Here is a 68831-nt window from a genome sequence, read left to right on the forward strand (position 1 = left end):
AGGAGGGAAGGCGTCAGCCTGGAAACAGGCTGGGACACGGGGCCGTGAGGTCAGGCTGGCGGCGCAGGCTTGAGAGCCCAGGTCAGGGGGTTTTCCCTGTGGCAGGTGCAGCGCCCCGAGGGCTGGCGCTGCAGAGACACGCTGTGCCAGGGCAGTCGTGCTGGTGCCTGGGGCTCAGGTCCCAAGGCAAAGAGTCTCAAAGGCTCTCAGCTGGACCTGGTTGCTCTGTGCCAGCTTGGGGGCCCCTGGTCAGCAGGGACTGGCAGTGGCCAGAGGATGGCCAGAGGCCTGCAGGTGGATCCTGTTGCTAACGTGGTCGGCGGCATCGTGAGCTCCTTGAGGGCCAGAGACATGTCACCGCGCCCGAGTGCTTGTCTGAGCCCCACTGACTCACAGTCCACCCTGTGGGCCTAGGAAGAGTCACCGTTCCCAGGCTGGACCCCAGGCCCCTGGCGCTCCCGCTCCCGCTGGTTAATTGATTCCACAAGTAACTCAGGAGTCCAAGGCGCTCTTACAAGCGTGGCAGCTGGGAGCCGGCTTTGGGGTCAGACCTGGCTGTCCACGCGGACTGCCCGACGCCCCTACCCGGGCCCCTTGGTCACCTCACCCTGACTCAGAGGGAATCCCCCAGGCGCAGCCGCCGCGCTGGTCTTGGCTTACAGAGCCGGGACTCCTGCCCGTTAACATGCTGCTTGACCTTGGCCCAGAGCTGCCTCCCCTTTGAGCCTCAGTTTACCCCCCTTCAAAATAGGTGTGTGTTGGGGGAGGGTAGAGCTCAGTGGTGGAGCACAAGCTCAGCATGCACGAGGTCCTGGGTTCAATCCCCAGCAACCGCATTAAAAATAAGAATAATAAGTTAGAAAAAATGAAAAAAGACCTGTGTTTGGCACGGCCCTAGACATTTCTAGAATGTCCCAGGGGCCTTCAAGGGGAGGCATACTCGGCTCCCAGTGTGTCGGGGGCTTGGCAGGGTGGGGAGAAGGAGGGGATTCGGGGCTTTGCACCCCCAGTCCCACTGGCGGCAGCCCCGCGTAGATCTGTTCGAATGACCGGCCTGTCATGAAGGCGTCTAACCAAAGGAAGATATCCGTTTCTTCAAAAGCACTTGCACACCTCTGGCGGAGCTGACATCGGGGTCCAGGGCCCCGGCGAAACAGGAGCCTCCGCGCCCGCAGCGCCCCCACGTGGCCACCGTCAGCGAAGTGGGGCCCCAGCACAGGCAGCCGGGGCAGCTGGGTCCCAGCGGGGAGGCTGTTTCAGGGACTTTCTGAGTCTTGGCAAGTGTGAATCAGGCCCCAGCGTTTCCGTTTCCTCTGCCCAATACACCCTGCGTAAGAAGGTAGGAGTGAGTGCTTCAGCGAAACGCAGCGCTGGAAGTTCCGTGGGCCGAAGGGGGCGTGGGCGCCAGCGGAGGCTGCGGCACGGAAGCTTTCCGCTGCGGGCGGCGCCGTCCGCAGCCCTTCCCGGGAGCGAGGCCCCGGTCAGCCCCCGTGTTCTGTGGCCCTTGAATCCCTTCTGCCCCAAGTGTCTGAGGCTTGGCGAGCAGCCCGGGTGTGATGCCGCGCCCGGTCAGCCGTGGGGGCCTGCCTGCCGCTCACGTGCAGGCCCGGCCTGGTGCCCCCTCGTGTCCTGATCACAAGGCCTAACATGGTCTACATGCAGCACTTGCGAGTTTGCCCAAGGCTTTCCCGTCCACGGTCGCGCTCGGTCTCACGTCACCCTGAGAGGGAGGCGGGTGTGGACCGCTGCGGTGTCGTGCGAGGGGCCCCCGCGGGACCTAACCCAGGCCTTTGGGGTCTAAGTCCAGGGCTCTCCACTCTCCTTGCCGAGACCTCCCAGCCCAGCCTGTCCTCAGCCTCAATCAGGTTTCCCCATCGTTGCAAAGGGGCGCGGTACTGAAGACATGCCGTTGGCATTTCTTATCCTGCCTGGGTGATCGAAACGGCAGCGTGATTTGTCCGTGCAGTCACTCCCTCGCTCACTCTCTGGATCCCCCATCTGTTACACACTCGCTCCGTTTACTCAGTGTTTCATCCCATTCATCATTCCTTCAGTCCTTGAGTATTTACTATGTGAGCCACCAGTGTGGGACGCTTTATGTAATAAGAAGAATGCTAGTTGTGATTCTTGACGTTGAGAAGTTTATACTTCAGCTGAGAAACTATGGGAGCGAGGGTAATGCACGATTTCCCTTCACAGAGGCCATAATTTCATTTGTTCTCACCACTAAGGGCTGGTAGAGACCATGGCTTATGTAAGTCGTTCAGCTTCCTGAAGTCCCGGATGTGTTTTGGTCAGGCAGATGCTGGGCTGTGTTTCAGGTTCCCACAGTGCACGAATCCTGTGGGTCTGCAGGAGTTCAGAGAAGAGAGGTTTCTGATAACTGGGGTGGTCAGGGAAGGCTTCTCGGAAGAGGTGGAATTTGAACTCAGCTTGGGAGGCTGGGGAGGACTTGTGAAGGTGAAGGTGAGGGGTGGTGGGAGAGGCGGGAGTGAAGGTGTGTGCGTGTTCGTGGGGCTCTGGACCCGTGCCTGTGGGGGGTGAGCGTGTGGGCAGGCATGGGGGGCGGGAGGTTTCTGTGCAGGGGGCTGTCAGAACCTGCCGCCGGCCCTTCCGCACCTGACTATCTGGCTTTGTGTCAGTTGGACCTGAAGGGTGAGGGGGCAGCAGCTCAGTAACTTCCTTCCAGTTTTGACGAGAAACGTGGGCGCCACTTTCTGGGCAATAAAATGGCCTTTGTCTCTTTCCGCCTTTGGCAAGCCAAACATTATCAGGTTATTTTCTTTCTCTCTCCTTTTCAACTGTTCTTTCTTGTAGGAAAGAGCGAGAGGGAGATGAACTGTGTGTAGAAAAGGAGAAGTAGGTAGAGAGAGGAGACAGAGGGGCGGGGAGGCAGGAAAAGAAACTGATGAAGAAGGAAGAAGAGGTGATGGGCAGAGGAGTGACCCAGTTACAGGGAGGCTGGGAGGGGAGAGGGCACGGGGAAGGGAAGGGAAGAGAGAGGGCACGGGGAAGAAACAAAGGAGGGGAGAGGGGAGAGGCAGGAGGAGAGAGAGGAGAAAACAAAGGACCACGAAGAGTGGAAAAGTCCCCGGTGTCCGCTTCAGCCTCCCGAGCTTGGGCTGTTCTGACCAGAGACTCTGGGGATACCGACCTGGATCCCTCGCAACCGAAATGCCATGGAAGGACCAGCTTCCCAGGGCTCATCGCAGGAGCGACTGCCTTTCCCGAGGGCGGTTTCTGCCTTTGCAGAGAGACAAAGGCGCAGCCGCCTGAGGTCCTCTCCCTCCCTCGGCCTCCTGCCCACCGAGCGTTGCTATGAGGGCGGCATCCCTGTGGGTCGGGGCCCAACCCGAGCCCCGAGCTCTGGCGCCGCAAAGGTCGTCAGGGACCTGCCTCTCCCCCACCTGCCCCCCGATGCCCACGAAGACGCCCATTCTCAGGGAGAAAAAAACCTCAACACACAGACAGTTCGGAAAACTTGGGAGAAAGAGAGCTCCCCAACCCGGCAAAGAAAACCCGTCCCAGAGCAGGGTAAGACGGAGGCAGCCTCTACTGACCACACCTTTGAAAGCATCTTCCTGGGGCTTCTGGCCACGGAGAGACTTCATAAAGTGGGGAGAAGAAAAGTGGCTTGCCTGCTGAAAATGAGAAGAAAACTGCCATGGAGTTTCGGGTAGACCCTCATTTGTCCAGAAAACAGGGGGAACCAACAGAGAGGCCCTTAGCATGTGTCACAGAGTTTTCTGAAGTGGCCAAAGGAATGATGCCCTAAGCGTCCCAGGGTCCCAGGTGGCTCAGCCTCAGGACACAGTTACGCTTGACTTGACTCTAGGGACCTGGAGAATCTCGCGGGTGTTTGCTGCAGGGTTTCCTAAGAGGGCTGGCTGTGCCCAGAGGTTCCACGCGTCCAGACACCTAGCGAGTTTCCCAGAAATTCTCTCTGGACAGCCTCTCCTCTTCCTGAAGCACCACCTTCACGGCCGCAGCTCATCTGGTTTTTGGCACTTCTCCACTGCCGCCCCTCTCCCGCCTGCATTTCGCCCTTCCCCTGTGGACCCCACTGCCCTGCGTCTGAGACTCGGGGACGGCTGGGGGCCTGGGCAGGGGGCGCCCTCCGGCTCCCCTCACACCCAGTGAGGGGCGCTGAGCCCCTGGGGGGCACGGCCTTTCTTCTGCTCTCACTGATCTTCTCGTGAACCGTCGCTGGGGACACTGTTAGTGAGTATATTCTCTTCCCTGACACACGGATAAATATGCAGAAATCAACCAATTTCTTATATACTTGCCATAACCAGTTTGAAGAATAAAAGCAAACAAAAACATAATCTACCTCTGAATGATTCTCAGAATTCTGTCGGACTGTCATGAAGAAAGCCACAAGACTTCACTAGTTTTGTGTAAGAGACGCTTCGACTAAGGGGAGAAATGCAGCATGTTTGGGGAAAGAGGAAAAATAAAAAGACACTTGTTTTTCCTGAATTAATATGGAAATCTAGCAAAATTACAATCAGCATCCCAATGGAAACTTTTGGTAATTTGGCAACTCTGAAATGAACCTGAAGAACAACAAGCTAAAAATAGTTAAGAAATACTTGAAAGAGCAAGAAAAATGACTTGTTTGACAATATTCAAATGTGTTTTAAAGCTGCAGCTCAAGGACCAGCCAGCACGATGGCACCTGACCGACGACTGCAAGACCGACCTTACTGGGGGGGCAAAAGCAACGTGGGATAAAAAGAAGCACTGCCCCTCCCTGGGGAGGGGCCGCACTGACAGCTGATGTTGAGAACATTGACTACTTGGGAGACAGTCATTTTATTTATTTATTGTTTTTTGAAAAATTAAACTACAGTCTGGTGCACAGCATAATGTTTCAGTCATACACATACATACATGTATTAGTTTTCACATTCTTTTTCATCATAGGTCACTACAAGATATTGAATATAGTTCCCTGTGCTATACAGAAGAAATGTGTTTTTTAAATCTATTTTATATATAGTAGTTCGTATTTGCAAATCTCAAACTCCCAGTTTATCCCTTGCCTCCCCCTTCGCCCTCTTCCTGGTAACCATAAGGTTGTTTACTATGCCTGTGAGTCTGTTTCTGTTTTCTAGAAAAGTTCATTAGTGTCTTCTTTTTTCTTCTTCTTCTTCTTTTTTTTTTAAAGATTCCACATATAAGTGATATCAAATGGTATTTTTCTATTTCTTTCTGGCTTACTTCACCTAGAATGACACTCTCCAGGAGCATCCATGTTGCTGCAAATGGCATTATTTTATTCTTTTTTATGGCTGAGTAGTATTCCATTGTATAAATGTACCACAGCTTCTTTACCCAGCCATCTGTTGATGGACATTTAGGCTGTTTCCATGTCTTGGCTATTGTAAATAGTGCTGCTATGAACATTGGGGTGCATGTGTCTCTTTGAATTGGAGTTCCCTCCAGATAGATGCCCAGGAGTGGGATTGCTGGGTCATATGGTAAGTCTAGTTTTAGTTTTTTGAGGAATCTCCACACTGTTTTCCACAGTGGCTGCACTAAACTGCATTCCCACCAGCAGTGCAGGAGGGCTCCCTTTTCTCCACACCCCCTCCAGCATTTATCGTTTGTGGACCTTAGAATGATGGCCATTCTGACTCGTGTGAGGTGATACCTCGTTGTAGTTTTGATTTGCATTTCTCTGATAACTAGCGATACTGAGCGTTTTTCATGTGCCTGTTGGCCCTTGTGTATGAGGCAGGCATTTTAGATCTTTACTTTCTTCCTCCATTAAATTTCAGATAAATTATGGCGTTAAACACAAGAAACTCCGCAATAATAGGAGAAAACATAAGTGAATACTTAAATTATCTTAGAGTGGGCAACACCGACCTAAACTTAAAAACAATTGAAGAAATCACAAGGGAAATTGCCTATACAAAACTTCCAAAGATATATTTTAAAAGAAACTAAAAAATAAAAAACATAAATGACAAACTGAGAAAAATATTTGGAACAGATATGGCAAAAGGTTAGCAGCCTTAGTACCTATAGAGAGCTCTTACAAAGCCTAAAAAAGACTAAAATGCCAGTAGACAAAGTGACAAAAACACTTGCAAAATAAGACATGTAAGTGGCTAACATGTGAAAAAATGTTTAGTTTTGCTGTTAGCCAAAGAAATGCAAAATACAACAAGGTCCCCTTTGCACGCGTCCAGTTGTTAAGACTGATGGTGGTGATGATGAGATAAATATTAGTGACCACGTGGTAAAACTGGAACATAAATTGCCACAATCCGTCTGGAAGAGTTTCAACAGGTTTAATATGTTTTGACTCAAGAGTTCTATTTCCTAGGACTGCCTCAAAGAAAACACTGGAGAGTCACCTCATTATTTATCAGACCTAAAGACTGGGAGCACTCGCAGCATACGACCACAAAGGGTGGATGCAATGGAGAATATTTATGCTGAATGCATTTTTAAAAGCATGTATCAAGGAATATTTCCCAGCAAGGGAACGTGCTTACAATAGAACGTTAAAAATTAAAAAATAATGAAAACTGCGTGTGGGTGTGTGCGGGCGGCCAGTCGGACTTCCCGCTCTCCCGTGCGTGGCGTGGAGAAGCAGCAGAACTGACAGGGCCTGTTACTTCACTTCTTGCCCTCAGTCCTCTCCCCTGTAAAATGGGGTCCTGATGCTTGACTCAGGCTGTGCGAGGGTAAGTGAGACAGCCTGTGAGAACCTGCGGTAAGTTCTGATTTTTCACGCACCTGTACCTTCTCTCACCGGGGAGGCTGGATTTTCCCAAGGGCAGGAACCAAGTGGCTCTTTGCCTGTAAGAGGAGGAACTGGACTGGTGCTCATTAAGGTAAACTTTAAAGTTCTGGGACCGTGCTGAGCTCCAGCCCTGACTCAACCTCATGCTCCTTGCATGACCTTGAGCAACTCCCCGTCCAGCCCTGGACTTCGGGCTCTTGGGACCAGATGAGGAAACGACTGTGGCCCCTTTGAGAGCTGTCCTGTTGCAGTTCTCTCTGAACCTCCCAGTTAAAGTCACAGACACCTCACAGTGCGCCTGGCTCGGGGTTGGCCTCCCAGGGCCCTCTGGCAGGCCGACTGCCTACAGACAGACTGACTGACTGACCAAAGGACTCAGTTGCCTTGGCCGGTGATGGCGGGAGCTTTCTTCTGTTTCACTCACTTCTGTGTCCCCTACAACAGGGCCTGGCACCTAGTGGGCACCCAGCACCTATCGACTGAGTGAAGAATGGATGGGGAGATGGATCGATGGGCAATCCTGGAAAAAGGCTGGGTGGCGGCCTCGGGCCGAGGGTCCTCAGGACCTCTCCCGTGGGCCTTGGAGCCATCGGGGAGGGAAGCAGGAAGGTGAAGGTTAAGGTGGTTCCAGAGAAGAGAATGTGCGGGAGGTCCCCACTGGCAGCCCGGGGGAGGCCGGGCCTGCAGCCCCTGCTGTGCGCACACTGACCAGGCCGGGGAGGGCGTCCCAGGGGCCCGCGCCTGGCTCTGTGCCAGATGTTTGCCGCGTTATTTCACTTGAGCCTCACGTTACTCCTGGGAGGCTAGTGTTTCTATCCCCATTTTACACACAAGGCCATGGTATTAGGAAGAGAGAAAGTTCTGCCCCAGTGTCACGGAGCTTTGAACAGAGGAGCTAGGATTTAAGCCCAGGGCTGTCCACGCCAAGCCCTTGACCGTGAAGCTCTGCTCTGCAAACGTCTCCCCTCAAACGTCTCCTTTCACTGGAAAGGAGAAAGGTGGCTTTCGCTGCGTGTGCGTCTTGGGAGGGGCCCTGGCTCTGCCCCCAGGTTGCCTCCCGGGTGGGCGTGCTGTGCTGGGAATGCGCTGTCCGCGGGTGACGGGTCCCCTCCGCCGCCCATCGCGGCCCCGCGGCGCCCTGACACGCGGTGCCGGAGTGCAGTCGGAGCGGCGGTGCCCTGATCCCTGCGGGGCGTCCGTCATCCCGGGGCCGGTGCTTGGCACAGTGCCTCGGCCTGCTGCCAGCGGGACGGCCCCCAATGCGTCTCCGCGACAGACCGCTCACCGCCGGCGGCCGAGGGGCCCGCGGAGGCCCGTGGGCGAGCCCCTTTCGTGAGCCTCGCTGAGTTCTTAGTCTTCTAAAACTTCGTAGGTGAAGCGGGGGAGGAGGAGAGTACAGGGGAGGGAAGGAAGCAGGAGGAGAGGAGGCCGCGATCAGGCCGCAGGACCCAGACAGAGCAGGAGGGAGTCGGGGACCAGCCGTTCCCCTGGGGCTGGGCTGCTGACGGAAGAGGTGCGGCTGCTGGAAGGACACGGTCCAGGACTGGAAACGTCTCTCTCTCCCTCTGCAGGCAGTAAAGGGGGCTCCGTGTTCTGCCTCCACTGCCCCAGAGGCCACCTTGGCGGAAAAGAGCCCCAGAGCTTCCTCTTGGACCCCCGCTCCCCGTGTCCACCCACCCGCCGGGCAGTGGTGCTCAGACACCCAGACAGCACCGCAAGCTCGGAGGACCCCGAACTGTGGTCGCCCCTCCTCCCCTGGTCTCCCTCCTGGCCTCCTTATTGCGATCAACGGTCTGGCCGGTCCCCGGGGCCCCCGTCTCGCGGTCAAGGGCCCCTGCTCAGTCCCGTCAGTTCTCCGCACCTGCTTTTGTTGCTGTAATTGTGGCCCACGTCAGCCACGCGGCTGACTGAGCCCGCCACCAGTCAGGTGTGCACGAGGTCATACCCCGCGCAGAGTCTGTGCTAGGATGACAGCCTACACCCGGCGGAGGTCTGTCCCTGCACCTGTCTAGTCGGCACAGCGCCGCCCGGCCGGCCTTCCTACAGCGCCCTTCCGTCATCCTACTGCTCAGTCCCTAAATGCGTGTCCCCTGAGGGGCTGCAGAGAGCTGGATGGGAGCAGGGCTGGCGGCGGGGTTCTGCGGGCCAGGCCAAGCCTGGCGGGGCGTTTCCCATGCTGCCTGTGGGCCCGTGGCTCGGCTGCAGCACAGAGCCGAGGAGGGAGGAAATGTGAAGAACGTGTAACTCAAATGCCAGGTGGGGCCCCACAGTGCCCGGTGTCCCCATGACATTAGATTAAAAAAAAAAGAAGTCCAGAAAACAAACAAAAGCAATTCCAATCTAGACGGCATCTCTCCCAGGGCATTAAAGGAGAGCCACATTATGACGCTTCTTGAAATCCTCAGCCTCTCCTCTGACCGTCTCAGCCCTGTGCCTGATCCCTGGACCCTCCCCAGGAAACCTCTGCCCCTCAATGTCCTGCCAACACCCTCTGCAACACCCAGCTTCTCTGCATGTTTCTCCTTCCCCCTTGGCCCCTTTAATTTTGTAGAGCAACTTGTACACGGCTTTCTTCTCATGTTTTGCTTGTGTAAACCGTTATCTACGTTCTGTAGAAACACATGAACACAACTGCATCTCTAGAATAGACCCTATTCAGTCATGGCATATAATTCTTTTTATATATTGCTCAATTTTATTTACTAATATTTTTGTCGAGAATTTTGCATTCATATCCACGAGGGATAGCTGTGTATCTGTCTGGTTTTGGAATGAGGGCAACGCGAGCTTCATGGAAGAGCTGGGACTTATTTCCTCCTTTTCTGTTTTCTGGAAGAGATTGTATAGGATCGGTGTTAATTCCTTTTTCGTTATTTGGTAGAATTCTCCTGTGAACCCATCTGAATCTGGAGATTTCTTTCTTGGAAATTTTTAAAAAATTATGAATTCAGTTTCCTTGAATAGGTATAACTCACTCTGGCATTCTCTGTCCTTTAATTGGTATATTTAGACCAATTATATTTAATTTAATTACTGTATTTCAAGGTTTAATTTTGGTTTTTGTTTTCTGTTTGTGGTCTCTGTTTTTTGTCTCTTTTTTCTTTTTCCTGCCTCTCTCTGAGTGACTTGGGCGTTTTTTCAGAATTACGTTTTGGTTTGTCGACAGTGCTGCGCGTACCTCTGTGTACAGCCCTGCAGCGGCTGCCCCGGGCGGTGCAGTGTGTGCACATAACTTATCACAGTCTGCTGGTGTCATCATTTCACTCGTCCAGCGGAGGTAAAAACCTCACCTCCTTTGATGTCTTTTTACTTTCCCCCGCTTTACCTTGTCTTAACTGTTTCCCCGGCAGCCACTTAAAACCACATTAAGTAGTGTTATAATTATTTCTTCAACAATCAGACATAATTTAGAAAATTCAATAAAAGAAGAAAAGCCTATTGTGACCCATATTTGTGCTGTGGTCTTTATTCCTCCCCAATGTTCCAGTTTCCTTCTTTTATTGTCTCCTTTTCACGTAGAGACTTATTTATGTATTTACGAGTAGACAAAACGAATTCTCTTGATTTTCCTTAATCGGTACATCTTCATTTCCCCTTCGTTTTCTAAGGGTATTTCTGCTGAGTGTAGGATGCTGGCTTGACACTTCTTTTCCTTCAGCGCTTAAACAATATTCCGCCGCCTCTTCTGGCCTCTGTGGTTTCTGATGAGAAGTGTGTTGGCACTGAAACCGTTTTTACTACGCAGTTGAGGTGTCATTTTCCTCTGGCTGCTTTCAAGATTTTTTCTTTGTCTTTAGTTTCCAGGGGTCCTGTCGTAGGTTTCCATGGCTTTGTCCTACTTGCGGTTCACTAAGATTTAGGAAGTTTTAAGCCATCATTTCTTCTAGACTCTTTTCAGTCCTGTCCTCTTTCTCCTCTCCTTCTGAGACTCCAAGGACACGAAGTTAGAGCTTTTGTTACAGCCCCTGCTTTTCAGCTCACGAATTCTTTCCTCTTCCCCCTCCATTCCGCTGTGGAGCCCTTCACTGAGCTGTACATTTTAGTTACTGCATTTTTCAGTTCTAAAATTCCCTTCTGTTTCTCCTTTATATCTTCTATTTCTTCGCTGAGCTATTTTTTTCGTGTGTTTCAAGCATGTTCATAATCTCTCACTGAAGCATTTTTATCACGGTTGCTTTCAAATTTTTATCAGACAGTTTTCACCTCTGTCAGTTTGGTGTTGGCATCTACTGATTGTCTTTTATCATTAGTTTGAGATCTTTTTTTTTTGATGTGATGAGTAATTTATTAAAACCTGGGTATTTCTGTAATTATGTTATGAGACTGGATCTTATTTTAAAAACCGTCTGGCTTAGCTAGCTGTTTTTGGACACTGCTCCAGCCAGCGAGGACGCGGAAGACGCTGTCTTGTCACAGCAGCGTGGGCTGGAAGCCCAGGGCCCACACTCAGCCTCCGCTGGCGTGGGAGGGGGCCTCATCGCCCCGGGCTGGGGGTGGTTCTGACAGTCTCCACAGCTGCTGAGGTCGGGGGGGCCTTGTTCCCACGGAGCTACGGTAAAAGGCCTGGCCCTCCGCGAAGCTGCCTCTAATGTGGCCCCCAGTGGGGACAGGGAGGGGATGCTTGCTATGCTAAGCAGGTTGGGCGCCTAGCTCCCACGTGACCTTAGCTGGCGTGTGCGGGGAGGGCCGCGGGTTCGCGGGCCTTTTGATTGTTTTGGTCTCCGGCTGCTTTCCGTGTGGCCACGCTGCCCCTTTACTCGCCTTTGACAAGAGAGCCAGCTTTTGTTGAGACTTTTTTTGGTCTGCATCCATCGGGGTTTCTGGGTTGTTGGCTTCTTCAGCTCCGAGTCTGGGACGTATGGAGCACAAGGAAAATCCAGGGAACTCGTCAGTGTGTAGTTCCTGGGGCTCTGAGATCCCCAGCTGCTCCGCTTTGGTCCGTCCGCCTCTCAGAGTCTTTCTATGCTTGCTTTCTACGTAGTGCCCGGGGATGCAGGGTGCTTAGCGGTGGGAACAGGGGAAAGCACGCCTGACCGTCTTCCTGGACACAGAAGTAGAGCTGACCTTTACTTTTAAGCTGCTGAATCCTTCCAAAAATATCGTAAATAGAAGCCCAATGTTTTAAGCAGAAAGGATGAAGCTGTCGTGAAGTGAGGGGGGAGACTGCAGCCCTGACCACTGGTTCCCTGGCCCAGTCGCCCTTCGACTATTTCCGAGGGTCCTGGGACCCCATGCACTTGAAAGCCAGATTCCGAAGTGACTCCGCCTTTTCCTACAGCCTGGGACACCCATGGAGAGACTCCACGCAGGAGGGGACACGAGGACCTGGGGGCGCAGGTAGGGCGACGTGGAGCTGTCCCGCTGCCTCCCAGACTAGCCGCCGCCGCTCACAGCGGCCACCCGCCCAGCAGCACACCTGCCCCCTTGGCTCACGCCCGTGCTCCCTTCTCGGTGCTTCCTGCGATTACCTCTCAAATGAGTGACTTTCCCTCAAATCCTTGTCTCAGGGCCTCCTTCTGGGAGAAGCCAGGCTGAGGCAGGACACGCACAAATTCCATGACTGTGATCCTGGCTGCAGGTGCGTGTTGGTGATGAGCTGACCTGGAAATGGCAAATAAGAGTGGTCTGTCCCCCTGGCACCATCTTCTGAGTTCGAAGGGAGAGTCCTACCCTGAGGCCAGCCTGTCCTCCAGAGCGGCCTCTAAGGAGGGCTGGTACCCGGGCTCAGGCTGAGGTGGCTTCAGAGTCAGGCGCCTGGATGAGGGAGAGAAACTTACCTCGTTTGGTTCATGAGCATTTTGTTCCATCTGATTGGTGGGGACAAAACAGTTCAGCTAGCCGCTTCTAAGAAAGGTGACGGAACTTAGAGGTTCTCCTCTGTCGTAGATAAACAAGGGGGCATCGGAGTCCCGTCTGAGTCACACGGGGAAGGACGGCGATGAACGGCCTTTTCCGAAACACAAAGGGGAGGGGGGACCTCTTTACCCGCCTCTGTTCTCCAGGATGGATCTCAGGCACGGGAAAGGTCAGCACAGCCAGCCCCGCCGATCCCGCAGGAAACGCGAGGGACCCAGCGTTTCTCCACCAGGACAGTCAGGATCTTAAGGCAGTTTCTCCATGTGAGCGTCTCTCGGCCCCGCAGAGGCTCCCTCGGAGCTCGGTGGGCGTGGGCCGGGCTGGGGGGCCTCCTGGCTGCAGCAGGGTCCCGGCGGCTGCTCCTGCTCTGCGCTGAGCTTTCCCCCTCCCACTCTCCTTACCAGGCGGCTGGCCACCCCCTTCCCCGCCTGCCACACAGCTGTTTTGCCAACATCGGGCCTGATTATCTTTCAAGTGGCTTCTTGGAGCAGATGTTCCCGGCTCCTCCCCGCATGGAAAACAAACAGGCGCTGTGTTGTCATTCGCTCTCCGGGGAAATCCCTCCGCTGCTGCAGCTCCTCCGTGAGAGGCTCGGGGAGGGCCGTGACGTCTCTCTGTGCTGCTCCTGGCCAGGAGTGTGCCCCCCAGATCTTCTGAGGGTGTGTGGCCGCTGGGGGTGCGGGCTGGGGAGGCACACTTGTAACAGAATGAAATTCCCACCTGGGGGAAGCCAGGGTGGGCCTTGCTCCTGTCACTACCTCCTAATATTAAAAAACAATTGTTTCATTGCAGCAGCCAGTTGACAATGTTGTGTAAATCTCTGGTGCACAGCGTCATGTTTCAGTCACACACACACACACAAGTATTCGTTTTCATGTTCTTCTTCATGATAGGTCACCACAAGACGGTAAATACAGTTCCCTGCACTGTACAGAAGAAGCTTGTTTATCTCACTACCTCCTAATATTATTTAATCTTTTGAAAAACAGGCATCTCACCAACTGAAACATTGCCCAAGGATTTGTCCCCAGCTGAAAATCTCTTTTTGACTCCAGTAGCCCCACCGACAAGAAAATGTGGCTGGCTTGCTTTTGGAGGTTCGCGTTATGAAAGCCGTAGGTTTTTGGTTTCCGTTCGGTGACTGTGAAGTTGACTGTGTCTTTTAAAAGTTGCCCACGTCATCACCTCTTTTTAAAAAAATTTTTAATAACAACTTTATTTGCCTGGGGAGGGAGGTGGGACAGGAGGGACGTCCTCAGCAGTGTGGTGTCCTGGGAGGATGCTGAGCCGGCGGTGGGGAGGCGGGAAAGGAAGCCCCCAGGACGGGCAGAGAACGCCCCGCCTCCAGCTTGCCCACTGCCCTCGGCCAGAGGGCTCTGGGGGTTGTTGCCAGAGGGGAGAAGACTGTGTGTGAAATGTGTCTGAGGGTCTGTCCCCAGGTGTTGCACTGACCTGGATAATTGATCTTTCTTGTTGTCCATTCCGCTCCCCGCTGTGCTGTTGGGATGTCCCCCCGGTGTCCACTCCACTCTGGCCTGGTCCAGCCCCCCCCACCAAGCGTGCCGCACCCCACAGGCGCTCTCCCGGCTCGTCCCGGTACGCAGTCGGGCCCGGCTGACCGCCTGGTCCTGCCGCCCTCTCCTCTCTTGGCCTCGGAGACACCATCCTCTCCCGATTTTCCTCCTGTTTCTCTGGCTACTCCCTCCCTGTCTCCTTTACTGGCTTTTCCTTCCCCAGGAGCAAAATGTACTCATTTCTCAGCGAGGGGGCTCTGCCCTCCTCTATTGTCTCCCAGCACAGTGTTTCATCCAAACTCTCCGGGGCGACTGCTAACCAGGCAGACGCCTGTAGAGATCCCTTTCAGTGGCCTGGAGTCCCGGAAATTTGCATGTTCAACAGGCACCCCGAGGGATTCCGACGCAAGCAGGCCGTGGAACACGCTTTGATGACGTTCTGCACTGCATGACTGCATATGTGATTCATCCAATCCCAGGACATTGCGTGGTATTTATATGCTGACAACGCCTCGATTTATGCCTCCAGCTCAGACCCCCCTCAGAGCTCCAGGCTTCTATCTCCAGATCCACTCAACATCTCTATTTGGACATGACCCAAGCGTCTGAACCACAGGATTTCCAAAAGGAAACTTGATCCCCCCCAGCCCCCCAAACCATCAGTCCTTAGCTCCATCTCAGGAAAGAGGAAGGCCAACCCTCAGGAGCGACGCCAGGGAGCACTTCTGCCAGCTCCCTGCCCAGGACGCTGGCAAATCCCTCGGCTGTGTTCACGGCTCTTGGTCCAGTTGGCCGCACCTCTCCCCTCCTGGTGCCACGGCTGCTCTGCCCGGCCGCCTACACCACCACCTGGTCAACCACAGTGGATGCCTCAGTGTCCTCCCCACCTCAGTTCATTCCTTCACTGCAGCCAAGGAGGAAGCAGGAAGCACACCTAGTTACTGCTGCCCCCTGCCGCGGCTTCCCCGCGCACTTAGAAGAAATCTGAGCTCTCCCAGCCCCTCTGAGCTCTGGCCCCGCCTCCTCTCCCCACCTCCCCTGCCGCTCAAGGCCTTGCTTCCTGGTCTCTGTCCCCCCTGAACTGCTCTCAGTTCCCTGAACATATCGAGGACCCTCCTCCTCAGGGCTTCTGTGCCTGCTATTCCCTCTGCCTAGAACGCCCTTCCCTCGTCCTTCAGGTGTCTCTGGCTCCTCCTCGTTTTTCAGGTCTTAGCTCTCCTGACCTTCTTATTATTAGTGTTGTCACCTGCGTCCTGTTAATCCTGATCACGGCCACCTGTCCTTTCTGTCATGGTGTTTCATGGATGCTTACCACTAGTCAATAATGGTGCATTTATTAACATTTTCGGTCCCTTCCACCAGACAGTATATGCAGGCTGAGGGCAGGCGGAGGGTGCTGGCTGTTGAGAGACAAAGGGGCAAAAGAGAGCTGCTTTGAGCTTAAGGAGACTAGATGCACTGTCGACACCTGTCCACCAGCGACGGATGGCGGCTCCCTTGCACCCGTCGTAACAGCACTCAGGGCAGGGCTGGGAAGGCACCGCGGGCTGGGAGCCAGTGCAGAAGGGCCTGAAGGAGTGGCAGGTGGGTGACCTTCCCAGTGCAGACCCGGCAGGGGGGTGCCGGGGCCGAGCTGGGGGAACTGACACCAGACCTCCAAGCACACTCAGAATCAGAGAGTCAGGAGACCACGGAGGAGGCTGCCAAAAAGAATTTGTCTCCGAAGTGGAGCTTGGGGAATAGCACTAATATTTTCGGAAATTGAAACTCCAACCGTGAAATTGCCTATCATTTATCATACGTGGTCTCTCAAAGGGGAAACGGAAACGCATTTAGTCTTACTGCTTTTTAAACACATGATTGCTGAGCAGAGCCATCCAGGCTGCGGTTGAAGAGATGATGTGTCTGGAAGGGTCTGGCCAGCAGGCCCCTGCAACCTCATGCAGGGCCGCTCTCTGCAGACTCCCCTGTGGCAGGAGGCCTGAGCCACGCACGGCGAGGGTCCAGCCCCCGTGCGCCGAGGCAGCTGGCTGTGGCGCACGTGCTGGTGTGTGGAGGAGCCTCCCAGTCTCCTCAGACCTTCCCCAGCCCCCTCTTCATGCCCCCTCATCATCTCACCGGTAAAGGCTTGAATACTTTTAGTTCCAAGCTTCCCTTTGAAAGGGACCCATGTTGGCTTTGACTTCTGCCGGCATGCTGGTGATGACCACATCTCTCTCTCCCTTAGACCTACGGGGGGTTTATGTGGGACGTGGAAGAGGGGACAGCCTCCCCTTGGGAGGTCGCAGGAAGTGGTGTGTCAGGCACCAGCCAGGTGTCAATCAAAGCAAGACATTCAGGGAAGACATTGGGGAAATGGGCCCTGAGTTCCTGGAGCAGAGAGGGTGGTGCTCCTAGGGGCTGGATGCCCTGGTCTCAGCGGGAGGCTTCCGTCTGCTCCAGGAGAGAATGCACCGGCCCCACGGGCCTCTAGCTTCTGGTTCCGCAGCAGCAAAATGGCAGCACTTGCTGGTGGATGACGAGGATGCTCCGGGGTGAGCATGTGGGCCCTGCTCGGCCAGCAGCTCTGACGGCCTGGAGCGTCCAGCCAGGCGAGCCCGGCAGTGGGAGGGGTGGGGGGTGGTCCCACTTGCCGTGGAGGCCCTGCCCTCCGCGCCGTCCAGATTTTGCAGGTAGGAGCTGAGACGCACTTTGAGGACGACTGACACAGGAAGCATGGTGGCTGGGCAGGCGCTGGCCACACAGGTATGATTGTGACACACTTGGAGGATGCAGCCCTGGGCGGGCGGGCGCGGGTGGGGGCAGGCCCGTCAGTGGCAGGGCAGGGGGCTTCACCTCGCCATGGGAAGAAAGCTCAGGGCACAAGCCCAGGTGGGCGAGAACGTTTGCGTTCCTTCAAAGTAATTTCTGACTCTGAGTCTCTGTCCCCTCGAGGTGGGAGAAATTCAGCCTGGTGGCACTTGTTTCCGTGAAGATGCCCAGTGCCTGGCACTTACAGTCCCTCCCTGCAGATTCCAACTGTGGTGCCCGCGGCTCCCGTGTGCCTCCCTTACCTGCCCATTTTGCAGATGAGCTGGTGGAGACCCAGAGGGGCCTAAAGCTGCTTAGCTCTGAAATAATGGCTCCTCCACCAGTGCTTCTAACCTGAGGCCAGGTCACTAGGGGACAGAGGACAAGGCCACTTGCAGTCGGGAAGGGTGTGGGGCTGGGGGCAGGGGAGGGCGTGCCTGAGGCCGAGGAGAGAGAAGGGCTTTTTGGAGGAACAGGATCTGACCAGGACCTGGGAGGCTGGGCTGGACCTGGAGAGGTGAGAGGACAGGGCTCTCGGGGGGAGGGGACACGGGACAGAGGCTTGAGGATGAGCTCCCAGGTCACAGAATGAACTGTTTAACTTGGCCACGTGTGTGTAGCTGGGCTTCGGTGGCCCTGCGGCTGGTGCCAGCCCAGCTAGCATCGTTAGGCTCTGAGCTTGTTGACTGGAGGGAGAAGGGCCCTCCATCGGGGCTGCCCTGGTGCCCTGCACCGCGCAGCTGGGCTCACCCCATCTCACCAGCCCTGAGGGGTGGAGGCTGTTGGCTCCGCTGTGCAAATAAGGAAAACTAAGGATCAGCCAGAGGCCTTAGGAGTCAGCCTGTGCCTCCCGGCACTCACATGGCTGCGGACAGCGCTGGGAACACAGGCTGTGCACCTGGCTGGGCACCACAGAGGGCAGAGGGCGCCTGGATCCCGAGGGACTTCCCCGGGAGATGGGCTGGCGCCTGAGTCTTCTCGGAGGCCGTCCTGCAGGGCAGTGGGAAGGGCTGAGAAGGCAGCTCTGCCCCTCACTGCTGGACCGCTCGGACCCATCGGTTCCCTCTCCGCTGCCCCCACCCCGCGTCTCTAGCAGGAAAGGCTCGGCCAAACCGCCTCCGCGTCCTTTCGTGGCTGTAGCCTGTCCGCTCATGCCTCTCTTGCCTCCAGCAGGCTTGAGGCTGAGACTTTGGCTCGTCTTTGCCTCACTGACCCTCTCCCAGCCGTGGGTTAGACGCTTTGCACATCCTCTCCCGCTTAAACACATCAGGATCTGAAACTGGGCTCAACACAGTCCCACACAAGTGGGTTTGTCTTAAATGAGCTCACCCGTCAGTTTCAGCCCCGCCCCTTGGGAGCCTTATGGGTCTGACTTCCCCACTGAAAGCAGACATGCACCCAACACACAGCTGACGGACCCACCGGGGCTCTGATGATGCGAGCTGCCATGGATGGAGGGCCCGCGGTGTGCAGACACGCCGGGAACGACATCCATGTGTGATTTCCCATCCTTACGCTCTCCCTGCCCGGAACGGAGTTGTGCATCCGTGCTACAGACGAAGACTCTGCGGCCCAGAGAGGTTAAGTGACTTAACGTAGCTCTCACAGCTTGTGAGAGGCAGGGCTGGGATTAGAATCCAGAACTTGGGACTTCAATGCCTGGCCTCATGCTGCATGGCATGTCACCGAGATGCCGGTGCTGGTGGGGCCCCAGGATGCAGAGACGTTACATTAGTGCCCCTGCCCGAAGAGCGCTCCCCACAGCTCCTCCTTCTCCAGGCTGGGGCCTCTGCAATCCGGAGACACACACCCACCGCCAGGGGCCACCGCCCGGAAAGGACAATCGGACCCCTGGGTGGTCTCTCCATGATGCTGGTGGGCGGGTACCCCCTCTCTGGCTGAGGCAGCGGCCGTCTCCAGGCAGCAACAGGATGAGTAACTGATGGTGATTAGCTAAATCATAACATGCATACGTGACGAACCAACTGGTGCCAGGCCGTGCTGAGCGGCAGCGGGCGCCCCCACCCCCGGCGCAGAGAAGCCACCGCAGGCTGCCTCCCGTGCTATCTGGCACGTCAAGTGTGGGACAATGAATACAGACTGACCTTATTACAGCAGCCGGCTGCTGGTGGCAGGCGCAGCCAGGCATCCTCTGCACAAATTAAAGGTGTCAGCGTGTAATTTACGGTTCGTGGTGCGGAGGGGGCAGGGGGGCACCGAGGCAGGTAGCAAGTAAGTGGGCCGGCGTCGGGCGGGCACCAGGGGCCACGTGCGGGTGCCGGGCGGTGCAGCCACGTGTCATTTCACCCCTCTTGGCACGTTCTCAGCTTTCCTTTGCTCAAGGGAGCAGCCCCTCTCCTGAGCTCTCCCGCCACGGTCGGCGTGCGTGTGTGCGCGTAACCTTTCAGCTAAATTGCCGGTTTTACCCGAAGAGCGTGAAGTCGCCGTGCTAATTTATGGCTCAGCGGATGAAGCTGCGGTGTGCGGCCTATCTGGGAGGCCCGGGACACGGCGACGCTCTGCTAGCGCACCCAGAGCAGCCTGACACCTCGGGCTGGGCCTGTGATTAACGTCGCAGTCTTCCCCCCGAGCCCGCCCCTTCCCTTCCCCGACACGGAGGACAGATTAAACTCTAAGTAATAGATCTCGGTTTTCCCGCCACCCCACTGATGCTCACCGCACACAGTGTGACACAGAGAGTAAGTTACACACCGCAAACAGCAGCCCCTGCTCTTCGCCGCCCGGAGTTCATTTCCCTTTCGCTAAGCCTCCCGGCTTCTCCAGCCCCACCTCCTGTCCAGTGAGCCTCCCTCCCTTGTGGGACAGGCAGGGGAGGGAGAGCTCAGGTCAGGACGGGCCACGGCAGCCGGGGACAGCTGGTGTAGCCCGAGGGCTTACAGAGGAGGAGACGAGGCCTGGAGAGGAGAGGTGACTTCCTGTTGTGACCCTGGGTGTTTGTGGCCGAGCTGTGGCTGAAACCCGGTTCTCCTGACGGCTGCGTCCGGCGCCCTCCACCTCCCCCAGCCTGCGGAGCCGAGAAGGTCGGTTGGGGGTGGAGGAGCTGGGTGATGGCCAAGCTGCCTCTCTCTGTCCCCCTGTCCCCCTGTCCCCCCGCTTGCCTGCAAAACTCCGCTTCCTGTGGCCTGCGTTCCAGGAGGGGGCCTCTGGGGGCTGCTGATGCCCCTGGCTGCTGCCTGGGCTTGGCCCGTAGAAGGTACTGGAACGAGGAGGGAGGGTGGGAGGACTGCGTCTCTGCTTCTGCCCACCGGGAAGCTGGGGCCCCGGGAATGGCTGCTTCCCTCTGGCCTGCTGTCCTTGTGGGGTGGCCCCTCTACTATGAGCCCAGCTCCTACCGGGCGCTGGCAATGCCCCGGCCCCCACCTCTTTAGCTCTTGGGGTGCTGTCATCACCAGTCTCCAGGAGCCTCACCGCCCTCTCAGACTCCCTAACCTGCCCTCCCCTGTCAACGCCCCAACTCGTGTCTCTTCGGTTGAACTATCTGGGGGAATTCTGTTTCCTGCGGGGACTCCGAGTGGCCCTGTTCTTCGCAGAGGACCCCTGCGTGGTCAGTCCTGCAGGCACACACGGGTGGCAGGCTTCCCAGAGAGTGGGGGGCCCTCTGGGAGCATTCTGCCGTTAACCTGGTTGTCCTGTCTCAGGCCCGCCCCCCCCGCCCCCCCCACCTGTGTTTTTAGGCTCATCTCAGGGAGGTGGACATGGAAGCTTGGAGAGGCTAAACCACGTCCCCAGGGTCACCCAACCTCAGGCAGCAGAGGAGAGCTTTGAACTTGGGGCTGGCTGGCCCCGGCGCTGAGCCCCTTCCTCTGTGCTGTGTGGGAGGCTGACTTGGCTGAACTCATGTAGGAAACACGTGTGCACACACGCGCGAATGACCGAATGCCTTTCGGAAGCAGAGCAGAGGGCAGTGCCTGGAGTGATGAGGACTAGAGGGGGCAGGAGGGGTGCGTAAATCAAGGAGGGCCCTCTGGAGGAGGTGAGTGAGTGCTGACGAAGAATTAGAATCTGAATGAAACCACGTAGCCGAACACCCATCAGCAGGCTGGTTGCAGCATGAGGTTAGGTGGGGCTGGGGGCGGCTTTCAAACCACAGGCACCCAGACTCCGTCTTACTGAATCAGAATCTCTCGGAGAGCAGCCTAAGACTCTGTTTGCTTTGTTCTGAGGTGATACTGATATGCAGCCGGTCTCGGGAGTCACACCCGTCCCCAGCTAACAGGGAGGTGTGCAGAGGACGTCCAGGCTCAGTGACCCACGGCCACCAGTCCAGAGCCAAGGCTAGGACCCAGGTCTCCTGGCTCCTGGCACAGCACATAGCCCGCCACTCACTCAGGGGTCAGGGCAGAAACCCAGCCCCCAGACCCTGGTCTCATGGCCCCCCCCCCCGCCAGCCACTCGGCAGCAGGTCCTCAAGATGGCAAGCGGGGGGTGGATGAAGGTGGTGGCAAAGAGAGGCTGCGCCTGGAATAACATGACATTTAGAAATTTGAATCAGCTGGCACTGTCTGCTTTTCCCTCCTCCCTTCTGCACCTCCCCCTGGCAGCAGGCGCTCTCTCTGAGCCGTAGGAGCACCGGGCCTGGACATCCAATGGGGGCTGAAACCAGCAGGGGGGCCACACCAGGAAGGGTGGCTGGAGTCAAAGGTGAGAGTGGAGACCTGTGCTCCAGACCAAGGGCTGCAGCTTCTTGCTGTGTGACCGTGGACGAGGTGCTGCACCTCTCTGGGCCCAGCCTGGGATGCTCACTGTTGGCCCTGTCAGTGCCCTTGGGCTGCCATGTGAGGGGCGGCCCCGCAGGACTCGCTCTGTCCTGAACCCCACTCCCCCTCCTTCCTGGCTGTCCTGGAGTTCTGCTGTAGCATTCTACTCCTTTGGTCCCTGAATGACTGGAGCCCAGGATGGCGCAGGTGTGAGAGTGCTGGGGGGTGGGGGCGGGTGGGCAGGAGGCCAGAGGTGGGAGGGAGCCCGGCAGGGGCAGAGGGTGGGCTAGCAACAGCCCAGCAGCTCAGACAAGTGTCTCGCGCCCCAGACCCTCCTCTTGCACACTCTCTACTCGGGAGCCAATGAGCAGAAGCAGAGGCCAGCAGCCACGCCATCAGCTCCGTCAGCTCCTGGGTGCACGTCAGCACGCAGGTGTGGCGGGGTGGGAAGTGAGCAAATGGCACGCTGGGTCTCCGATGCCTGGTGCCCTCCGCAGCGTGAAAGGTGGCTGGGCATTCCTCAGGTCTGGCTGCGGCATCCTTGGGCAGGGGTGTCTGGGCTTCCCTCTCCACGCCCTCCCTAGCCCCCGACACCAGCCAGCGGAGTGAGTCAGCAGTGTGTGTGTGCATGCCCCCCCCCCCCCGGCTCCAGGTTGGCCCCCGCAGGCTGACACAGTGCTGGGTGCGCAGCAGAGCCCCAGGGACATCCGCTGGATGGAGTCCGCGTGCCGGCCAGGGCCCTCCCAGCCCTGCGAGGCAGGAGGCGTGGACCCGAGGGGGTGCCCTTGAGTAAAGTAAGCTCCTACCCGGGTGGGAAGTGGCCGTGTCTGTGTAGAGGGGTGGTGGTCAGGCTCGTAGGCCAAGGGGCCCTTCCTGCTCTTCCCCTCCATGGGCCCCAGCAGGAGAGCGGGCAGCGGGGTGTGGAGCTATAGCTCCAGACAGCCACGCCTGCCTCACGGCCCCCACTGTGTACACAGTGACTCTGACAGGCGGCACGTAGTAGGTGCTCTGCTGATGTCTGTTGTTGGGGGGAGGGAAGGGAAGGGGAGGGAGAGAGACAGGCGGGGTCAGGCTGGGGTGCATGCCCGTCAGGGGCTCTGCCCGCCCCCGCCCCGTCTATTTCCTCCCGGCCCAGCTGCTTCCTGCCCAGTCCTCCTCGACTTGCCTCTGTGGCCTTTTCCCTCCTCCGGACAGAGGTCATCCTGGAAGGGATGGCCGGGAGGGGTGCTGGAGGAAGCTCCCTGCAAAATGGAGCTTCATTCTAGAGACCTGGAAAGTTTTGCCTCAACTCCCCAGACCCCCTCCTCTGAGGAGCCCTCCAGGGTGGCAGGAGGCTCCAAGCCCTGAACCCTGGCAACCCCCCGCCCCCGAAAGCCCCGTTAAAGGAGTGTGAGTCACAGAGCCCAGTCTGTCTCGGAAGGGTGGGATTCAGCTGGCCCCTGAGTGAGGACATGGATGTGGGTGTGTTGCTGAGAGTTAGGCACCCCAGGAAGTGGGAAAAGAAGGGAGGGGAGACTTTCCGGGCCCGGGAGCCCAGGGCCGACTTGTGGTTCCCCGCCTGGTTTTTGTCACCTGGCACTGGCTCCTGAACCCTGGTCAGAAACAGACCTCCTCACCCTTCTGTGTGACCAGCTGTGTGGTTGGCGCTCCCTGTCCTGGCTGGGGCTGGTCTCCACCAACACCCTGGCCCGCCCTGCCCCCAGCCCAGGCAGGAAGTGCTCTGAGGTGCAGGTGTCAGGACTGCCCGGCCATCAGCCGGCTGGGAGACCTTGACTTCTGTCTTGGCATCTTCCTCGAGGCAGATTGCTTTCTCTTTGCTCTCTGTCCCTCCACTTGCTTCTCTCAAAGTCCATCTGGGAAGGGGACACGGCCCGGAGCGTGTCCTTTCCCACCCTGGACACACACACTGCTCCCCCTGCGTGTGGGCCCTGGCTGGCACGTCGGGTGGGGGGGACACTGGGACAGGCTAGGCCCCAGCTTAGGACCCGAGTGGATCAGGGAGCTTCAAACTCCAGAGGGAACCTTGGAGAGCTGCAACCAGGCCGCTCAACCCCAGAGGAGGCAGGAATCCCAGACAGCCCACGTGCCTCACCCAGCACCTTAAGATTTCCGTTTTACAGATGAAAAAACCAAGTCTTAGAGAGGAAACGTGACCTGCCCAGGGTCACACCACGGTGGCAGAGCTCTGCCCGGAACCCAGACCCCGATTCTCTCCCACAGCAGTCTGCTGGTAGCCTTCGTGTGCGTGGTTGTGTACAGAGTAGTTGTGGTTCTCGCTGTTTCATAGGTCGGGGACTGAAGCTTAAAACAAGTGTGCCTTCACCTCTGCTGAGACCAGAGGCCACAGGCCCCAGCTCCTCCAGGAAGCCCACCCGGAGTGCTTCCTTCTCCTTGTGTTAATGCACGTATTTTGAAGGTTAGAAAAAGAAAAGGAGGGTAAGGAGTAGACCCTGGTTCCGGGAGGGACTTGGGACCCGGTGCCTAGCACTGAAGGGGCTCGGTGAGTATCCTCTCAAGGAGCGGGAGCGCCCGCCACCCGCCAGACTGGGTAAACGGTGACAGGACTGTGAGGGGGGCCAGGAGGGTCACTAAGGAAGTTCGTCTGACTTTCCCAAGGTGTCCGTGCCGCCAGCTCCTTAGGTCCCCTGGAGAGTCCACAGGACCCCAGCCGCTCCTCACATGGGGGACCCGGGAGGGGCAGCGTCCCAGTTGAGGTGACGCAGCTGTGGGGCAGCTGCGGGGGTGTCTGCCTGGCCTGCAGTCGGGTCAGGCTTAGGAAACGGGACACAAGGAGGCATATTTCCTCCTGGGGATGGGCCTCAGGCTCCCAACTCAGGACTGCCCCTCAGAGGGCGTAGGACCCCTTGAATCAAGCCCTTCCTGCCAGCAGAAGAGGCGCCGTGGCCGGAAATCACGGCGTGAATGACAAGTGGCTTCCGCTTCATTTCCATCAGCTTCTTCATTCGCCAGGTGGGCTGGGCAGGCTGGGGACGCTGCATGTGCAGCTAAAGGGGCCTCGGAGGAGGGTCCGAGTCGGGGTCCTGAGGAGAGGCTGGGACACGGCTGCCTGGAGCTCCGTTTTGGAGGCCCTGGGCAGGGAGGGGTCAGGACAGGGAAGAGCCAAGAGCAGGGGTCCCTAAACTTGTCACCCCCTGCCTCACTGTCGAGAAGAAAAAGATCGCACAGCCACCAGCAGGCGTGAATTTCATTCACTGTGTATGTTCGACTGTAATCACGTGTTATGCATACAACGAAAATGCATAAATACGGGTGTTGAGATGCAGCTGTAAAATGTGAATGACTTTCCTGTTTTCTCCTCATGCTGCTGCTTCCCACCCACCAGTGTCCAGCCCTGGGCTTAGGCACCCTCTCCGGGGACCACTGACTGAGGACACGGGCTTTGGAGCCCGACAGACCTCTGCTTGAACCCAGGCCTGTTTTGTGATTCTCTGTGCAGCTTTAGGCCAGCCTCTGGGCCACAGTTTCTTCCTCCGTAAAATGGGGTAATAATTCCTACTTTGCTGTGTGGCTTAAAGGGGTGACTGCAGGCTGGAAGGGCCCACATGCGGTGACCACGGTGATGACGACCATGACTGGGTTTGCCATTTACTGTGAAAATGCCTGAAGCTCAGCCCCCGGTACCATAGCCGCCAAGGCTGTTCCTGAGCTGCCCTGTAGTCACCAGAGATGGCCGGTCATGGCTCGGCGTGGGATGGGACTAAGACAGGAATAAGCCTCTGTCCCTGAATCTGGCGGCCCCAGAATTGGTGAGGACGGATGGGCCTGGGGCCTGGCTAGAGGACGGTGGACCTGGCATCTCTGTGGGATGGACGGGGCTGGGCGAGGGGTCAGGCTCCAGCTTCCTCTCCGTTCCTTTTAAAATAATGGACGTGTCAGCGTGGGTTCACGGGCCGGTCACGGTTTCGATCCCTCCCTGACTTTATAAGGCAAGTCCATGAATTATACAGTGCCGGGCAGACGGCGCAGAGCGCGGCTGCATCGCAAGCCGGGCTTAATAAGGACACTGCAACTATTCTTGGAGGCATTTGCAAGTCAAAAACATGGCGCATGAGGATGTGCGCAGACTCCAAGTTCTGAAGATTTCAGCTGGGTCAGCAGTATTGCGTGTTAAATCCCATCAACAAAAAATTTACAAAAAACAACGAGGGGGCCCCGGTACTTTATCTTGTTTTATTTTTAATGTTACTTCTTTGGTGACAGCACCGCGGTCCAGCGGGCCCACGCCGCACCGCGTACTGCCAGCACACCTCCGCCCACCTTCCCGGGGCTCGTGCTGGGGGCGGCACACCCCCGGCTGAGCAATTAGACACTGTTCCTCCTGCTAGAATTTTGTGCTAAACAGAAGACGAAAGCTTTTCTATTTTCCTTCTTATTTTTCACCAAGCTTTCCCGTGACCCATACTCGCTATTCTCTGTAACATGCGTACACCAGTTGTTAGAAACTCAGTCGAGAAGGAAGAAATAGAAGAGAAACCAGTATTTGACCATTTATCGGAAAATGGGGGCTGATGTCTATTTAAAACACGATGAAATTGCCCTGGAGGAGAAGAACCTCAGTGGCCTCCTCTGACCCGGGAGGGCGGCGTTTCCGAAGCTTGCCGAGGCCGGGTCCCGGAGACACAGAGCCCCAGCCCGACGGGTTCACCCGTGGGTGTGTGTACACACAGTACTTAAGGGGCAAGGCGGGTGGGCGTCGTGTGCCGGAGGTGAGGGAGGGACAGAGGCAGGAACTCTGAACCGCCCTCTCTGACTATGGATGACATGGAAGGACCGTGTCTTCCCTAACTCACCTCCTGGGAAACCCAGAGCCGGAAGCACCTCCAGCTACATGAGGGCCGGTGTGTCTGGGGAGCCCCGTGTGTAACCCCATCAGGGCAGCAATGAGGGCATTTATGGCAGCGGCAAAACGCAGGAACGGCCTGTGGACGGGAGACCACTGAGGCCGGAAGGAGTGCCAGCACTCGGAAGACGCACAGACCAGCTCTTCTCAAACTTAAATAAGCACCTTGTCGAAGTGAAGACTCTGGTCTGGGAAGGACCTGAGATGCTGCGTTCCTTAAAGGGCCCAGGTGGCGCTCGGGGTGCTGACCCACGACCACGCTTCGGGCGGTGAGGGTGTGGACCCGGGCCGCCCTTCCAGGAGGATGCTCGCGCAGACTTCCACGCGTAAGCCTGGGGCCCAGGCACTGAGATGGGGGTGCAGAAATGCCAGCACCTGGCTCGTGGCCTCCAGTCTGCTTTCACCTGGCGCCCTGGCTGGTCGGCCCACTTAGGACTCAGGGCCCGGAGTGCTGGACTATGAGCCAGAAGCTCTGGGTTCTCCTGGGACCACCCGGCTCGGCTCCTCCGCCTTGTGACGTGCGGAGCCCGCCAGAGCTTCCACTTCCTCATCCGTGCGTGTCTGCTGTGTGGTGAGGGGCGCCTCCACGTGTCCCATAAAACTGCGTGGGGTTGAGATTCAGGGGCCAGACCCAGGCAGTACGGCTGTGAAAAGAGAACTGCGTAGCTATGGCTTCAGATCCTGGTTCTGGCACCAGTGGCGGGTCCTTGGGCAGCTTTGCTCATCTGCCTGAGCCTCAGCGACGAGGACACTGGCTGCGTGAGCAGTGAGCCACGCAATCTCAGGAGAGGGGTGTGGGCCCCACCCCACTGCCTTTTTCCTTTCCTCCCGGGGTCACAGAGCTGGCTTCCCAAAGGTCAGAGCACGGCAGCTTCAGCACTGACCGAAGCAGGTCTGCAGTCCAGGCGAAGGCCCGGCAGGCTGGCACCAACCCCACACCCAGAGCATGGCCCCTCCAGTCGGCTCGCCCTGCGGGAGGAGTCAGCCCTCTAAGGGAGTAGCTTCTCAAGTGGGCCAGCCTGGCAGGTGGCTATTTTTCTCCACCGTCTCCGCATTACAGGGAGACAGAGACACCGCCCTGCTGGCTAGGGATCACGTGGGCCCGAGGACCATGAGAAGGCAGGCTTGCCAAGCGAACACAATGTCTGCATCCCCTCTGAGACCCTTATCAGACACCTTCTCTCATGGGCACTTGTCCATTCCCCTCTCCAGTAACAGCCCCAGTCTTATGCAGGGTCCTACCCTTCCCCACTCTGGGCTACGAGGTCTCGTTGAGACTCAGCCTCAGCTTTCTGAGTGGAGCGTCCAGCCCCAGCCTCGTCCAGGCAGAACGAGCTCCCCTCCGGCCACAAGGATCGGTGCAGGGGTCCTGGGCAGGTGACGTGGGCTGGTCCCATCAGATCCCACCTCTGGATGTTTGCTGGACACGTTCTCCCTCCCCACTGGCATCCGTCCCTGCATCCTTGCTCCACTGAGGCACCCTTGGCAGCATCTGTCCCCACTGGTGTCTGCTGGGATCTGCCATCCGGTCTAGGCTTTGGCAGTTGCCCCTTTCCTTGTTGTCATGAGCTGGGACGTAACTGCATCCTCCTCTGACCCCACAGGACATGCTCTCCTGTCAGCGGGAGTCCCCTGGGAGGCTGTGCCCCTTGGGTAGCCCCTGTTCTCTTTACAGGCACGGGAACACCCGTCTCTGCTCTGCATCGGGCTGGGTGGAGAAGGGCTCTGAGGATCGTATGCCCACGCTTCTCCTTGGGACGGGTGAACCTCTCCAAGGTTTTGTGACTTCCTCCCCCACTGAGACTTGACCCTCAAGAGGCCTCAGGCACACGGCTCCTTCCCCAGCCTTGGGCATCAGCAGTGCCCTCTCCTGCTCCCACCTCTGCCTCCCCCCCACCCCCGGCCCACCCCGCCCACCTGCTGACCCACAGCTCATCTCTAACAGCAGGGGGTCTGGCTTCCATCTACCCTTTCCCAGTCTACACTTCATGCCCGATTCCTTCAGAGTTTTGCTGTTGATGCTAAAAATTAGGCATTGAGAACTTAAAAAAACAGTTCCTGCCAATCAGACGCCTTAGCTTTCAAGGACTTGTCTGTAAGTATCAAAAATCTACTTTGAATCTATCTTCTCTCTTTGCATTTCGCACTCCTGATCTTTCTTGAGGTCAAGGCACCTTGGATGAAATGCATCGGGGCGGGGGAGGTGCACACATCCCGCCGTGGCAGCAGGGACAGCCCCAGCTGCTGAGGCCTTCTGGGGCTCGTGCAGGGGACCAGCAAGGACCCTCTGGAGTCAGGGCACCCAGCTTCCAGTCCCAGTCCTGCCATCGAACGGCTGCAGAGTTTGGAGAAGCTGTAAGCGTTGTGGGCCTCACTCCCCTCAGCTATAGGACAGTGTTTGTGTCTCACCAGGGCCTAACCTCTCCTGGTGAGCAGGCTGTGTCTGGGCCAATCTGGAAGCAATCCTGCATAACTGGGGACTTACTGGGCCTCAGCGTGTCTTCTGTCCCCTGGGACTCGGTTTGCAGCGGGGTCTCTGGGGTGTCGTGGTGGCAGAGAGACGACACCATGTAGAATGTATTGGGCCCTAGATCTGTCCGTCTGGGTTCTCAGAGCTCAGGGAGTCGGGAGTCGTGGTTGGAAGGACCATGAAAAGTAAATTGAGGTGCCAAAGGCCGTCTCACTGCTGGTTATGTTGAACGCCAACTTTACAGAAAGCTATGGGATGACTGCATTTATTTAATTACCACAAATGTCACTATTACCACAGATGACATTAATTTTTAAGAGAAAAGGGAGAAAATATGTCACATTTCTGTTTTGTGCATATGCTGATTGAATGAAAAGTTTATACCAGATGCCAACTTAAAATAAGGACGTGTAAACATTGAAGTGTTCGCATGTGTATATACATTTCGGTGTGCACAGCATGTGTCTCTGTGGACACAGAGCACTGGTTCTCAACTCGGGGCCGGTTCTGCTTCCCAGGGGATGTTTGACACGTCTGGAGGTATTTCCGGTTGCCCCTAGTTGGGGGTGGGGAGAGCTGGTGGCACGGAGTGCGAAGAGGCCAGGAATGCTTCTAAATATCCTAAAACACACAGAACCAGCCCAAACTATCTGCTCAAGCACCAGCGTTGCCGAGGTCGGGAGACCCTGGCATCCACGTGCCTCTGAGGCCAGGAGCGCAGGGTGGTGCGTGTTGGCACGGGGCGCCCTGGCACCTTTCTTTAGAGCAGTGTTGACACACATCGGCTTGACTCATTTAACACCCTCATCGCAACCGAGTCATCCAGGAGAGACTACGAGTTGTAAGCCGGGGGAGGCGGGTCCCCGGCCCACAGGAGACGCAGCCTCGGGGCTCCCCGGGAACACGCACGGAGTGGGCTCAGCTGGCCCGCCGGCATCTCATGCTGACAACTCTCGACTGGCATCTAGTGTGTTGTGTGGCGCCCTTGGGCTGGGAGCTGCCGTCGTGAAAAAGAACAAAGCGAGGGAGAAGGGGGCTGGGTGGGCGGGCAAGGCATCTGGCAGATTTGTCAGACTTGAACTTCAGCACCCCACCTGCAGCGCTGCCCCGGAGAGGAGCGCGCGAGCCTAGTGAGTCTCTGCACGGAGACCACGTGGTCCGGGGCTTCAGAGCTACGTGTGAAACGCTTATACACGTGTGTAGATGTGCACGCCACGTGATGAAGCACACCGTTTACTGCTCGAGCTGCTGGCACCAAAGTTCCGCGTGCAGTAGATGCTGTCTTTGAGAAGCTGCCTTGAGAAGCCACTGGACTAGACAGAGAGACTTTGAACCCACAAGTAACGAGCTGGCCTGCTGGTGAAAACGGAAAAATTTCACCTCTTGCTCCTGAGATGAGGGAGGAGGACAAAAATAGAAAGAAGACCAAAAAGTGGTGGAAAAGGAGGGTAAGACAGAGCGGAAGGTAAGATGGCAAGATGCTGGGATGCCTTGTGGGGAGGCAGAGCCCGCGGGAACATGGAGTTGGAGGGGCTTTGAGGACGCGGAGCGGCTCTGTCCTGCTTTACCGTTTTTCTAAGTTTAAAAAAAGGAAAGAAAAACGTGCATGTGGCCCGGGGGTGCTGGCCCTGCGGTGCGCCCCGAACCACGCCAGGACATCTGTCCCGCCGCTGCTTGGGCTGGCTGGTGTGCGCGGCGGGGGAGGAGGCTGGGCCTCGCGGGCACATCTACAGCGGCGGGGAGCGGGGGGCCGGGGAGCGGGGCCCGGAGACCACGGACACCGTGAGACAAAGGTCCGTGGTTGCAGCCACGCTGATCTGGGTTTTAAAGGGGCTGGGGAGCTCCAGCTGACAGCCAGGACACCGCACACACTCCACCAAACGATTAGACCAGATGCCAACACATTTCCAGATCTCCGCACCAGAGATGCTGCGAAAGCACGCAGGTAAAAGGAAGCAAGGACTCTGGGACAGACGCATATTCACGGAGTGGAGATTCCAATGGTAATTGCAGCAATAAGACTGCAAATTCGGGGAGGCACATTCCTGAGCTGGACCACATATTTACAGCTCCAGGCTCTCGAGATTCCCGAGTCTGGGGCTGGGGAGGGAGGTGTGACTTAGTCACATGCTGCTCTGGGCTGCGGGTGCTCAGCGGACTGTCCAGGAGGGTCACTCAGGCCTCGCGCAGCACTGTGAGCTGCCGGGTGAAGGCAGAGCTCTGTGGGTGGGTCCCCGCCCGGGTGGGTCCCCGCCCCCGCCCATGGGTCCCCGCCCAGGCGAGCCTGGGCAGAGCACCAGATCCTTAACGAACGGTCAGGCTGAGTGCCCCTCGTTCCTCTTCGCTTGTCTCTGCAGGGCTTTTCATATGGGATGTGAGCTGGGCGTCAGCCACTGGCCCTCAGCCTCCCTCTTTGCCTCCTTCTAGGGAGCCTCCCTGTGCTCCAAAGTTCAGAAAGATAAAAACCGTGTCTCTCAGACTCCCTTGCAGCTAGAGTCCTGATAGTGAATTTACTTGTGCCAATTAGATGCCATCAAGCTGAGATGTGGAAGCAGAAGTGAAGCAGAGGCTACCTTCCTACTGCTTTTGGCTGATTTCTGTGGGCAAAGAAGGTCAGGAGCTGTGGGGCTGGCTCACATGCCGCAGTGTTTCAGCACCCAAGTTCCAGCTCTACTGGGGCAGAGAAAGGCAGTGGTGATGGCTTTGCGCCCCTTGGCTCCGGATCCCTGGGCTGCAGCAGTGGGGCTGCGTTCCTGGTTCTCCACCTTCCTGGCTGGGCCACGGGCAGTAGCTCCCCTGGAGGGTCAGCTCTGCAGTGTCAGGGAGGCCTTCCTGGAGGCTCAGGCAAGAGTCTGGGGCTCCCCTGCCCTTCCTTTTTTTTATTCCAGTGTTAAGCCCCTTTCTGTTTAAAATAGCTACGCTGGTTCCTGCTTCCTGCTGACTGACTCAGGACGTCAGGAAGAGTGAGAAGGCTCAGTGAGAACGACTGGGCAGACACACTGGGTAGAGAGCCACAAAGGAGGGACCAGGGGCTCCTGCCTCAGCCAGCACTTCCTTCTCACGCAGACCCTCCTAGACAGAGGGACTGTCCTTTCTGCTGGGGCCCCCCCATCCCTGTCTCTGGCTGGGCGAGACTAGGCGAGGCAAACAAAGGCGTCCAGTGCAGAATTTCAGGATGTGTTCTCCCCCGGGCGGTGCAGGTGCAGGAAGGTCCCAGAGAGGGAGTGCCTCCTGAAACCTTGCACCCGTGTGCCTCACTTGCCCCTCCTCATCCTGGCCCTGCTCACAGGTCTGACCTGAGTGGACCTGGCTGACCTCCATGTGGGTGCCGAGAGTTTATGCCTCTGTGCACCCTCTGGCTCAGAGGAGAGTCTGTGAGCACCTTCTCTGAGGCTCTCAAGTCTGAGCTCACTGTGCACGGTGCCTGCGTGAGGTCGCAGCTCCCCGTCTCTCTGCGTCCCCTCTGCTGGGTCATCCAAGCACGAGGCTGGATGAAGAGAAGCACAGAGTGCAGAACGATGGAGGGGAGAATTCTGCTTTACTCCAGCTGGACAGGTCCGCCTGGAGGGGCTACAGGTCCGTGGGGAAGCCAAGGGGCTGGGCCCCGGGACAGCAACTGGCGAGTGGCTGACCAACATGCACGCGTGGAGAAGACGCTCCGCCGGACCAGAGAGCAGGGAAGTGAAAGTAACAGGGCGGGAAGGCGCTGTTCCACCTGCTGGACAGTCAGAAGCTAAAGCGGTGGGTGACGCCAGCAGCACCACCGATGCCATGCTGTGGGGAAGGCTGGGGGCAGCGCCGGAGCACCGCCAGCCTTGTTTAGGAGGAAAATGCAGGTGGGTGCCTCTCTCTCTGCTCCCTGACGGCCACGGACCTGCGGGAGGCAGACAGCAGAGCCAGTGGCTTCCCCGTCCGATCGGCTGACAGTCACCTCTCGTCCGCCTCTGAGGGTCCCTGCAGGAGCTCGAGGAAGCAGTTGCCTGATACCACAAGGCCACGGGGTGGGCAGCCTTGACCCCGGGCCGTCTGACCGTCCATCCTGCCCCCTCCGCCACCAGGCGCAGGCCTTGCGCCTCTTAAGCAGATGTGAGTTCAGAGGCTGGAATGGCTGTGCTTTCTGCCTGTCCTGTGACAGCCTTTCAAGTCCTCTCGTTCTGCGGAGAATCAGGCTGCAGTTCCGAGACGCCGAAACCCGCCTCCCCGCAGCCACAGTCCCTGACTGGATTTGGCACTCAAGATCTTTGCAGAGCCCTCTCAGTTAGTTTTATAATAAACTTCAAAAAGCTTTCTGCGCTTTGGGTATTTATTGTTTCTGGACATAGTGGCAAGTGAGATTTATCCACAGAGAGCCTGGAGTTTAATAAAGCCTTTTGTGCTGAAATATGTTCATGGACTGAAACAGAATAAATGCTTGGGTGTTCCTTTTCATTGTCCCGCCTGTCTCCCCATCCCTTCCTCCCTCCCTCCCTCCAAGCCCTTATCCCGAGACCCTGCCAGCACTTCCCTCTGATCCCATTCACAGTCAGTAATTCATTCATTCAACAAACATTTGCTGAGTCCCTGCTGCTGCCAATGGTGGGGTATGACAAGTTTCATGGTCTATTAGAAGCTCACTGGTCTGATGGACAAAAGACTGAGGTCCTGGTGCTGTAAGAGTTTGGACGAGGCCCTTCCCTTCTCTGGGCCTCAGCTTAATCATGTGTGAAAGTGAGCAGACAGACGAGAGGATGCGAAAACCAAGCAACCAGCCAAACAAACAGAAAAGCCATCCCTCACACGGTCTCAAGACCTCATACAAGTAGGACCAAGCGATGAAGGGGCGCAGAGCTTGGCACTGTCTGACTAGCGCTCTTCGTCCAGCCCTCCTCTGGATATCCTTTTACTCCTCAGGGTGGCTTGCCTCGTGGTCACAAAAGGGTTGCCAGCAGCAACTGCTGTCACGTGCTTCACAGCCAGGGAGAGGGGCAGGGCATCGAAGGCACTGAGCAGGGTCACCAAACCAGTTGCTTGGATCCCAGTTTACCTGGACTGGGTCTACTTTGGTTCCAGTGGGTCAGAGCCTGACTTGGAGAAGTTATTCAAAATTTTGACCATCACGCTCGGAAAGAGGGCACCACTTCTAACAGTCGTCAAACAGAAGCCCAGGACTTCCAGCTGACTGGCTCACGTCTAAGTCACCCAAACCGATCCCCAGGTCAGGGGCTTAGGATCACCTGCCTTGGGATTGGTCTGGAACAACCAGCCCCACCCCGAGGGCTGGGGCTGAGGTCAGCTCTGCTCCCACTGTGGGGTCACAGCATGAGGAGGCTTCCGGGTTGTGTGCAGGGGTGCAGCTTAGGTGTCCCCTGCCAGCTGTCCCGTCCCTTCCTGTCGGAACGCTCCTTGCTTCTAGCTGTCTACTCCATGCACACGACGTTGGGCAGGACACGCTGCACGTTAGTGTCTCTGTACACCACTCTTTCAGTCTCATCTAGTCGCGCCGTCTGAGGGCTGCTGCCGCGGCTGGGGTTCTCCCGTCAGCTGCTAATCTGCCAAGAAGGCTCCTCTGAATCTGTAGATGAAGGAAAGAACGGGGCCCTGCTGGTGCGTGGTGTCAGCCTGGGCTGAGCAGGGAGGGCATTGCTGAGGGTAAGACATCCGTGTATCTGCAGGGCGACCCCTCTGCCTGGCACTCAGATGGCACTGAATCCGTGAGCGTTAATCAGGTTTTCAAAATACAAGCGTAATACATGGCTTGTTTCTAAAAAAACTCAGCAGGCCATGTGGAAACCACTCTTCCCCTCTTCGTATCTCCGATTCCCAGGGTGAATCCCAGGCACCTGCGTTTTTGCACGCTCTCCCAGTTAGGTGCCATACACACCCCCAAAGGTGCGGACGGTGCCCCTGCATAGATGTGGAACCCGAAGTCCTTCGCCACGTGCACACTGTGTAGGGGTTACGGGACACACGAGTTTGCTGAATGAATAAGCGAATGCCCACAACCGGATGGGAAGCTGTGCCCGTGAGAAGCTCGGAGGGGTGGAAGTTATGCCACCTACACCACGCACAATGGTCAAGCGGGGAACAGTTATTTTCACAGACAGATTTTAATGTAGGGCATTGATCAAAACCTGCCGGAGGACTGGAAGCGCAGGAAGTGGTCCCCGGGGGCGCCCAGAGACAGTAACCGTGAAAAAGCAGGGTGGGTGGGGGAACAAAGAGAGACTGGGTCTGTCAGAACCCGGAAGCTTGGAGAAGAAACTGCAGAGCGAGGGGCGCCGGCTGACCGGTGCCCACGTGTCTGAGTGGGTGCTCTGCCTGGTTCTGAGAGCGTGACACGGAGGAGGTGGACAGAAGTCACCAGGGTGCAAGTGTGCGGCTGGGACGCTGCCAGGAGTAGGAAGCAAACGGGCCAGACGGAGCCCTCGTCTCTCCTCCTGCCTCCTGCAGGCTCCCAGTGCCGGCGGGAGGGAGCCCAGCAGGGAGCAAAGGGGAGGGTGGTTTGCGGAGTTCCTTCCCCAGCACCACTCAGTCGTGAAGAGAAGGATGGATTTGGAGCTGAGAGACAAGAGTAAAATGACCAGGGCTCCTTGTTTCTGTTCATTTGGAGTCTTTGTGCAAATTAGAAAAAACCAGTGGCTCTGGGCGGAACTGGCCCTGCGTCCGGGCTCGAGGCTCGGCGAGCAGAACTAGGGAGGGGCGCTTCTAGGAAGAGGCCCCTCTGCAAGGGCGCCCAGCGGGGCCGAAAAGTAAGGGGTTGGATCCTAGCCCCCGCTGTCCTCCCAGCCAGGTGCCCTGGTACCGGGCACGACCTTTGAGTCACGTCTGGCGGCCCTGCGTCTGTCCAGCGACCGCAGATGGCACATTCTGCCGCTTTCGGGCATCACACACACACACACACACAGTCACACGCGCAGAGGAGATCACGGTTTTCACACAGTGTCTGTGTGGCTGCAGAAGTGCACATGGAGACAGTTTGCCCAGAACACAGAGGAAGCTCTTGGTCCTCATGGCTCCACCCTCCCTGGGGACCGGGCTGTTGGGGTGTTCATCAAGCGGCCTCTGCGGTCCCTGGTGCGTCGTTCAGCTCCCTGGGTACCTGCCCCTTCTCAGCGTAGATGCCAGGGTCTCAATTATTACCAGCACGCTTCTCCAGACAAAGCCGTAGGAGACACGAGCACTTTCTCAGGGACGGCGCGTTGGAGGTGACCCAGGGTGGAGCTGGGGGTCTCAGGCAGGAAGGATTAGACATGTCTGAGAGGCCCTTTCAGAATTCTTCCCAGCAGTTTCCAGGTTGGATGGGATCCTAGGAAAGATCAAGTAACACTGATAATGGTGGTGGTAATCGTCGTCTCAGAGGAGGTTTCCTGGAAGCAGACCCCGGGACGGGTTGTGCGGACAAGCTGGGGAGGAAGTTCACAGGAGGCACACGCGCGAGGCGGCCGACGGGCAGGGAGAGGCTGGCCGGCAGTACCGCCGCGCCGGGGCCCCCGCCCGGCCCACGGAGGCTCTGGGCCGAGGTGGCCGCTCGGAGTGGCCTTCGCTTGAGGTGGCAGGGCTGGGGTGTATCCGCACGGCAGCCAGCTGTCGGCCGTGGGTGTGGTGGCCGGGCAGCTTGCTGTGGTCTGAGGCAGGTTCGGAGGAGGGACGGCATGAGCTTCGGGTCGGCTGGCGGACCGGCACATCGGCTCTGAGGAGGGGACCTGGGCAGAGCAGCCGGCACCAGGACAACAGTGACGAGGGGGCGGCAGCCAGCCCGCTGAGCGCCTGCGCCAAGCGAGAAGCCTTGCCTGTAAACCTCCTGGGCCTTCCGCATCCCAGCAAATCCAACCCTAGGGCTCCAGACAAAACCGTCCTTGATCCCGGCCTTCGGCCCCTCCCCACAGCCTCCCCATCGCCCGGGGGCTTACTGGCTGCACTTCTGACGTGTCTCCTGAATCTGTTGGCTCCCTTCTGGCCCAAGCCGTCAGGTCTTCCCAGGTCAAACGCAGCCGCTTCCCAACAGCCTTTCTGTTCCCCGCCCTGCGGCCCGGCCATGCGTTCTCCACACGCCCCCAGAATGACCTCAAAATGTCCCTCCCCCAAGTCAAGCTCTTCAACCGCCTGTTGTTGAACTTGAAGTCTAGACTCTTCATCCCCGGATGCAGGGGCCCACGGGGCCGGCCCAGCTCCTCCCCTGTCCCGTTCCTCCCTCTGATGCGCTGTGGCCTCCGTATTCTGGCTGCAGGGCCTTCCCTTGGCTCCTTGAACCCGGCCCGCTGGCTCCTACCCCGGGGCCTTTGCAGTAGCTGCTCCCGTTGCCTGGAAGCACCGTCCTGGAAGCTGCCAGGACATGGCCTTATCATTCAAGCCTCAGCCCAGATGCCCCCTCCGCAGCGAGGCCTCCCCGGCCGCTCGAGTGGAATTCTCACCGGAGACCTCGGTCCGGCCTGGTGGGAAGGGCCAGGCCCGCCTCTTGCAGGCTGGGGGCTGCTCGCACCGACCAAGGCTCCCTGCGCGCAGCACGAGGAGACGCCCCACTCTCACCCGCTAGGGGGTGGGCGTCTCCTCTGAAGGGAGCTCTCACGTGGCCTGTCTTCAGGGTCCCAGGTCCCAGCTGTGCGGGGACCTTGTCGGCCCGGCCGCAGCCCAGAGGAACTGAGCCCTGAGTAGGAGGAGCTCAGGAGGGCGGGACGTACCCGGCTCCTCCCAGGGAGCCAGCCAGCAAGAGGGAGCGAGCCCCCCTTCACCACTGGACTTCCAGTCACCCCGGAAGCCGCCCAGCCCTTCGGGGCCGCGCCGGAGGGACCCTTGGTTACTCGGTCTACAGGTGGAGGACAGGCAGCGACAGAGATGGGGTTGGAAACATTCTTACCATGCGTGTTCCCTTCAGTCATTAAAGGGAAGGAAGCAGGCTCTGGCAGCCTTTGAAGGAAACCGTCACCCAGTTATAAGCAGTTGCTGGGTTCTGACTGGGACTGAGACGTCCAAGGGCTTGGGCCAGGCTCCGGGGCCCCCGGAGGGTGACACAGTCCCTCTGGCCGTACTCCTAGGAGGGGGGCAGGGCAGGGGACAAGGGGGACCTCACGCTGCGTCAGGCTGTGCTGGGTTCCCAGACACAGGGCGCCTGTCAAATGGGCAGCAGGCTGGGCACCTGGAAATGCGGGGCTGGGCAGGCAGGGAGGCTAAACTCCCAGGAAGGGGAGTGAGTGGGCGCTGTGGGCAGAGGCCGTGAGAGGAGACTTCCCGTAGGAGGTGGCCTTGGAACCTATTCCTAAAGAACCGTGGGCTCCTCACGTGCGCGCATGGCTGAAGTAACGGGCCATGGAACCCGTCTCCCCAGCACCGTCCTGCTGCTCTGTCTCCTTTCCCCATCACTTCGTTCCCTGCCTGGGGAGCCCTCGGGGACGGCGTGCTGCACCCCAGGGGCCACCCCGCCTGGCTGGTATATGCAGCCTCCAGCAAGCACGCCCCGGAGGCACTCTTCTGGCTGGAAGCACATGGCACCTTGGAGCCTCTTCTTAGAAAAAGCAAACGCTTGCTGTTTGAGCCTCCTGGACTCCTTTGGGGGGGGGGGCACCGCCAAGAGGGATGGAGGGATGAAGTGGAAAATCATGGGCTGGCTTCAAAGCGGAGCGCAGGGAGGCTGGGAGCAGTTCTGCTCTGTGAACAAAGTCGGGCTACAGGCAGAGCAGCGAGAGAGGGCTTGAGAGCAAGGCGGGGAGGGAGTCAGCTCATGGTAATTTGAAGTTAATTTTGAATTGCCTTGAAAATCACCACGCAGCAGCCAGTCCTGCCTTTGATGGTGGAAAGGAAACAACTGCCTTTACTCGTCTTCAGGACTTGCTCCCCCGGCAGTGGAGCCAGCTTGGCAAAGCAGCGGTAGAAGTTGCTGCTGGCATAACTTCGGAGGAGAAGGTCAGGCTAATTGTCGGCGAGGAGCTGAGAGGGACGAGGCACACGTCTCCTGCTCCCGAGACGGTCTCATTGGCATCTCCAAAGACGGGCACCCACACGCGCTCCCGTGACCAGCCGAGGCCCTGGCCACCGGTGCGTCTGCACTCTGCTGGGTGTCTGGGGGGTGGTGCGGAGGCAGGCGGGATGTGGGCCCGCACGCCCACGTCGCGCGGCCCTGTGACCACGTGGGTTTCCACCGCGATCCGCCGCGCAGCACAGCCTGCTTCCCCCCACCAGGCAGGCAGAGCTGCAGCCCTACCTTGGGGGGGCTCTGGGGTCAGACTGGGCAGGCTCGGCCCAGGGAAGCCGTCATGAAGGCGGCACCGGCTGCTGGTACCGTGAGCACATTAGCCTCCACCCGTCCGTGTAGGACTTGCCTCTCCCTCTTAACCACCTGCCTGTGATCCAAGTTTCTCGTTTCTGCACTGAAACTGGCCAACTTACACGGTGCCCCTCGCCACAGTCGCTGGGTGTGCCTCTAATCTAATTAGACTAATTTCAATTTCCTGGATTTAATTACTTTTAATTGAATTAATTTAGAATGCAGTACACAGGGTGATTAATTAGGAAGCGTTACTGAGGGACTCGGGGGGTGGGTGGCAGTATGTGTTTAATAGCACTGAGATCGCGCCCACCAGCCGTCCCTTCGCACGGCGGGGGGCGTGGCCCGGGAGGGGCGGAGCCAGAGGGCGCTGTGCGGGATTGGAGCGGGCGTCCCCTGGCACCAAGCAGCGCTCTTTCATTTCGTGCTTTCCGGGGCGACAAGTGGCGGGCGCTCAGGCGAAGCAGAGAGGCAGCTGGTTCCATCAGTTAAGGGCGTGAATCACGCGAGGGAGGACAAGCGTGGCTTCTCCTGCAGCTACAGTTCACTGTGGTTTTTTTTTTCTGTACGAGGAGCAGGCAAGGTCCCTCTGCGCTATCACACCCTGCAGTCTTTTCCTCCACTCCTGGAAACTCTCTGGAGTAACAGTTAACAAACACACGGACAGTGCCCCGTGTAGGCGGCCTTCTCGGGGCCTTTACGCCAAGTCACCCGGCACAGGAGCCAAGCGCTCACGGGGCACCGCCGGCCCCAGTGTTCACAGGGGGGCTCTCAGGCACGAGCGGCTCTGCAGGGGACGCTGGTTATTTGTACTGTGGGAGGGGACAGCTCTTGGTGGCAGGGGTCATCCCGGGGGCCCTTAAAGTCACAGGTTTGCCTCGTCCAGCCCTGGAAGGTCTTCATGATGACAGCAAACCCTTCCGTGGGCCGGGGCCGCCTCGAAGTGTTTGCCCTGTGTTGACTCCGCACCTGGTGCTCACTAGGGGCAGGCCGCCTGGGGCTACCCCTGGCTGAGCTGGGAGCCGGACCCTCAAGGTCAGGGTGAGCCCCCTCCCTCACTGCCTCTCTTCCTCTAGGCTGTTGACTTAAAGAGGCCACAGACTGACTGTCTGCCGGTCAGGGCTTCAGACTGCAGCTGTCAGGCCCCTGGAGGCAGAGCTGAGACAGACCCTCCATCCTGAGCTGGGCCCTCTGCTCTAAAGTTCAGCTCCAACCCCAAGGGCGCTTATTTTTCAGATGGGTTCTTTGGGCATCTTCAGGGCTCTGAGCCCTGTTCTCCTGGAATGTTGGGCCGTGCTGCAGGCCAAGAATGGAGCCAGCCTGGCGCACGCTCCACCCCCGATGCACCTGCAGTGCCTGACGGGGCTGGAGCCGATTAGCTGGAGAAGGGAAGACACACTGCCTTTGGCTTAGTCCTTGCAGGAGAAACGGGCCAATGGCTGGAGGCCACAGAGAGCCTCTCTGAAGAAAGGATGTCCTAATAGCCCGACAGGGCTGGACAGGGCTTTTCAGCAGCGAGTCACCAGAAGGGTTCAAACAGAAGCTGCTTGGCAACAGTTTGCTCTCGTGGTCGTCTCTTTCTGGAATGCTCTTCCCTATCCTGCCCTGCTGGTTGGCTCCTAGTCAACCTTCAAGACGCAGCTCCAGCCTCACTTCCTCCAGGAAGCCTTCCCTGCATGCTCCGACCTTCGCAGACAGCGTCAGGTATCCTGAAGGGCCCTGGGCATATCTTAATCATTGCACTCATCAGCCATTGCAGCGATCTGTTTAGGAGTTGGTCTCTGTCACATTCTGTCCCTGTCACCCCTCAGTAACCCTGCAAGGTGGACGTGTTTCCCAGCTGGAGGACAGAGCATCTGAGGCCCAGCATGGTGAACGCACTTGGTCGTGAAGCCAGGAGGAGGCAGGGGTGGCTGGGTCCGGTTGCCAAGCCTGGAGTCTGCAGTCCTGCTAACCATGGGACACTGCCGCTCTCCAGCAAGGGGCCCCCAATTCTGACCCAGGAGGATGCCAGCTCGTGTGCGAGCCGTGTGGCTGAGGGAGCTCAGAGGCCGTCTTTGGAGCTCCATCAGCGAGCCGATCCTTGTGCGAGTGCACCATCCCCCCTCATCAACACACACTTGCTCTGAGCCCTTTGGAGGTCACGGAGGGGCCAGGACGAAATGAGAACCAGGGCAGCCACAGCCCGGCTCTCTCCTGGACCTGGGGGCTTGTCTGAGCCTGAGCCAAAGCCTCTCTTAGCACCCTCAGCCCTCGATCAGCAGAGGTGAGCAGAGCTCTGCCCTGCGGTTTTAAGGCTGGATTCCATTTCTATTAAGAGCGCTGCTGGCCCCATGAGATTAACCCACAGTCACCCCGTGAAAGCTGATCCAAGTGGAAAATCAAGTTAGAAAACCCCGCCTTCCCTTCCCTGGCACCTCGGCACATTAAGGGAGGCCCGATGCTGAGCTGTGGGGACCTGCGGGAACGCGCAGTCGCTGGCTGCGAAGCACGCACTCCCCGGGACGCTGGCAGCCCTGCCCCCTGTAAATCCTTGCTGGTGTTTCTCGGCCTTCCCCGCCAGCAGCGCGGGGGCCTGCAGCACCCTTTCCGTGCAGTAGCCTGTGAAAACATTGAAGTCGGGCCCAGAAAAACACCAGCACAGAAAGGGGAAACTTTGCTGCTTGCTAGCTATTTTCAGACAACCCTCGCCAAGTCTTAATTTTTCTAGTTTACAAGTAAGGAATTCTGACCATCTGTCTGCTGTCAACCGATGTTTGTTTGGATGAAGATTTTATTTTTTTCCTCCCAATCTAGCACTCCTGTTCTTACAAGTAGTTTATTGGACTTCATAAATGTCAGCTTTTTGCAGCATTTTGTAAGCAGCTTATGATTTAGTATTTAATCACAATTGAGCAGTCAGCGCCTGCGATCGACCTGAAGCGGGAGCAACAACGACAGGAAGGCTTGAAATCAAGCAAGCCCATGAGGGGTGCTCCCGACCGTCTCTGTGAGAACTAGCGTTGCACTGAAGGTCGGGGTGGGTGGGGTGATGGAGGAAATGCACGCACCTTGGGCACCTATCACGTGCTAGTTTGCGATCGTGTTGGCAAAATGATACCGTGGAACAAGCCTTCCCAAACTCAGGGGCTTCCAACAAGAAGCGTCCTTTCGCTCCCTGATTTACCGAGTCAGCGGGCAGCTCCTTCTGGCCTTGGCTGAGCTCCTGAAGGATCTGGGGATGGGTCCTGTGGGTGGATCTTGGCCTCATCTGGGACAACGGGGGCAACTCTGCTCCACGGCCCCTGTTTCTCATGCTCCACCAGGGTAGCTGGGGCTTGTTCCCTGGTGGCGGCAGAGTGTGAAAGCTTGCAGACCTAGTCATTCAAGAACTTTCCCAAACGTCTGCTTACCACACATTGGCCGCCATCCCTTAACTGAAGCGAGTGACATGGCCTATCTCTGAATCCAAGAGGGGGCGGCGCCTCCTCACAGTGAGGGAATAAAGCAAGGGACGTGGGGTGGGGCAGGCCTGTGTCCCTCACACCTGCTGAACTTGATGGGTCAAATCAAGGCCCACTCGTGGACTGATGCGCTGATCCATGCACTTTTCTTCAAAAGGCCTTCTCTGAGCCCCCAGCCCAAAGTGCTGCCTCTCCCCACCCCCTCGACCTTCAGCGGCCCTGACTTGGACCCTCACTGCCACCGACAGACGTGGGGAGAGGGTGAACATTTACTGAGAATCTCCTAAGAGTCAGGAGCCACTCCAAGTACCTCACGTAGCTCATTTCTAGGTTATTTCCCCTGACAGCGTATCTGAGAGGCAGGTCACATTTCCCGTTTACAGACCAGGAGAGGGTGAGTGGCTTGCCCAGGGTCCTGCAGCCAGGGACAGGCTAAGACCTGGAGCTCAGAGAGGGCTGACTCTAAAGCCTGGGCTCGGTTCGCCTGCAGCACTGAACGGCCTTGTCACCAAGGGGCATGAGGGGAAGGGGAGGGCTGGACAGTGCGGGGATGGTGAGAGGCAGGAACAGGGCTGACACTAAGCTTGGGTCCAAATTAACTCCCACCCAGCCGCAAGGCCGCCGACGCCTTTGCTCACACTGGGCTCAGAACGCCCAGCAGACACACACAGGATGTGGGACACCTGGTCAACAGCACAAGTGAAGGGCGCTGGGGTTTCAGTTGACAGGAAGCCTTTGTGACTCAGCGGGGGAGGCGGCCAGCAGAGCTCACATGGCTGCAGCCTCCCCAAGTGGAGGACAGTGAGCGGAGGCGGGAGGCAGGCTCCCAAGTCAGCGTGCGTCCAGGAAATGCAGTCCAGGCCTGGGGGACGGGGTGCCCGCAACCTGGCACTGGCGGGGGCGCCTCGCGCGGCTGCTGCCCCACGCTCCGCATCTTTGCGTCACCACGGCACGTCAGCCTGTCTCTGAGCAGGTGCAGCCCCTTCCTGACTCTTCTGCACGTGCCTCACCTGCTTCGGGAACGGGCCACGCTTCAGTTTTGATTTTGCGATTAATGTAACCCGAGTCAGCGCCGGGGCTCCTGGTGACCCCGTCTCTACAGCAAGTCCCGCTGAAAGATGTGCAATGCAGCAAGCAACGGGGCGGGAGACACGTCAGTCTTCACGCACATCTCAGAGGTGAGGAAGGGTGAGGCCCCCTGCGCGTCTCTGTCTCACCATCTCAGGCCTCAAGTCTTCTCTAGACTCCCGACGCCAGTGCGCCCAGCAGGCCGCCCCGCTTCGTCCTGTCGTAGCTCTGCTGTGCAGACGGACTTCACGTCCGTGTCTTTTCCTGTCCCTCCTTCTTTCCTCCTCTCCATTCTTCTTCAATTTTCTTTCCACTTCACGGCTGACCCAACTTCCTCCCCTCAAAGGAGGACCGAGGAATTGATTCAACAAGCCAGGAATTGCCCGCTTTCCTCCAGTCTCTCCGGTGATCTGTCCCTCCCATTCTCCCAGGGACTGGATGGCCAGGACAGGACTCATCTCAGGGAGCTGGACGAGGAGAAGCCGTGCAGACAGGAGCTGCCTCTGCAGTGGGGGAGGCGGGGCATAGCGGCAACGGGGGGCGGGGAGGCCGGAGACCTCTACACACGAAGTGGGGCCTCACTGCAATGGCATGTGGTCGCCGTGGGCGGGAGAGCCAGGCCACCCCTGAGGACAAGGCCCACCAGACTGCCACGTGACAACCCCTCTGTGAACAGCAGCGGGCGGAGACCCTCCCTGGCAGAGCTGACGCGTGTCTCTCTGCTGGTGTGGCCCGCGATGTGCCGGGACAGGCCATGCTCACCACATGTCCCCAGGCTCCGCCCCCTCCCCGGCCTCCTCTGCCCCAGAGGCTGAGATGGAGACTCGGGGGGCCCTGTGTTCCCGATGGCGTGCAGAACGGGGAAGGCTCTCCCAGCTCGCTGTGTACCTTACAGGACAAGGGAGAATCTCCCATTGTGCCAGGGCCCTGAGAGCGCACTGCTGTCACGGCGGCGCGGCCTGGCCCCTCCCAGCGACCACCTGGAGTGGCGGGATGAACTGAACAACTGCTCTTCGTGAGCTGTGCGGTGCGATGAGGGGAAGGGCTGCCCCGGAGCCTCCCAGGGCAGCTGCTCGGCACCTCCTCTCACTGCCATCATCCCGCACAGATGGCGCTTCCTGTTTGGTGGCACCTCACGTGGGCTCCTCGTCCCCCACCAACTCTGCCAGCCGCCATCCCACACAGGCAAGTGTGCACAGCACTAGAGGTTTGCCAAGAACACATCCTTGTGTCTGCCAAGGAGTGTCTGTTGGAGGAAAGATGTTCTAACAGAGAATGCTGGGAGGTGAAGGGACTGCCTCGGGAGGCAGCAGCTCCTCGTCTCTGACGTGAACAAGCAGAGGCTGCATGTCCATTGCGGATCTGGGGAGGGGGGCACGCCGGCCCTGAACGGGGAGGGGTGGGCTGGGAGGCGCAGGATGGACCGGATGACCTTTAAGTCCCACCCAACTTTGAGAACCCTCAACACAGAGTCTGATACAATTTTTTGTTTCTTAAAGTGGATGAATGGATACATTTTGGTCACTAAGAAAGTAAAGAGCTTAGGAAACCGAATAGCCTGGCTAATGAGCAAATAAGTATCGTTAGCACTGACATTATCCCCCTTACAGATCAGAGCTCTCGGCTCCACGAGGTCGACAAGCGGTGGGGAGCCGTCACGAAGCCCTCGAAGCACGAGGCGGGCTGAGCTGAGGGCGCAGCCACACCTGGAGACAGACCGGAGCCGCCACGACGGCAGCCACAGCAGGGCCCGCAGCGCTCCGTCAGGCAGAGTTACCCGCGTCCTGAGCGCTGGGGGTGACGACCTAGCTTCTGTCCCGAATGCTGCGTTGCCACGTGTCTGACTGGTTACCGCAGCCTCAGGAGGAGGAGAGCTGCCGAGCTCGCCGCACAGACAGGCGGGGGGTTTTGCAGAGACACCCGCCCCCACCCCTCCGGGACCGCGTGGCGTGTGAGGAGCTCCAGCTCTTGCACCCAGGTCTCTGACTCGAAGGGGTGGATTTTAGAACAACAGCGCCCGTCTGCTCCCGGCGTGAGAGGCCGCGGCTGATCTCAGTCCGCAAGCTCCTGGTCCCTGAGGAACTTCCACCTTCAGCCTGTGGGTGTGTGTCGGGGGGGGGAGGGGCACCGCAGGGAGAGGCAGGCTCTGAACTGCTACAGGCAAGAGGGGTTTTCTTGGGAAAAGCCATGGGCTAGAGGCAGAGTCCTGGCAGACCCTCTGATCCACTTCATAACTGTGAAACCTCCCTTTCCCCATCTAGAAATGGGAGGAGAGACATTGATCTACCTTAAAGGATTTCTGTGAGGACCCAAGAGAGAATGGGGTGAAAAGGTTTTGAAAAGTTGAAGTGCTTGTTTTAAGTAGGAAGTAATAGAACACCCAACTACAATGGTTTTACCAGCTGAAGCCTTTTTTCTCATGAAATAAGGAGTCCCTGGTGAGAGTGCAGGCCAGGGAAGGAGGTGATAATGCCATCGAGGGCCTGGCCTCTTTCTGTTTTTCTGCTCTAGCTTCATTGTCATACAGCTACCTCATAAACACAAAGAGGGTGCTGCACCTCCAGACCTTGCGTTCAAGTTCCAGGCAGGGAACAAGAAGGGAGGAGGAGGAAGAATGGGTGCCTATGTGATGAATGCAAAGGATTTCTTAGAAGTTCAATAGCTCACTGGTCAGCACTGCAATCAAAGGGCCAGCTTCTCGGTATATGGGGGGCTGGAGGTGTGAGCATTGGTGTTCAGGTGCACCACCACCCTGATCAAATCCAGGGCTTCGATGGAACTGGAGAGGCTAGCACCCATGGTGGGTGGCAGCCAGCAGTGCCTGCCCCAGCTGTTACTGGGATGGGTGCTGAATCCACAGGGATCTTTTAGGTTCAGTCTCTGGATTGGAGCGAAGGCAAACTGGGTGGCCTCATCCTTTGAGGAAAAGCGTGGAGCCCAGTATCCTACTGTCAGAATGGGAAACAGGCAGGCTGGGGACACGAGGAAGGGTGAGCGAGCCTGCAGGTCTGGAAGGCTGAGGACAGAGTGTCGGTGGTCCCTCCCTCCCTTTCATTCGTTCAGGTTCATGAGTCCTGTCGGGGCGGGGAGAGCCGAAGCCGGGGAGCTCGCTTGTCGCCGCTGTGTTTGTGTATGTCCCCACCCGAAGATGTCTAACCACAGACTTCCTCTCGACTCCTGGCAACAGAGAGAAAACAAAACCACAGCAGCTTTCATTGCTGAAAACACAGAACTCTCCCGTTCACCTAATGAGCCGGACGGAAGGGCTTTATTTCTGGGAGGAAAGGCTCAGGACTCCAGGCCCAGGAGCCGTGGCCGCGCAGTTGGACCCCAGACTGCGCACCGCCCGTCCAGGTGGAGGCGGGTGGGGCAGCCACCAGCCCGGGGGGCGGGGGCCGAGGCGCAGGGCCCACGGCACAGCTCTGCCGGGCCCTGCGACGCCGTCGGCCTCTTAGCCGATTGTGGTTTCGTGGAATCTGCACTTCGTTTGGCTTGTTCCCTGCTTTATTTCAGCTATTGATTAATGCCCGCTTCCTGCCCTGTTTCCTGATTTCCACTGATGTGTCTTCGGCTCCTTCATTTTCAGTTGTCTCTCGTCAGGAAGGCGTCTCAGGGCCGCGCCTTTGCCCCTGAGCTGAGCTTTCTTCTGGATCCCATAGATTTGGAAAGAAAATGGTCCCCTTTTCCATCTTTTTCTCGATGATTTGTAACTTCAGTTTTAATATTTCTTTTGCTCCACGGGTTATCTAGAAGAATGTTTCTTAATTTCTAAGCAGTTAAGAATATTTTCAGCCACATTATCCTGTTTTTCTTTATTTTAAAATGTTGGATGACAGTAATAGACAGGGACCTGTAAAATCTCCAATTTTAAATTAAAATATTTCTTTTCCTTGCGTCCAAGGGTGTGATCAAACTTTATAAGGGTTCCATGGGGAAGGGAAAGCTGAGCTGGTCAGACTGACACAGGAAAGCATGGCCTTCCAGGATGTCCTAGCTCTGCAGTGCGGCGTTTTCAGCCCCTCTCCAGCTGTGTCTGTCCGTGAAGAACACACAGAACTTCTCTGAGCTTTGCTGGAAAGCTTTAAAATGGGAGTTGACGGTAACACCCGCCCCTTCCCCTTGCTGTAAGATGGTGTGAGGCTGTGACGGTCACGTGCCTAGAGTGGGGCCAGGCATGGAGCAGGCACTCGCTAAGCAGGAACCTTGCTGTTTCAGTGCTTTGTTGTTTTTGCAGAAGGGAGGAACCTTGCTGTCTGGACCCTGAGCTTTGTTCCTAACCCAGAGCTGTGGTTTGTGGTTATTGTGGGGCCAGAAGAGAAGAGGAAATTGATGGCTGAACGCAGCCCTCGCCCTCGCCGGGAGGCGGGGCACCTGCGGCCAGAGGGATGGGGCCGCTTGCCCGTGGAAGCACAGTGACTTGGTGGCAAAGGCAGGCTTCACACCCAGGCCTCCGCCGGCCTTCCCTCCCCCTCTGCTGGCCGTGGCTCTGGTTTCTTTCTTGAAAGAAGAGACAGTTGACTGAAGCTTAGCCTCGGAGATGCAGGGAGGGCTGGAAGCTCAGGTGGGGTGGCAACTTCTGAACTTGCCATGTTATCCCTTCGCCACCTGGGAAGGGTAACACAGGTCAGGAAGCTCCAAGACAAGCTGCAGGAAGAGGGTGGGGCTGGGCGTGCTTGGATGCTCTGGGCATCGCTGTTTGCTGGCTCAGTGTGCGCGGGGGGAAAAGCTAGGCTGGTCCGAGGGAGGGTCCTCCCAGCCATCCCAGGAGGGGTCTGAGCTCCTCTGGGCCTCGACCCTTCGCTGGTCTGCCACGCCTCCCTGGCCCTGGGAATGACCCTGGCAAAGCCTGGCCCTCCCGGGACCCTGTCAGCACCTCTCTGGAGGTCTTCTCCGGAGCAGGCGTCGGGAGAGGAGCCCCGTGCTACTGGTCAGCGTGGCTCGGCTGTATGGATATGGGAACCGGAGGGCGGGGGAGGCAGCCTGAGCCGGGCTGCGGAGGCCTGACTAAGAGGCAGAGCGACACAGGATGTGGTCCTGGTTAGCTGCGGGGTGCTGGCAGCTTGCCCGGCGCACACAACTCAGAAGGCATGCTGCCTTCTTTATGGCGGAAGGCTGGGGACCAGGGGAGGGGAAGGAACCACAGGACAGATTTACAAGGTGGAGGGTGCTGAGCTGTCCGACTGGGGCCGTCGATCTTGGGAGCAAATGATCACTTCTTAGCCGAGGACTCCACGTATCTGGAAGCACCATGTAACCAGGACGTGCGTGGACCGTGACAAACGCCTGTAGCAGATACAGCAGCATGTGGTTGAAGCCTGCGTGTGGACATGTGTGGGCAGCTGGGCTCCGACCTCAGGTGTGGGCACGTGCCGTGGGGCAGGCAGCTACCAGGTCAGGCTGGGATTAGGGGCTGATTCCAGTGGCTCCTCCATACGCAAAGTAAAAAATAATGCCCCCCATTATTATTATGGAAATTAAATCAATGTGTACAAACGTGCTTTGTAGCTATCAGCGCAAATACAGAAGGGAGTTAAGGTGTTCACTGCTGCCCTACTGTGCGTGCAGGGGGTGCATTTAAGAGCTGCACCACCAAGGGAAAGGGTCGATCAGGCTCTGCCACCTGAGTGGGCCAAGGCGAGGCAGGTCGCAGAAGCCCCAGATGCCAGCATGTCCAAGGGGGGCCGCCACACAGCGAGTCCACAGCAGGCGCAGGGACCCTTCCCCACACAGGCCCCCTCGCACGGAGAAGAAGCCCCTGCAGGGCGGGGTCTTCAGAGCAGCCCCCCGCGGGGAAGGCCCCCTCGGGCCCTGGCGACCAGCCGGGGCCGCTTGGCTGCCAAGGACAGACAGTCGTTTGCTCAAGCAAAGTGATGACCTGGGGGGAGGAGTTTCACAAAACCCAAGGGTGAAAAATTCAGCCCCTCCTGGGGAACTAGAATCAGGAACTGCAAAGTCATGTGCACGTCCCCCCCGACACCCCCCACCCCGCCCGAGCTTGTCTTCTTCCTCTTTTTTCTCTCCATTTCCAGCAGCAGAGGGGGGCCCCCAGCCAGGGCCCCTGTGCTCCCATCAGTTCTGTGGCCATGAAAGGGGGTGTCTCCTGGACAGCACGGCCCCAGAGCCCAGCCCGTGGGTGTGTTGGGGGTGGTCCTGAGGGGAGGGGTGCTGGCACTGGATCAGCCCCCAGAGGTGGTCCATTCTCTGTAGCCCCCTCCCCTGGGGATCAGGTCGGTCAAAGGCCATCTGGGGGAGGCTGCCCTCCAGATGCAGAGAAGCCAGAATCCCCAGGGACCTCGAATCAGCTCTTCAGGAAGGAAGACAGAGACAGAGAAACCAAGACTCAGAAAAGCCTGCCTGTTCGCCCTTGAGGTCAGTAAGGCCAGAAGGAGCCTGGGGGGGCGGTCTTTGGGCTGGTGAGTCAGGGCTGGGGGGCTGGGCCCTTCCACTGCCAGCCTGGACAGCAGGTCCAGGGTCCAGGGACGGGTGGGAGGCGGCAGCTCTCGGAGGAAGCTGTGTTGCCAGGGCTGGGGGCTAACCGGGGAGGGGCCCGCAGCCTGGGGCTGAGGAGGGGCCTGGGACTTTTGGGGGGGCCTGCAGAGTCCCTTTGTTTCGGACTCCCCTGGGTTTCATGCTGCACCAGCTTGAGGGGCCAGAAACCATTCGGTTGTTTCCTCCAGATATGGGGGTGCTTCCCCCTTTCCCCTCTCACGTGTCCCCAGAAGCTGGGCTTCCTGGAGCTTCACGTAAACCCAGCAGGCCCTGCAATCTTTTTCAGACAGAACGGTTTCCCTGAGTGGGAAGGGAGGCCAGCTGTAGCTGGCGGAACAGAAAGCAGCATGGGCTGCTGGGGTGCACACGGGCTCCCACTCCTGCGCTGGCCGCCCACCTCCCAGGAGAGAGGACGTCGCAAAGCAGTCAAGCACGTGGTCCCTGGCCTCCGCTCCACCTCGTTCAGTTCCAGCCACTGTTATTTACCAGTAATTTACTCACCCTTGCCAAGCCTCAGTTTTCTCACCGGTGGAATGGGAATGACGCTAGCCCAAAGAGATGTCGCAGCCGCAGGATTCAACGGGACTCCCGGAGAGAGCCCTCAGCGTGGTGTCTGGGTGGACTTATCCATGTTACTCGCCCCAGTGATCCCTGTCCCTGCGTGGGCGCGCAGCGGGGCCTCGCCCCGTCCCTGGGGTTCATTTGTTCGTTTTCAGTGGACAATTACAATGCATCCAACGTGCTGGCCACCCTGCCTCCCCAGGGCTTCCTGAACTCCCCCACGTGCTCCCCGCTCTGGGGTCTCACTTGGGCTCTTTCCTGCTCTGTAATCACTCCTTGCGAGGGCAGCCTGGCCAGGCCCTCGTCCTTGCCCGGGTGCAGCTCAGACCCACCTTCTTCGCTCTGGCTCACAGCGGACCTGGGAAGGGGTTCACCCCTCCCTCCCCTGCTCCCCAGGCTCGGTCTGCTAGAGAGAGGCAGCATCCTGCAGTGTGCGGCAGGGAGCCTGAGGTGCCAGGTCAGGCACACCCCCACCTGTGTGACCCGGGCTTGTCGGTGCCTCAGTCTCCTGGTGTGTCAAATGGAGGTACTACAAACGGTTCTTCCTCTCACAGCGCCGCTGCGAGGAGTTGATGCAAACCACAGACGCCACCGCCTGGCACCAGGGAGGGCTCACTAGAGGCTGGCTATTGCTGGATGTAACCTTCAGAAGCAAATTTTACTGGCTGTGTCGTTGTCCTCATGTGGGTGGATCACCGCGCAGCTAACCGACCCCTTGTTGTTGGGCGTTCAGGCTGCTCCCAACCTTCCACTCTTATAAATAATGCTGCAGTGAACACCTTGCATATAAATCTTTCTGTTTATCTCTGATTGTTTCCTTGGAAGAACTCCCTAAATCTTCTTGTCTTAGAACAAAGTCCTGTCCCCTCAGACTTTTCAATGATACCCTTTGAAATAAAACTAAAGCTTATTTTCCTTCAGAGGAAGAAACATATGGAACATGTTAACCAAGAGGTGGTTCAGGAGGAAGGTAGAAATTGGTTCAAGATGAATTTGGGTCCAGTGCAGGATGTCTGACGCAGAGTCGGTTACAAAGCTCCCCTCGAGCCCCCTTCCCAGAGGAGAGGCAGAGCATCGATCCTCAGGGACCACTGATTTCTTTCTTTGAGGCAATGCCGAGGGGCTTTGATGTTCCTGGCATTGGAGAAGTAGCAATGACAGGTCAATGAGGCCAGAGTTGGTGGAGAACCCAGGACTCCTCCAGCCAGCAGGGGCGATACCGCGTGTCTCCGCCGGCCAGCTGGGTTTCTTGCGAACAAGGACTTCCTCTGTTGTTGTCCTAAAACTTTGGCTTACATTTTATATGTTCCTCCTGTTTTTCTTGCCCTCCTCCCACCTTTGCACTTTTCAGATTCGCTTTGGGTGCACATCTATTTGTCCACTCATTCCGGTGAAGCCTCTTGCCTGCCTCTCCTGAGCCAGACACCGAGATTGCTTATAGACCGTTAAGACCTAGACACGCTGGCTTTGGAAGCTCCACCCCGCGCATGTCAGACATACTGAACTTCACTCGTAGTCCGCATTAAGTATATTTTTCTCTGTTGAAAAATTATTTTTATAACCTTGCTTTTGAAATTATTTGGCTACAAGTCATTCCTTCGATTGACAGTTGGCTTTGACTTCTCAGCACTTATGGGGGCACTCAAGAATTCTTGCAAAGTGAGAAAATCTAACCTACACAGTGTTTTCAAAGATAATGAAATTTTTATGAATTTTTATGAATACTCCATGAAACCATTAATGAGGTTGATGTAATATTTTGTTTGGTTGACGTTTCATTAAAATTTTATTAATTTCTATTGCAAAGATTTCCCTTCACGTCTTGGACCCAATCATTTTGCTTTCAGGTCTCAGACTGTTTCAGAGATGTTTGAAAATCTCTCAGGACCAACTGTGCCTTGTGGCTTGCAGAGCCCTATCCGGCGCGGGGATGGAGAGATGAGGAGACCGCTGTCACAGAAGAGTGGGCGCTGATGTAATGGAGTCTGATCAGGGCACAGGGTAGGTATCACCTCCCTTGAGTCTACTTAGGTCAGAAGGGGGTCAGTGAAGATCTTAGGGAGCAGACGCTGCCCGAACCTGAGTGTGAATGGCCAGCAGGAGTTTCTAAGCAAATGTGAGCGGGGAGGGCATTGTGGGTAGAGGGGACAGCACCTGCAAAGGGGCTGCCCTGGAAACCAGTAAACGGAGCTGGCTGAACGGCCAGCTCTGCCCACGCCGGCCTCTCGGCCCTCGCTGTTCAGACCAGCAGCATCGGTGTCATCTGGGAGTTTGTCAGACACGCAGAGCTTCAGCCTCCCCTTGAATCAGAACCTCCATTTCGACAGCATCCCTGGTGACCCCCAGGCAGACTGAGGTCTGAGAGGCAGGCTCCAGCTGGATCAGAGACAGGCCTCCTGCGGGGACGGGGGGTGTGGGAGGTGGGGGCGCTGGGGAGGTGGCTGGCCCGCGAACTGCAGCCTGAGCAGGGCCGTTGTGGTTCTTAAGTTATTTTCAAGTTTGGCCTGAAAGTTCGTCTCTGGGGACCCAGAGTTTCCTTGCTTGGAGGGTTGGGGCTCTCCCACTTGGAGACACTTCCACCCACCGGGCCTGCACTGTCCCTTCCGCTGGCCTTCACTCCAGACAGCCTGTCTTGCCGGCTGGCTCCTGGGCCAGTGCACCGCACCGCCGATTACCTAATAGACTGCAGGCTGTGTGCATAATTTATTCCTGTGAGTAACTGATTGCGTCCGGATGGGCAAGTGGAGGTACCAGGAAGAGAAGAGGCATCGATAACCAGGGCAGAGAAACCTGCCACAAGCAGCTGAGTGGGGGCTGCTGTCCGCGTCACGGGCCCTCCTGCTGCCACGGGCTGACCGCCTCCCCCCGCCCCTCCGCACGGCTGGGCTTCCGGATGAGAGCGGGGCAGAGGAAAGGGCTCTAGGCTGAGCCGGAGGCCTTGGCTGCTAAGCCAGGTGAGCTTAGGCCAATCGCTTCTCTCGGGGGACAGGATTCGTAAAATGGGGAGGGCTGGATTCATGGGTTTCCCCACGTGGCTGAGCTCAGACTCACCGGGGACACCTTGACAGCAGAGGGTCCAAGGCTGCATCTCCCCAGCGCTGACGCAGTAGGCACAGAGGGAGGCCCGGAACCCGGGTTGTAACAAGCACCCCCACAACTGACATGGCTGGTCTGGCGGGCAGTCAGGGACCACTGCGTTGGGAAGGCACTCTCGAAGCTCCTGCCCAGCCCTGACATTTCCAGAGCGTCCGTAAGGGTGGACTTTCCCACAGCCCCTTGCAGAGCATCGGTACAGTCCCGCAGAAGAGAAGGCTGGGAAAGGCAGGACCCGCCCTCCTCTCCCGACTCTGCCACTAACTCATGGCCTGACAGCCTTTCCCCCCCGAGCTCCCCACACATCCACTGAGGACCTGGGGAGACTTTAAAAACACAGCCGCCGGATCTCCATCCACTCTGCTTCAGTACATCTGGGGTGGCCCAGGACAGTGGACGTTTAAAGGCTGCCAGGTAACTCCAGAGATCAGCCAGGTTGGTAAGCCAGGTTGGTAAGCCAATGACCCGTCCAAAGGTGTTGCCCAGTGGGACCACTGTGCCTCATGGGACGGGGCAGTGTCCGGTTCAGGGAGGCCACCGCCACGTTGGCAGGAAGCACGGACTGCAGAGACCCAGGCAGATCCTCTCTCATCTTTTGGCCTTCAAGTAAGTCTGGACAATCCTGCTGGTGGGACGCTCCACTGTGCTGCACCAGCGTGGACAGAAGGCTTGTGTTCAGCCCTGGGGCTGCCGCCAACAGGGTGACCTTGGGCAAGTCACAGGAGAAACGAGTCTGTCCCTTTGTCTGTACAATGGGGTCACCAGTATCTCCGTCCTGGGCTGGGAGGGCTCAGTGGGACAGCTTGGAGCCTGTGCTCTGGGGGTGGCCACGCTCCGTGCACATTGTCCACCCCTCCCATCTGCCCGCGGGCCACCTGCCCCGGGACCAGCGGGACCCAGCCTGGCTGAGAGTTAACGCCTCTCACACCAGTGACAGTGGGGCTTACAGAGGGTCTGCTGTTGACCTGGGCAGGGAGGCCAAAGGTCCAGCAAGGAAACAGGCTCCTGGCTCCTGGCCCAGGTGGTCATGTCTGGCATTACCCTGCACAGCCAGCTACCTTGCCCAGTTCTTCTGTGTTTTCTCTGCTCTTTCGGAGCCCTGTTCAACACCCCAGTGGGTCAGCGGGGGCCTGCACGCTGGCCGGCCAGGGAGACTAAAACCAGCCCCAGGGGGTGCGATCTCTTGCATCTGCCACACTCTCTCCATCCTCTTCCTCAACACCGAGTCCAGGGCACCTTCCAGGGACCATCACTGCCCTTTGCTGATGTGTCCTCACAGCAGCCAGAGGGGGCCTCCCGAAACACAAATCCAGCCCCGTTAGAAATCTCCAAAGACTCTCCTGAGTGTGGGTGGAAGCGGAGACATGGAGTTTCTCCAGAGACCGATGAGCTTGGCTTGCAAAGGATTTTCATTTTAAGTGCAGGACTCGTTCTCCCTCGAGCTGCCTGGGATGGGGGGTGCCATTTTGCATCCTGGGAACGCGGCTCCCGGTCGGGGCTGGGCTGGGCTGGGCTGGGCTGGGCTGGCTGCCGGCCACCGTGGATAAACTGGAGCCGGGAGCGCCCAGGTTCATCTGGGGAGAGCAGGCGGAGCGGCTGATGGGCAGGGAAAGTCTGTGATTAATTAGGGCAGATGGAAGCATGAAGAAGCGGATCCTCTCTGAAGGCTGGGCCAGCGGCGCAGCCTCGTGCTCGGGGCGCGCCTGGAGGCCGCACAGCCCCTTCGGACGCCAGCAGGAAACTCCAGGGCTGCAGGTTCTGCGGGGTGGGATGGCACAGAGCACCCGTGAATGCTCTGGGTTTGAGCTAATCAGGGTGCGACTTTTCAACTAGGGAACATGGAGTGAGCCTCTCCCCAGCCCCCACCGCCGCTCACCAACGAACACGCTCTGTTTGTGTCCCTTTATTCCTTAATCATTGGATGTCGTGACAGCGACTGTGTCACTCCGGGGAGAAAAGCGTCACAGAGCTGTTGTTTCCCCTCGGAGCCCCAGCTCCCGGGCGGGGAAGGCCGCATCCACATCCGATGGACGGTCTGCCTTCCCGCCGCCCCTCCCTCGCTCCCGCCGGGCCGGCGCGGCAGCGGGACCACATCAGCCTGCGGCGCGGGGCTGCGCGGACGGCAGTGCTGCTTGCACACACACTTGGAGAACAGCGGGGTCAAGGGTACGAGAGCCGCCGCCCGGCGCTCCGGGCCCACCCGCGTCACCCAGGCTGAGGCTGTGGGACATCAGCTTTGGCAAGTTCGGTCGTTCCTCCGAGCTCAGCAGCTGAGCCTCAGGATCAGGAATGCAGAAAAGAAATGGAGCGAAGAGGAAAAAGGCAAAGGAAAGAGTGGCGACCCTCCCCCCCACCCCCCCCAGAAACGGGAAAACCCAAATGGCTTTCTTTAAATGTCCTGGCACTCTCCACACCCTGTTCTCACAGGTATGCAAGTTAATTAAGTGGGAAAATGTCAAACAAGTTGCTTAAAATATTAATGGCTGGAATTATCCCAGAGTCCAGAGCCGGCAGAGTGGAGGAAACAAAGCTTTCAGGGCTTAACCCCCTCCTCGGTCACCCTCTCAGGAAGCAGACCTTCCGTTCACGAGGGGTCAGCGCCACGGGCCTCGGGACCAGGGCTTCGCCGCGGGCTTGTGACCTGCTGTTCTCTGTGACCTGGGGCTCACTAGGGACAGTCATTGCCACAGTCACCGGCTTCGCATGGGGGATTCGAGGTCCCTGGAAAGGCCCGATAATTAGGAGCGTGTCCCAGTGGCCTGTCCCGAGTTCGGGTAATTTGCCATTTTTTCTTTCGGTTTTTGAAGGGCAGTTTGGTCTAAAGAACCCATTAAAATGTAAAACAGGAAATGGCTGCAGGAAAAGGGCGCCAAGGTTCCGTTCACCCGGTGTCGAGTCAGTGCCAACGGGTCCAAGGCCTGGGCGGAGCAGAATGGTGGGAGAAGGGAGGGCCACAGGCCGGAGGGTTTTGCGCCTGGTAGGCAGAGGCCACGGGGCCCCTCATCCAGCCTCCTATGAGCAAGTGGGGAAACCGCAGCCCCAAGCAAACAAGGAGCAACCCCAAAGCCACCCAGCTACTGAGTGGTGAGTCAGGCTCGCTCACTCACGCCACGCAGCTCCTCCCGCCTCCCCCAGGAATTGCATGCGTCAGGAGAGGACAAGACACAGGCCCAGGACAGGGCGCCCCGCACGCCTAGCGCTGTGGAAGGGAAAGCAGACGGTGGCAGTGGGGGTGTGGGTTTCCGGGAGACTTGGCGTCCATCAGCCAGAGAGCATTTACTGTCCGCCATGGAAGCCTCCTGCGCTTGGTTCTCCCTGTCCTGCGAAGGTAGGCCAGGAAAGCACATGCCATTCGTTGGGAAGCCACGGCCAGGCCCTGTGCAAACACGCTCAAGGTGACCTCCTGTGATGTGACCATCAGTTCAGTTCGGACAGACAGGTGTCCTCTCTACTTCACAGGCTGGGAACGTAGGAGGCTGCCAAGCAGAGAAAGGGGCTGAACTGAGCCTGCAGGACTCTGTAACCTGCAGCAGACAACGGGAGACCCATTTACCAAAACCTGCCGATTAGCAAGAGAAGTGGCAACGAATGGGGGGGGGGGGCGCCCAGTTTCCCAAAGTGGCACCCTCTGAAGAAGGGAGGAGAGAGAGTCTGAGCGGCTTTGTGGGGGAAAGTATCCCAAGTAATCTGGGGAGCCTGTGTGTTTTCATCCTTTCTGGCATCAGTGCAGCAGACTGAGTTGCAGCCCCGAATAGTCCACCTCCTAAGCGCTGGAACTCATGCCTGTTACACCATGTGGCCAAAAGGACTTGGCCGGTGTGATGAAGGTAGGCTCCCTGAGATGGGAAGGTGACGCTGAATGATTCAGGGGAGCCGATGTGATGTCACAGCAGGGGGCCCGGGAGGAGGGAGGAGGGAGGAGGGAGGAGGGCGGAGGGCGGAGGGCGGAGGGCGGGGCAACGCGAGGAGAGACGGCGTAAGGGCAGCAGAAGCTGGAGTGATGTGCTGTGACGGGGGGGGGGGGGCACAGAACATAGGGGACCACCAGAAGCTGAACAAGGCGAGTCAAGGGCTCTCCCCGGGGTCTGCAGAGGAACAGCCCTGCCGACACTCTGACTTCAGCCCAGCGAGACTGCTGTTGGGCTTCTGACCTCCGGAGCTGTGAGGGAACAAACGGGCGGTGCTTTAAGCCACTCGGCGCGTGGTGACTCGTCACAGAAGCAACAGGCCCCGACGCGGCCAGTGATCGCTAAGTGGCAAAGCGCCTCGGGGCCGCCTGCTCAGCCCCAGGGCTGCCCGGGGCCGCTCCGCCTGGGGTCACAGCTCGGCTGTGCGTCCCTCCAGCAGCTGTGCTCTGGGCCAGTGGCTGCTGGGGGACGTGGCCGGGACCACAACACGGCAGCGAGGAAAAGCTAGTGGGCACTTGCCCTGCCCGGTCCCATTTCAGCCCTGAGACGCCCCCCTGCCGCGGTCAGTCACGCGGCCAGGCTGAGCGCCTGTGGGGACTAGAAGTGCCCGCGGCCTCGCCTCGTCCTGTGGCGAAGGCCACGGACGCAGGACACTGGGGTGGGGGAGGCTGAGGAAGAAGGCGGGCTGGCCACACCTTCCCTGAGAGCGCACGGGAACACGGCGCGGGCTGAGGAGTCCTGAGTAAGCAGGCCCGTCTAATTCTGTTAACAGTGTCCCCAGGCTCCTTTGAGCACAGACCCCCGCTGCCAACCTGCGGACTCTGAGGCTCTCCCGGAGACAGTCTATCTGCAGAAGTTCCAGGGGGAGAAAGCAGTGCCCGTGGCTGGGCCTGAAGGACTAGATTCAGCCAAGCAGACGGCGAGGTTTCACTCGGGGGGAGCAAAGCTAGAAAGGTCGTGAGTTCCTGTCCGATTCCTCAAGGGTTTTCCTCTCCTGAGAGTCCCACCACATCCTCGATCCCCCCAGGGACCAGAAGAGCCCAGCAGGACGTGTCAGAAATGCCTCAAAAGGCAGCACTGCCCTGGGGTGCCTCCCGCCAGCGCGGCCTCCTGCAAGCCTGTGAGCACTGGGAACGGTGGCTGCTTTGGAAACAGAGAGGGGTGAGGGACACAGGCTCCCCTGCAGAGTCTGACCCCTCAGGCCTGCTACAGGACATTCCCCTGGACGGGGGCAGGCGCCCTGTCCCCTCCCGTGAGGACCGAGGCCAGTCTTAGGTCAAGGAGCGGGACTCGCATTCCCCGGTGTGGGTGCTTCAACTCTGACCTCGCAGGCAAACAAAGCCACTCGGAGACTGGCCCCAGGAGGCACCCAGAGCAACAGGGCGAGGCCACTGACCCGGGGGTGTGGGGAGGGCCGCCACCGCCGCCCTGAGAGCCAGGGATGAGGAGGACAAGCTCTCCCCGCCCCCCGTCGGCCCCCTCCTCCGTGAGGCACCAGGACACTGCCCGCGGAGGACCGGCCACTCTGTGGGATGCCGACTTATTGGACACACTTAATTAGCCCATTTCCATGTAACACGTTTTAACGGAGGCCATTACAGCCTAATAAAAGGAGACAACAGGGCCATAAATCCCAGGATCAATAGAAGAGAAAGCAGCGAGGCTGGGAGCAGCTTCCTCTGAAGCAGCCTGAGGGGCTTTGAGGACGAATGTCCCCTTGAAACTGAAGGCCAAGGGGAACGAACGTTTGCCGTCTCCAACACTTGGTCGGTCACTCAGCAAATATTTAGCGGGCACCGACCATGGGCCAGCAGACAGACAAAAGGCACAGGCTAGTGGGGGAGAAAGACACGAGAAAGGACTGTCACAATGCAGGTGGCCAGCGTTGTGAACAGAGCTAGAGGCAGAGACTGTCTGGACGCAGAATATTTGAATGGGTTTTGAAGGATAAACAGGAGTTTTCCGACTGCAGATGGGAGTGGAGAAGGACAACACTGGGAGAAGGAGGATCCCGGGGGAGGCTCCGAGGTGGGAGAGGCGTGGCGAGTTTGAGAACAAGGAGGTATGGGAAGCAGCGAGTGTGGTCAGGGAATGGGAGGGTCTGGCTGAAGAGGCATGCTGAGGTCCTGCGGGGAAGAGCCTTCAAGGCCAAGCCAGATTTCAGATTCTTTTGAAACCAGAGAAGATGAAGGAGATTGGAAGGCACCATTACAGGAGACAAGTACTGTGGAGGAGACACCTTGTCTTCGCTCATTTGGTACCCGAGGGACTGGCCTGGCCCCCGAGGAGCTTGGCACCCGTGGCTCCTGCTCTCCCAGGCCAGCTTGGTAGGGGCACCGTGGCCACTTCCGCTTTGCACCTCAGCAGGACTGTGCCTCTGCCCAGTGACCAGCGCAGCACAGTTGACAGGCTTGGAGGGAGGACTGGGCGGGGTCGAGGAAGACAGCAGAGGAGGGAGGGATGGATCCATGCTCCTGGAGGCAGGTGTTTGGTCAGAGACACCTGGGGAGGCGTTTTGAGGGATGCATGAGGCGCTCACACTCCAGGTGGCTCCGGGGCACAGCGCCAGCCCGTCACCAGGTACCACGCCAGTGTGTGACGCATGCCTGTGGCTGGCTAGCTCAGTGGTGGGAGCCTCACCCAGCAAGGCCAAGGCTGCCAGCTCAGGCGGCTTCCCCGTTAGCCATGATCAGAAAGCGCACACGTCTAGGTGTTGTGGGCAGGAGGGGAGCGGGATTCGTGGCCGAGCTTTGCCATCAGCCAGTGACTTCACCACAGACAGCTCAACCCACTTGCTGACTTTCAGTTTCTTTATGGTAAATGGATTTTCCTCAACCAAACATCCGATCTGTTGCCAAGTCCAGCTGACTTGATCACCCCAAATCGATTTCCTTTCCCCTAGTCGAGGCCACCATCGCCTCTCACTTGGGACCTGTCAGAGCCCCGAGCCGGGTCTGACTTCCCGCCCTGCCTCCCTGCTCCCCAGGCTCTGCGTCCGGTCTGTGCAGGGCTGGCGCAGCTCCTCAGGCTTGGGGAGCCGCACACATCCACGGTGCATGGTCTGCCTTGGTGGAAACGACACAAATGTCCATTGACTGATGAATAGATGAGCAGAATGTGGTGCATCATCCAGTGGAATATTATTCAGCCGTGGAAAGCAACGCAGTCCTGCTCCGCGCTATAGCCCGGTGGCACCTGGAAACATTGTGGTAAGTGAGAGAAGTCAGATACAAAACACCATGGATTATAGATTCCACGTACCTGAAATCTCCAGAATAGGCAAATCCATGGAGACAGAAAGTAGGGCTGGGGATGACTGGGGAGATGAGGGAGAGACAGCTAAAGGGAACAGGGTTTCTTTTTGAAGAGAGGAAGCTGTTCTAAAATTGACAGTGGTCATGGTTGCCCAGCGCTGAGTACGCTGAGCCATCGAATGGCAAACTGGCCATGAGTGAATTGTATGGGATGTGAATTCTATCTCCATAAAGTTATAGTAAAAAATTATAAAATATTTTTAAGTTCACAGGCCATAAAAAGCCAAGCTGTGGACCAGATTTGGCCTGGGGGTTGCGGTGTCCTCATCTGGGAGGCTTACGCTGCTGACAAACCAAACGGCCCTAAAACACGGATCTGCCGGAAACCTTCACTGGCCCCCGTCACCCACAGCGCAGAGAAGGGCTCTCTGGCTGCCATTCCTGAGTGCTCACGCTGTCCCCAGCTTGTCTCTCTGGCCTGGGTCCCTCCACCCGTCTAGTGCATACCCACTGACCCTACACCCTCTGACCAGGTTTCTATCGTGCCCTCTGCCTTCAGTATTTTGGAAAGTTCTCACTCGTTCCTCAGACTCTCACTCAGGTGTCCCTCTGCTCTGTGGACCCTTCCCCAGACCCCCCGGGAGGATGGGCTGCTACCATGGTGCATGTTGTCTTGTGTTACATGTATTTGATTCAATATATGCTTCCCTTCATAAGACTGAGAGCTCCTTGGCAGCCGTAAAACAGGAGCCATGTCTTTCTCCTTGGCCCGACCAGCGCCCAGCATGAGCGCCATCAACACTCAGTTAACTGCTCTCTTGGAACGAATGGAAGCCCAGTGGGAAGCAGGCTAGCTCAACCTCGGGAGAGAAATTCAGCAAAAAGGCTCCCTGGCAACCTCAACCGCCCGCTTCCTCTGGTAAAGCCGAGGCCACTTGCCCGAGTCACCCAGCATCCAGGAGCCGAGGCGTACTGAGAGCTGGAGTCTCCACCCGCCGCCTTGGGGATCTCTGTGCACACCTCCGTGCTCCACGGTCCCTTCCCTCACTCGTGCGTGCTCTGGGAGTCGCAGCGACTTGCCACAGCCAGCTTTGGTAACCATCCCCCTGGCTCAGCTGAGCTAAACACCCCATGGCCAGCAGCCTGGTTCTCTCTCCCCTCCGCTCTGGGCCCTCCCAAGCTCCCAAGAAGAGGTCAGCTACCTTCGAGTGGCCCGAGTCGTTGGCCGGAACCACCCGCTGGTATCGCTGACTGCGGGAACAGAGAGCCCGGCCCAGGCTCTGACGCGGCTGGAGCGGGAAGTTGGACCCCGGCTCGGGTTTGGACCCCACGGTCTGACTCATTGCATCAGGCGCTTGCTCTGAACGTTTCCCTGAGCCCGGGGGCACCCCGCTGGCTGCGGTTTCGCTGTCATTTATCGCGTGTGTGTCTGAGAAAGAGAGAGGCAGAGAGAGGGAGCGGTGCGTTTCTGAGCCAGATGTAGGATCAAGGTCCTTCCAGGCTGCCCAAGACTGAAAGATTCCAGGCCGTCACCAAGGCTGATGCCTTCCAGGCAGGTGCGCGCGGGGTCAGCTTCGACCTCCCTCCGCAGCCTGCGGCCCGGCTCCTCCCTTGCGCCAGGCTCGTGAGCCTTTTCGGCCTCACAGCAAATCCACGCAGGAGGAGGGACCGCTCCTCGAGCTAAGGGCGAGGCTTGGAGAGGTTACGGGATGTGCCTAAGGCTCCTGGTTGGCCGTGGTGGACCCCAGACCCGAGTCCAGCCTTGGCTTCTGCCGCACTAGCCCTCGTGCCCTCCCCTCCCCGGGGAGGGCCTCCCTGGGCTGGCACCAGGCCTTTGTGATGACAGACATGTGGTCTCCCCCTTCCCAGTGCTTCGTCCACATCTGTGTGGTGCCACGTGCCCGCCAGCCTCGTGGAGGGCGTTCCTGAAACGGACCAAATTCCAAGCTGTTTTCTCGGCTCACTTCCATGTTTTCCACTGAGTCTCTGACTCCTTGAGCTTGGGGATTAGCTGCTCCAATGTCTCTCATTTAGCAGAGGAAGGAACCCAGGAGCCGGAGGTCAAAGCCACACGTGAAGATCAGCTGGCTAGCCGTCGACCGGGCTGGGCCTGGCACCCTTGTCTCCGATGTCTCGGTTCCAGCTCCTCCTGCCCCCCCGGGACGCCTTCCTGCTACCAGCTCTCCTTCTCCATGGAAACGTGTTGGACCCCAGCCAGCTGCGCCCCCTTCGGCTGCGGCGAGTGGGCCTCCTCGCTCAGGTTGTGTTTATGTCTTTGCGATGCTCTCTTGTCTCCATGGGTGGAAGTCACACACCAGATCGGTAACCAGGAGACAGACTCTGTTTCTGGTTTCTAGGCTGCTGGCTTTCAGAGGCCTCGGGTCCTTGCCCAAGTCTTCGCTGGCATGAGCACAAGGACAAATCTGGAAGGGGAGTCAGACTCACTCTGTCCAGCCTTCCCCAACTTGCAGATGAGACATTGAGACCGAAAAGAGCAGAAGTGACTGCCCCAAGCATGCACAGAGATTGGAGTCCCACCAAGATTAGAAATTGCTGCCTTTGCTGCAAGTTGTGGCTGCGATTTTGAGGAGCTGTTTGCTTTCCCCTGCGAGTCTGAGTACATGAGAACCGTGGGTCCTCACGAGCAGGGAGGCAGACGCCGCTCGCGGGAGGAAGCACGCCCAATGCCTAGTGTGGTCTGAATCGTGAGCGATTACCTGGGAGGCAGTGAGCTCCCTGTGGCAGGAGCTGGCCGATAGAGGCTAAATAACCCCCGCAAGGGATCAGACTGAAGAGGGCTCAGTGACTTCAGTGCCGGGGCCCCGGGGGCTAAGGCTCCTGCCTTCCCACCTGGGAGAGCTGGGGGCGGGGGGGCGGGGCTTCCACGAGAGAAGAGCCTTCTGCCTGAAGAGGTCTCATTGCTGGTTGTCAAAGATTCTGTGGGGTGTTTTCTGAAATGTGGTCTGGGCCCTGTAATTAAGTTTGAGCCCCCGAGAGGGTGTCTAACTAGATGAAGGCCATGGCACGTAGAGGACGTTGCAGAACCTCCTTCTGGGGAAAGGAGCCCAGGAAGTGTGTGGCGCCTGTCCCAGATGCTCAGCTGGAGTTGACGGGGCAGATGGAAGCGCAGGAAATGGCCCATTGTTCACTTCTGGCCGGCAGCCTGGACGCCCCCAAGGACCAGGGTCTGCAGACCTCAGCATCCAGGGTCCTTGGAGGGTGGGGTCCACAGCGGGGGGGGGGGGGGTAGACCTGGGTGCCTCTCCAGCCCTGCTTCTCACTAGCTGGACCCCTGGATAAGCCCCTTGGCGTCTGAGTGGGTTTTACATCCGCATAAGGGCGATGGGGGCTGCTCCCTCACAGGGCTGCAGGCACCTGCTGTTCCTCACACAGCGCTGGCGGAGGAAGTGGCTTGCATCCCACGTCTTGATTTACTGAAACGGGCAGTCACTCTTCGAAGTTTCTTCCTCAGCTTGGGGCCAGCCCAGACCGACTGCGGTTTCCTCTCTTCTGTGCGTGTGCCTGCATGCGAGCGCCTGTCAGCACTCGCCTCTCCCTGGGCCCAGGGCTCGAGTCCACCTGAGGAGCCCACCTTCCTCCCCGCCCGCCCGCCCGCCACGCCAGGATGTCCCGGGACCCGGGTGGGTCACAGTGAGTGCTAATGGGGTGCACCTCTTGTAAGAGTTGGGTGAGGGTGTTACCCTTGGAAAAATCACGTAACGCTGCAAGGCAGAGGATAGGACGGAATTCTGTAAGCAGTCGAACTGCCTGAACTTTAATTTTGCCTCCCACAGATTTTCTTGAAACTTCGATGCCTGGTCCTGCCTCTGTGTTGGAATCTGGTGTAAGTCTGGGTCTGATTTAACACCAAATCGGCTAGTTAGTCACTCTTTAAAGCTCTGTCTAGGTCTTTCAGGGAACACTTTTCACTTCCAGGCCATTTGCCCCAGGAAAGCGTTGAGAGTCCCTGGGAGCCACTGCTCAAAAAGGAAGATTGTTCTGGAGGCAGGGAACCCGGGAGCTAGACTTGGTTCTCCACCAACTCACTGCTGCCCCACCTTCTCACCTGGCCGGGCCTCAGCTCCCCGTTCTGTCTGGAGAAGGACAGTGTCTACCTCACCCTCCCTCGAAGGCTGGTCCCGGGCTCGAGGGCGCGGAAGGGCTGTGAAGAGCCAGGTCAAGCCATTCCAGCTGATCCTCACGTGAGTCACTTCCACAGTGACCGGGTACAGCCTGGGCAGGTGTCACGCCAGGCTCCTGGGGCCCAGAGACAGCGGGCCCTACCCCTGCCCCCTGATCTCACAGGCTCTTCTTGCTTCCAGAAGTGGACTTCGAGTCTGTCTGCCTTTCTGCCCACGTGGCCTTGAGTCTGCTTGCTGTGATGTTTTGGTGATGGAGTTCTTAACGTGCTTGCCTCCCCTCCGCCCGCTCCCCACCCCACGTGCTCGCTCTGCAGGGAGAAGGAGGGGCCTGCTGACCCCCATCCAGTTGGCAGCTGGGGCCAATGAGGCTCAGAGGAGTCGGTGACTCACCGAGACTGCGTAGCAAGATGGCGGCCAGCGGGAGGCCAGGCCCCTGCCTGCTCTGTGTGTGTGTGTGTGTGTGTGTGTGTGTGTTAACATTTATCAGGAGTTAACATACATGTATTCTTAACACATGGAACACACAGTATAAAGATTTCTTACTGAATGATACTCATTCAGCCAAGAAAGAAAAAAAGGAGGCATTTGCCTTGTTTTGTCTACATTATTTGAAATACAAACATGCAGATTTTGTCACTGAAAAAAATCTGAATTGTGTTTCTTTATTGAGGATGTCAACTGAACCTAGGACCTTGTCACACCTCGCTTAGAAAACAGTAACAAAACCCGGAAAAAACAGACTGGAAGTTCCCTGGCTACGGAGACAGAAGGCCGGCTCCACGTTGCGCCAGGGGAGGCGACGTTCTCGCAAGGGGTTAAGTGGCTGGGCCTCACCTTGTGGAGGTCACTCACTGCTAACTCGTGATACTATCAGGGGGTGGCTGGGAGGGGGCCAGCCTGCAGGACCCAGAGGGTGTGCGCAGCAGGGACGTCATGTGTGCACACGGCAGAGGTTGCTTCTTTCCCGACAGTGAAGTGCACAGCAGACAGAGCAGGGGTGCTCAGAGTCCAAGCGCCCGGGACACTCACTGTGTCACTGTACGGCTGGGGCACCCCTGGAATCACCCGCCGGGGACTGAGGGTGGGAGGAGGGAGCGAGGGAGGGCACCTTAGGGAGGGCCCTTCCCCGCCTCCCCGGGACCAAGCCTGGAGGAGCCGGAGCTCCTCCGTGTTGCCTGAGGCCCATGCAGGTGAGAGCCGGACCCACGTGCCTGGACTGGCCTTCCTGTCCCTCATCACAGGAGGAGCTGGTCCTCACCCCTGACTTTTCCCAACGGCTCTCTCCTGGGAGAGACAGACATCGCCAACTGGAGATCTGGGGGCCTTCTGTGGGCTCGAATTTTTTTTTCAATAATTGCAATAGCTGTCAGCATTGAAACACTGGGTATTTTCACATAAAAAAACCTGGGGGGAAGGATACAGCTCAGTGGTGGAGTACATGCTTAGCATGCACAAGGTCCTGGGTTCAGGCCTCAATATCGCTGGTAAAAAATAAAAGCCTAATTACCTCCCCACAAAAATTTAAAAAAAAAACAAAAAAACTGGCCTTTCCTGAGAAGGAGGGAGGTCTGGCCCCCGGGCTGGGCTCCTGCAGGTCCCCCGCCGCTGTCAGTTGAGCCTCCCTGCCCCTCAGCCGACTTGCCCTGTTCCCCTGACCACAGCCAGCCTTGCTCACTCTCATCACCTGCTTGGCCTGTGGCCTGGGCATTTGTGACCCAGCCACAAGCCTGCATTTTACAGATGGGGAAGCTGAAGTCTTGGTTTAAAAGTCGTGAAAATTGAAACTCAGAGTGCTCCCTAGCCAACCCCCCTCCGCCCCCTTCTAAGCAGCTCCAGGCTCCATTGGCCAAAAGCAGCTGGGCCGACAGGAGAGGCGGAGACGTGGACCCTCCCCCCACCCCCACCGTGGAATGTGTGCCCCCACCCCCCAACCACTGCATTTTCCAGATTAAAGATTCCAAGCAGGCCGGGGCGTCCTTCCCACTCAGTGTCTGGGACATATTTTCTCCTTCAAGTCATTACAGGCTCAAGGTCGCCAGCATCCCGGGCCTCAGAGGTAGGGCAGCCGCTCCAACCAGCCCCGGGGTGCCCAGAACCCAGGCCTCCCCTGCTCCCTTTCCACACCCCCCGCTCCAGCCTTTGGTCTGGGTGCAGGCTGTCAACACTCAGGAAGCCCCTCTTGCGGTTTGCTCACAGCAGTGCTTTACATCTTGGAGGCCCGGCTTTGCACATGCACAGCTCTCCTTTCACACAACAGGCTGCTTAGCAGATGGGGACCCAGACCAGCCTCCAACATTCAGCTGTGAGTTAAGACGTGGGAAACGAGGTGGCTTTTAACCAGCCCGCACTGCTGCCAGTGCTCAACCTCAGAGAATTTTCACAGGGAAAAGGGGGAAAAAAAAAGACCAAAAACCCAACAACAACAACACACACACCAAACCAACAAAACCACAGTTTTCCTTGCTCCCCCAGACCAGATGGCAGATGGTATGGAACCAATAAAACACAGATTCAAACGTTTGTTTATTTAACTTCGAATGTAATATGGCTTTGTGGTCCCTTGCAAGGAAACACCAACCTTCCAACCAAAGAAATGACGGATTACAGTCAAACCTCAGGACGGCAGTTGGAGGAGATGCTCCTGGGGGTGCTCTGGAAAGAGGGGCCGGGGCAGCGAATGGCCAGACCCCAAGCCTCTCTGGGTGACAGCCTAGGAGGTCTTTGTGAGCACTGACTGGTGCTGGGGTTTTGCGGCTGGGCTCTGGTTGAGATTCAGCCCAAAAGGCAGCCAGCCACATGAGGAATGTTTCTGCGTCATTTCTGAAACAGCTGTGGAAGATGTCGATCTGGGCCACCAATGGGAGCGACCCTGAGAGAGAGGCCTGAGCGCCCGAGCAAAGGCTCTTTCTTGGCACGTTGGGTTCATGACATCAGAGAAGGAGACTCTGTGATGGAACGTGGTCCCCTGTTTGCTTTGGCTTCCAAAAGACCCAGAGCTAAATTATATGCTCAGTTGGAATAACTATCGACATTCGTTAAGATGCTTTTGGTTTCAAGTGGCAGAAACCCAACCCAAACTGCTTTAAATAAAAAGACAATTTATCAGGTCGAGTCAGTGCAGATGGTGGCTTCAGACACGGCTGGATGCAGGGGCTCAGTGTTCCCAGGCCCCCCTTTTCCAGATCTGAGCTGTTTGCTCCACAAGGCAGCCCCCAGCCGCCCCACACTGACATCCTGTGAGCTTAGCAGCCCCGGCAGCAAGGGAATCTTTCCCACCAGCTCTGTCAGCAAAGTCCTGTTAGAAGTCCTGACACGTCCTACTTGGCACTTTGCTCAGTTTTGAACCAATCACCGTGGCCAGTGACTTGAGGTGGTCTGGTTGGCCAAACCTGGGCTATGGGACTGTCCCAGAGGTCGGAGGAGGGGGCCCGCCGAGCCCCACCCTAAGCACACGGAGTATATTCCACACGGGAAAGGCAAGCTCTCAGGGAAGAGGCGAGCTTCCGCCTGGGGCGCAGGCACCGCTCCCTGCCCCCTCTCCCCTAGTTCCGTCTGTGTGTCTCTCTCTTTAAACAGCGTTGGTAAAGGTGTGCTTTACATGGGCAGCAGTCCTTAGAGTGACTGAACGGCTGAACACGCGGAAGCCTGGGTGTGCTCTGACCCG

General features: G+C 57.8%; 1 protein-coding gene and 2 long non-coding RNA genes across 5 annotated transcripts; 1 reads left to right on the top strand and 2 right to left on the bottom strand.

Moving 5' to 3' along the window:
• Positions 1-19684: 19684 nt before the first annotated feature.
• Positions 19685-33261, top strand: LOC116660172. Of its 2 annotated transcripts, none has more exons than XR_004315527.1 (2): positions 19685-19964; positions 23929-33261. It is a non-coding gene; the product is annotated as an uncharacterized LOC116660172 (long non-coding RNA). The 2 variants fall into 2 exon arrangements; XR_004315526.1 differs by having other exon boundaries at positions 19692-22435.
• Positions 33262-37569, bottom strand: LOC116660173. Its single transcript, XR_004315528.1, has 2 exons — positions 37363-37569; positions 33262-34523 (listed from the first exon to the last, which is right to left on the bottom strand). It is a non-coding gene; the product is annotated as an uncharacterized LOC116660173 (long non-coding RNA).
• Positions 35040-37369, bottom strand: LOC116660171. Of its 2 annotated transcripts, none has more exons than XR_004315525.1 (2): positions 36862-37369; positions 35040-36257 (listed from the first exon to the last, which is right to left on the bottom strand). XR_004315525.1 is itself a non-coding variant. In XM_032468877.1 (2 exons), exons 1-2 carry the CDS (start codon positions 37294-37296, stop codon positions 36368-36370), a joined length of 786 nt encoding a protein of 261 aa, XP_032324768.1. In that variant the 5' UTR covers positions 37297-37369; the 3' UTR covers positions 35040-36367. The 2 variants fall into 2 exon arrangements, 1 of the variants encoding a protein (XP_032324768.1); XM_032468877.1 differs by having other exon boundaries at positions 35040-36718.
• Positions 37570-68831: the final 31262 nt, after the last annotated feature.

Source organism: Camelus ferus, chromosome 27 (assembly GCF_009834535.1).
Source record: "Camelus ferus isolate YT-003-E chromosome 27, BCGSAC_Cfer_1.0, whole genome shotgun sequence".
In the NCBI taxonomy this organism is placed as follows: domain Eukaryota; kingdom Metazoa; phylum Chordata; class Mammalia; order Artiodactyla; family Camelidae; genus Camelus; species Camelus ferus.

What these genes read in the sequence shown, in the direction of transcription:
- LOC116660171 (XM_032468877.1), bottom strand. Translation starts at nt 37,296, where the DNA reads ATGATAAGGCCATGTCCTGGCAGCTTCCAGGACGGTGCTTCCAGGCAA. An exon ending in ACACGTCAGAAGTGCAGCCA is followed by an intron (nt 36,719 to 36,861) that starts GTAAGCCCCCGG and finishes CGCTTGGCGCAG; the next exon opens with GCGCTCAGCGGGCTGGCTGC.